Here is a 72,089-nt window from a genome sequence, read left to right as displayed (position 1 = left end):
TTTCTAAATGGTTTTATAAATGAGGAAGTTTATGTCGAACAACCCCCAGGTTTTGAAGATCATGCTTTTCCAAATCATGTATTTAAACTCTCAAAATCATTGTATGGTTTGAAACAAGCACCTCATGTATGGTATGAACGCTTGAGCAAATTTTTGATTGAAAATGGTTTTACTAGAGGAAAGATTGACATAACACTTTTTGTTAAAACCAAAAATGATGATTTACTTATTGTGCAAATATATGTGGATGACATTATATTTGGTGCTACTAATGAAACCTTGTGTAAGGAATTTGCTAAGTGTATGCAATGTGAGTTTGAGATGAGCATGATGGAGGAGCTAAATTATTTCCTTAGGCTTCAAATCAAACAATGAAAGGAAGAGATTTACATCAACCAAGCTAAGTACACAAAAGAACTACTCAAAAAGTTTGGTATATAAGATTCAAAAATAGCCGGAACACCTATAAGCACATCAATTAAGCTAGACAAGGATGAAAAAGGTAAGTCTATTAAGCAAACAAAATATCGAGCTATGATCGGCTCACTTCTCTATTTAACTGCAAGTAGATCCGATATTATGTTTAGTGTTTGCATGTGTGCTAAATATCAATCAAATCCTAAGAAATCACACCTTAGTGCTATTAAAAGAATTTTTAGATATCTTGTTGCCACTCAAAATTTGGGACTGTTTTATCTTAGAGGTGTTGCATTTGATTTAATTAGTTACTCAGATGCCGACTTTGCCGAGTGCAAACTTGATAGGAAAAACAGCAATGGCACTTGTCACTTCCTTGGAAACTCATTACTATCTTTGTTTAGCAAAAAGCAAAATTATGTTGCTTTATCAACAGTCGAAGCTGAATATACACCTTTCGAAAGTTGTTGTGCCCAAGTACTTTGGATGAAACAACAATTAAAGGACTTTAATTTGCATTATGATCACATCTCTATTAAATGTGATAATACTAGTGTCATCGACTTAAGCAAAAATCCGGTTCAACACTCATGAACAAAACATATTGAAATTTGATACCACTTTTTAAGAGATCATTTTCAAAAAGAAGATATTGTACTTGAATTTGTAAACACAAACAAGCAATTGGCGGATATTTTCACAAAACCCCTAACCGAGGATTGCTGCACTTTTATTCGTGGTGAACTTGGAATGTCGAATTCAATTTAAAGTCTCTGTTGTGAATGTAAAACTTGAATTTTTACTTAAAATGAGACATGTGTACTATTCCATTGATATGGAAACTATTTTATCCTTGAATGCTATCAAAAAGTCTCAAACATTCCATTTTTATACTTTGCTTAACTGTGCACTCTTGGTATCATGCTTAATTGTTTCACTGATCTAACCTTTTTATTGCACATAGATCTTCAACTCATAACAATATTATCTTGCTATATGTTCTTGAAGTTATATTGATATTGATTGTCAAATGCTCAAACTGCTTTTATGCTCTTATTTGACAAATCTTGGACTTTGCACTGATATATCTAATCTATAATTGGTACTACGTTGGTTTATCTTGTCAAAATGCTTAAAAGTAACACATATATATATTTCTTGACATTTTCTCTTAAAGCATACAGACATATTGCATAAAATCTGTATGCTTTTGTTAGAAATTGTTTGACAGATCATGCTCAAATGCTTTCCATATACTCATTAACAATTTGGTATCTCCTTGGCTCTTGTTTAAAAATATATTGAAATAGCATGAATTCGTCATAATGGATGAGCTCATTGATTCATTGTTGCCATATTTTCTTGCTACAACAGAATGTGTGCCTTATTCTTAACCTTTTGAACTTCTCCTTATTGCATTAATGACATTTATCTTCACTTAATGCTACATTGTGATATCCTTTATGTGTTTTTGATAATCTCACAGGGGGAGAAATTGTGATGTTTTGAGCTCAAATGTTTTGGAATAATGTCATAAGGGGAGGACTTGTTATGTTTTAAAAATTGGGGGAGAAATGATGTTGTTGTGTGCTTGAACTGTAAAAGAAAAATTGGTGCTATGTATATTTTGTTTTTGGTATCTAAAACCTAGGCAATTTTTTTCCTAAATATGCCAAGTTTATCTGTTGGTATCTTTATCAATCATGCTATGATTGTACTGTTATATATTGTTAATGTGCTAAACATGTTTATCTGTTTGTATCTTTATCAATCGTGCTATGATTATACTGTTATATATTGCCAAAGTGCTAAACATGTTTATATCTATAAGAAGCAAACTTTCAAGGGGAGCATGACTTGAGGGGGAGTTTTTCTTACTCCCCAACAAATCAAAACATCATGGTATGCCATCATCAAAAAGGGGGAGATTGTTAGCTATATTGTGTTTTGATGATTGTTTTGATTATGTTTTGATTTTATTCTTGATAATTAAATTGATCAATATAATATGTTTTATTCATATCAATTTAATCTATCTTCTCCTGTTGCTAACCATGTTCTTGGAGGCCAATATGCGGCTTAAACAGGCCCAAAACAGCATCAGAACTGAACCAAAACAGCACTAGCACTGAAGAATGATTTGGCCAGCCGTACAAGTCTTTTGGTCGGCCGGCAGATATTTTGGTTGGCTTGGATGATTTTGGCCGGGCAAAGAAAGAAAATTTGGCTGTGGCAGTTGTCCGGCCGGACGACCTGCCAGACGTCCAGGAGGACAACTGGCCATAGCTTTTTGGCCTAGTTTTGCTCTAGTTCAATTTTGCGTCGCACCGGCTGTCAAACCAGCAGTATACTCAACAACCGCGGAAGTCATCCTCGACGACTGGGACCTCACCGGACATCCGGGTGGACGTCCCTCAAGAACAAAATTTCATTTTGGACATCCAAGTGGACGGCCACTCTGTACTGTAATGACTCTTTTTTCAAATATAATTGTCATCAATCAGACCCATCTTTCAACTCCGTCAAGATCTAATCATGTATGGGAAATGAAAATTTGAGTAAAGTAGATTTAACCAAAATCTTACTCAATCTTCTCAACAGATACAATAGACAACAGTCGATGATTTTCTCCTTGATAAATAGCAGAGCTTCTGCTGAACAAAATACAACAAGAAAAGCAACAACTCATGCAAGAAAATATTTCTAATATTTCATCATTCTCATTCTCTTTGATTATCTGAGAGCTTCTTCATCTGGGTTACACTTCTTCGTCTCAGATATTATACATAGAGCCTTAAGCATTAATCCCATTTACCCATATGAGGTTTACTGATATTTTCCTTGAGCTTCAATTTTGTGTATCAATCTTTGAGAGATTATTGTAAGCTTTTTGTGAAAGCAAAAATACCATTTAAATTTTGTAAAAATGTTGCAAACACCGTGTTCTTGAAATCTTAAGAGTGATTATGAATCACCTAAGATTTGTAAGGGTTTAGGCTTGTAAAGCTTGTGTAAAATCTGTGGAGGATTGCTCAATGTGTTGAGAGGTTGCTAGCACCCTTGTGAAGCTAGAAAATAGTGAAAAATCTCAAGTGAAACTTGAGGAGTAGATGTAGGCTTGGTTGAAGCTAAACCACTATAAATCTGTTTGCCTCATCTTCTCTAATCTCTTTACTTTCACTGCTATAGCTATCTGTTATTGAATGTGTTAATCATTTAATTTCTACCCACTGTGATAGCTAGCTCCATTGCAAATTTATCTAAGTCATTATTAACTATTTATTTCTATTAAGCCTCTAATCATCTTATTCATATACTGCGTTAGTTGATTAATCATTCTTCACTGTTGAATTCATCTTTGTACTTAATCATTTTTGTCAGTAATCTATTCTTCATCAATCAACAATCTGCTTCTCTGTTGTAATTTTTATTAGGGTATTATTATTTTTTATTTGTAGAAACCTAATTCACCTCCCTCTTAGGTTGTCTTTTGGATAACATGCGTTGTTCGTTACTTTTAGGGTTGGAGCAGTCTAGATTTTCAAAGAGAAAGAAAAAAAAAGTGTTTTATATTGGAGGCTATTTTTATATGAGTTTCCTTTGTGTATAGAAGGTGATCGTTTGATCAACGAACTTCATATTGTCGAACATCAAGGGTTGGTATTATTGTTTTGTTTACAAAAGAGAGAATTATTCTTCGGTGGATTCTATGGAACTTGGGTTTGAAGTTTAAGATTCCGGAGTGGCTTATTGTCGTGGATTCAATATCAGCGTTGTGAATTCAACGTTGGATAAGACAATTCCGAGGTGAAGACGGTGGTGGGAGAGGCACATTGAGATTGGTTCAATTCAGGCGTAGATTCGTTAAGTAATTGAGAGTATACTTGTGTAATTCTTTTTTGTCTTCTTAGTGGATTGTTTTGTGGGTTTGACCCGTGATTTTTTTATCACAATTGAAGGCATTCTAATTGTGATTTTTTCACGTTAATTGTTATGTCCGTTTATTTTTGATTGTTTGATTGTAATTGTCACTCGTTATTTAAAGTTAAAACATAAGCACAAATCAATATCTTGAGATTTTTAGATTTTTCACTAACATTAACAAAAATATTTATCAAAATGGAAGTTATTCTTTGTTATATAAATAAATAAATAAATACAATTTCCTTCTCTTAAATTTTTTTGGGTGACCATTAATTGGATCAAATCAGGGTTCAAGCCTATCAAACCTAAAAAAAAAAAAAAAATCCAAACTAAGTTTGACCTGACATCGACTAATGTTTTATTCCAAATTTTATCTTAAAATTACATTAAAATTCTAAGCATACCCAATAAATTCATATATTAAATAAAAATTAAATTTTTGTAGTATAAACAAAGAAATGTAACTTTGTAATTAAGTTAGCATAATTATTTAATTTTTGTTCATTATATTTTAATTTCAAAATTTGATGGGTGTATTTTTCTTAAGTATATTTTCTTTGTTCTAAAGAAAAAGTAAATAAATTAGCAAAATTGTATGTGCTTAAAGGTATTTCATTATTTCAGACAACAACATTAGTTAGAACTATTCAATCGTAACCCTTAAGTGTCACATTAAACATTTTTTTTATTTTTTATTTTTATAACCACTAGATTTATATTTATTCAAGTTTAACCCTTAACTATGTCTTTTTTTTTTTTTTTTTTTTTTGATGAATGCCCTCAACTATGTCACATAAGACATTTTTAGAAAACTAATCTAATGTATTTAATTATATAAACTAGCGAAATTGTTCATATTTGAACGCATTTCATCATTTGAGAAAAACACTAATAGTTGAATTTAGGAGAAATTACCAAAAAAAATTCTAGGGTTTGACAATTGTAACTTAATAAACTATGATTTTTTTAAGAGTATTGCTATTAGCACCTATCAAAATTCTTTGGACCCCTCAATTTATAATTTTTTTTATTACAATTATGACCTAAAGTAAAATTAAATTAAAAGACATTATTAAATGGAACACCCACCTATCAAATAAAAATTAATACTCTATAATATTGGACCCCCACCCCTATCCTAACTCCAAATATACGTATTCCATGTTTGTAAACCCTAAACCTATTACTCTTCATAACCAACTAACATAAACCCTAAATCTATTATTTTTCATAATCATCTTAAACCCTGAATGTGTCATCTTCATCACTATCATCAACCCTATTGAACCAGAAAGTTTTGCTTCAAGTATAACATATGCTTCATCACTTATTTCATCGTGTAGAGTAATTGAGGACGAGGACAACAATTCTAATGAGACCGACGTTCCATTGGTAAGTTTATTTATCTTGCATTAACAAGATAATAAAGCAAGAAAGGATGTAAACAAGATAATAAACAACTACCAACATCCACAGACACATGTCCGGATCACTATACAACAAGGGTAAACCCGGGATCGCTATAACCTCCCCCCCTTAAAGAATTTCGTCCCCGAAATTACACAAGTTTTCAAAAACAAGTTTTCCTCCATTTTAAACAATGTTACATTTTAACATTCAACAATTCGACCCATTACCGGTCATCCCATCCCTTTAACAAGAGACATATCACAATATGTAAACAACATATGTATTTTCAACATGCATCAACATTATGCACTATCTTTCCAATTTCAACAATATATTTAACGCATATAATGTCACTTTCAACTTCCATATGAGGCAAGTTCCGAACATACTTTCAATAATCAAAACATTTTCAATGTTTCACAACTTAAGACATATATAAAAGCTCTTAAGTTCAACAAAAAGTAAAATTTAAATACAAGATTACATATCAACAAACAAGTCCGGATATTTCTCACGGACTCCCGACTCACGTTCCCAAGTGGCTTCCTCCACTCCGTGATGTTTCCACAAGACTTTCACCAAAGGAATGGTCTTGCCACGCAGGACCTGATCCCGCCTATCCAAGACCCGAACCGGTCTCTCCTCATACGAGGCATCCTCATCTACCTCTAAATCAGTCCAATCCAACACATGTGATGGATCTGGCTCATACTTCCGAAGCATACTCACATGAAACACATCATGCACTCCGGACAACTGCGGCGGTAAGGCTAACCGATAAGCAACCTCACCTATCCTCTCAAGGATCTCAAAAGGACCTATAAACCGAGGGGATAACTTCCCACTCTTCCCAAACCTCATCAGGCCTCGTCTAGGTGATATCTTCAAAAAGACATGATCACCTACCTCAAACGCCAAAGGCCTCCTCCTACGGTCGGCATAACTCTTTTGTCGACTCTGGGCTGTAACAAGCCTCCTACGGATAAGCTCAACTTTCTCCGTCGTCTCCCTAACCAACTCCGGACCCAACAAAGGTGCATCACCCACCTCGGCCCAACAAACTGGAGACCTACACGGTCGGCCATACAAGGCCTCAAACGGTGCCATACCGATGCTAGACTGAAAACTGTTGTTGTAGGCAAACTCTACCAATGGCAAGTGCCTCTCCCACGTCCCACTGAAGTCCAGGACACAACCCCGAAGCATATCCTCGAGGATCTGAATAGTACGCTCGGACTGCCCGTCAGTCTGAGGATGATAAGCCGTACTAAAGGTCAACTTAGTGCCCAAGGCACTCTGCAAACTCTGCCACAACCTAGCAATAAAACGAGGATCTCTATCTGAGACGATCGTCACTGGGACCCCGTGCAATCTCACTACGTCCCGAATATACAAATCGGCAAGATGATCTACCGAATCTCTCACGCGCATAGGAATAAAGTGCGCCGACTTAGTCAACCGGTCTACAACCACCCAAATAGCATCACTACCCCGCTGAGTCTTCGGAAGACCTACAACGAAGTCCATAGTGACATGCTCCCACTTCCACTCGGCAATAGGCAAGGGTTGCAACAAACCCGCCGGCCTCTGATGCTCGGCCTTCACTTGCTGGCAAGTAAGGCACTTCGATACGAAAACAGCCACATCTCTTTTCATACCCCGCCACCAAAACTGGCGACCCAAATCCTGATACATCTTAGTACCTCCCGGATGCACCGCAAGGCGCGAATGGTGAAACTCTCGGAGTACTTCCTCACGGCAAGCCTCCGGTACAAACAAACGGTCTCGGTATCTCACACTCAGGTCGGGATACACCGTCAAACCCTTCTCAACTTTCCCACTGGAGATCTTCTCTCGGAGGGATTCTACCTCAAGGTCACCTCTCTGTGCCTCTAACATTCTAGTCACAAGTGTAGGCTGCACCACGACAGAAAACAAGGCCGCAGCCTCAACAGATTCGCCCAGTAGCAAATCAAACTCGCCAAGTGCTCCCAACATCACCCATTCCCGGATGGCTATACAAGCTACATCACTAATGGTTTTCCTACTAAGGGCATCGGCCACAACATTGGCCTTTCCCGGATGATAATGCAACTCAAAATCATAATCCTCGATGAACTCCATCCATCTCCTCTGCCTCAGATTCAAGTCTCTCTGTGTAAACAGATACTTCAAACTCTTGTGATCCGAGAATACCTCGAACCTCTCACCATAAAGGTAGTGCCTCCAGATTTTCAAGGCAAAGATCACAGCTGCTAACTCTAGGTCGTGTGTGGGGTAATTCTTCTCATGTATTTTCAACTGACGTGAGCCATAAGCTACCACTTTCCCCTCTTGCATCAACACACAACCCAAACCCTCTCGTGAAGCATCACAATAAACCGCATATCCCAACCCTCTCTCCGGAATAATCAACACCGGAGCGGTGGTCAATCTAATTTTCAGCTCTTGGAATGACTTTTCACAAGTCTCACTCCACACAAACTTGACTCCCTTCCGAGTCAGCCTAGTCAACGGTGACGCTAACCTGGAGAAATCTTTCACAAACCGACGGTAATACCCAGCTAATCCCAGAAAACTGCGGATCTCAAACACACTCTTAGGCTGTGCCCAATCTTGCACTGCCTCAACCTTGGATGTATCAACAGACACCCCTTCCCCGGATATCACGTGGCCTAAGAATTTGACTTCCCTCAGCCAGAACTCACACTTCCCAAACTTGGCATACAGCCTATGGACTCTAAGTAACTCAAGCACCACTCTCAAGTGTGCCTCGTGCTCCTCCTCAGAAGACGAATAGATAAGGATATCGTCCACGAAAACAACCACAAATCGGTCTAAGAACTCCCGGAAAATCCGGTTCATCAAGTCCATAAAGACTGCCGGTGCATTGGTAAGTCCGAATGGCATCACCAAAAACTCGTAATGGCCATACCGCGTACGGAATGCCGTCTTAGGAATATCTTCCTCCCTGACCCTTAACTGATGGTAACCCGATCTTAAGTCTATCTTAGAGAAACAACGGGAACCCTTCAACTGGTCAAACAAATCATCTATACGGGGCATAGGATACTTATTCTTAACCGTAGCCCGATTCAACTTCCGGTAGTCGATACACAATCTCAAGGCACCATCTTTCTTTTTAACAAAGAGGGCCGGTGCTCCCCACGGTGAAACACTAGGGCGAACAAAACCCTTATCGAGCAATTCCTGGAGCTGAACTTTCAACTCAACCAACTCTGCTGGAGCAAAACGGTAAGGTGCCATAGAAATCGGCGCCGTACCAGGCACTAAATCAATAGAGAACTCTATCTCTCGGTGAGGTGGCAAACTAACAAGATCTTCGGGAAAGACATCCGAATACTCACAAACCACCCTCGGTAATACATACTGGGTCTCACCACGCTCACCACTCTCAAAGCTAGCAAGTAGACTACTAAGCTCACTTCGCCCTCGCGAATCATACCCCGGTGGCAAAACACTACCAACCCGGTCTCCCAAGAAATGGAACCACTCCCCGCTCAAGGTACACAATGTAACCCTCTGGCGGTAGCAATCAATAACAGCCCGGTATGACGATAACCAGTCCATACCCAAAATAACATCAAAACCCTTCATGGGCATGACAACAAACGGAAAAGGAAGCCTATAATCGGCGACCTCTATATCACATCCTCTAACACCCTGTTTCAGGATCAACTCACCACCCAAAGGTGATACCACACAAATAGGAGATGCTAACTGTGCTAACTCCAATTCCAAAACAGATGCAAATGCAGCAGATACAAAAGAATGAGATGCACCCGTGTCTATCAACACATTAGCAACTGAGTTGCAAAACAGAAAAGTACCTCTCACTACTGATGGAGCCGGTACTAAATCCTGCGCGGTAACAGCATACACGCGCCCCGTAGGCCCCTGGTCTACCTGCTCACCTCTCGGAGCAAAAGACTGCTGCACAGACTGGGATGACGAAACTCCCGGATTGGCCCTCGAGGCCTGCACAGACTGAGCTGGCTGAAAACCCTGCGTCTGCCTAGAACCAGACGCTCCCGAAGTGGCACTCAACTGTGGGCAAAACCTCTTCATGTGCCCAGGTTGTCCACACTGATAACAAGTCAAGAGCTGCCCCCTGCCCAAACTCTGACTCTGCGGTCTAGCTGAAGAAGAAGCAGCTTTCTGACCCCCACCCTTCTGCGGGCAAACAGAAACCTTGTGACCCAGCTGGCCACACTTGTAACAGGTGAATTCCCCCTGACTGCCTCTCCCCGAGCCTACACTCGGCACTGGAAAGGTCGATCTAGAGACTGCACCCTGAGACTGCTGAGGGTTATAACCCTTCTGTCTCCTGCCATCACCCTGACTATCCTGGCTCCTCTTGGAGCCTCTCTGACCCTCATCCTCCTCCTGCATCATAAGCTCCATATGAGCTGCAGCATCCACTAGGTGTCTATACTCTCGAATATAAGACCCACCAATTCTCAACTTGAGGCCCCGCCTCAACTTCCGCTCAAACTCATAGCAACGGCGTTCCTCAGACGCCACCAGTTCAGGTGCAAACCTAGACAGACTGGTAAAAGTAGCCTCAAACTCGGCCACTGACAAGCCCTGCTGATTAAGCCGGCTAAACTGATCCCTCAGCTTCTCCCTAGCTGCTGCTGATAAAAACCTCTCCTGAAAAGCATTCACAAACGCCTCCCAAGTACCACCAACACGAGCTTTCTCGTACTTCCACCATTGACCCGCATCTCCCTTCAGTTGGAAGGATGCCAAGGTCACTTTCAGTGCTCCGTCCTCGATGCCAAGCATCTCAAACGTCTTCGTTGTCTGTTCGAGCCATTCATCTGCCTTAAGCGGCTCTTTAGGATCCCCGATAAACTCGTCCGGATTACACCGAAAGAACTCCCTCTTCAAGAAGGAAGGCCCTGTCTCAGCTGCCTGATTCCCAGCTCTAAGAATACCCAAAGCTCCTGCTATCTCTCTGGCCAAGGCACCCATAGCCTGCTGACCTACTGGCTCGGCCACATTGGCCTGCCCAACTCCCTCCTGCACTGCCGAAATCTCACCCGGTAACGGTACTTCCTGCCTCGCAGGTCTACCACGCCTAGCACCTCTTCCTCGTCCTGACATCCTAATAAAGGCAACACAGAACGTTAGCACATTCATAAATGTGCCGAAACTAAACACTCACGTCCTAATGCCTGGACAACTGTAATTCACCCCACATAAGCACATAAACACATAAGCACTTACGAATTTCATTTCCGGATAATGATAGTCCCGAGGCGTTACTAGAGTTCCGGTTAGAAATAGCATTGATCAAGTGCCTTTCCAACAAGACTCCCAGAAACTCAAGGATCCAATCAATATCCCAGAAATTAAATCCCATACACACATAGTCACATAAACATGTTATCACTTAAGCACATAACATATGATACCACATTTAAGTCTCTATCAAGCGAGACAAACCCATTGTGATCCTAATCACTTCCCACGTACCCAAAGTATTTGAACCCGGTACGCTCTGATACCAAGTTGTAACGCCCTCAAAATAGTAACAATAAACCCATCAGATAAGACATGCATTTACATTTAAACTAACCGCATTCCTTTCATTCATTAGAATTCCAAGACATAAGTATTACATGTTAACCTCATAACAAAATGCCCTACGGGCTTACAGCTTTCCAAGTTAACACTTGGTTACAACAAAGAGTTCTAACTCGTTTACACATTAAGCCCTTGGCTTGAAATTACATGTAATACATCAAAAGTAAAACGACAAAACTATGCCCGCCACTAGCCTCCCAGCTATGTCCTTGGAGGTGGCATGCTTCCTGTACCTGAAAATGATATTCCCATATAGGGTGAGCCACAGCCCAGTAGAAATACACTAAACCAACCATGGACAATGACTAAAACATTAGCAATTGATAGTTGGTCAACACCGATACAATCACATAAATTACATATTTATGTCAACGACTTACAAGTCCCAATTACTCTTCATTTTCCCTTTTTCAACAGATAAGCATGCTAGCTCTATCATCATTTCCGCAGATATGTATAAAAACTATATCTCACATTCAGATAAGCATAAAAGCTATATCCACATTCTCAACAGATATGTATATCAACGATATCCACAGATAAGCATACAAGCTGTATCCACACTCTACAACAGATATGTATAACCACAATATCCACAGATAAGCATATAAGCTATATCCACACTTCACAAAGATAAGCATATGAGCTCTATCTTCACTTCTCTAGACAAGCATATGAGCTCTGTCTACGGAGTTCATCCCCTATCTCCTCCCAATACCTATCCGGTTTAGAGGTACATCCCCTATCTTCCCCTAAACCGCGGAGTACATCCCCTATCTCCTCCTCTACACATAACGTATATAAACACATTGGTTCTATATACAATCACACAATACACACAATTAATGTATTCTATCAACCGTCAAGTTCCATGACACTTTCCATTGATTAGTTTCAGTTTACCTAATCATCATGCATTGTCTACAACAATCACGACTATCCTCCACCGATAGCCCAAGCAGTTATTTCTAAACAGAAAATAAATGCACAAATGGATATTCAATCAACATTTCTTTTCCTCATTTCTCACCAATTAATTATCCCAATTAATTAAACAATGTAATTAGGCCATTTTCCATAATTACCATTTCAACCCTTAGGTCCCATTTTCATCAATGATTCAACAATCATTCTATTTTTCTATGCCAAACATGCATCTAGGTTTATGATGAGTAAAACCCCAACTTTTGTAAAATTACACAAAAGCCCCAAACTTTCACAAATTTACCAAACCAAGCCCAACATCTCAAAATACCAAAATTTAAAGACAAAACCCATAGAGAGGAGTAGGTTATCCCTACCTCAATTTCGGAGTCCCAAAGGAGAAGACGACAAAACCCAACGTGCTCCAAAACCCGAGATTTTCAGATTAAAATGAAGCCCTCGACGATCAACAACCTTTTTGTAAAGGCCAAAGGTGAGTAAATCACTCCTACTAGATCAAAACCTAGAGAGAAGGTAGAGTCTAGAGTGAGAGGCTCAACAATGGTGATTTTGGAAAAGTAAGAGAGAGAAGAGAAAGTGAAAAAGTGATTTGAAAAGTCACAGTTTCGGGATTTAAACCCAGTCTTCCGCTCGAGCGTAAAACACCCCGCTCGAGCGGCCACTCACAGACTTCCGCTCGAGCGGCCAACCTCCAGCTCGAGCGCAGAATGCACTCGCCCAGCACTTTTGCAGAACCAAGCCTCCGCTCGAGCTCCCAACCCTACGCTCGAGCTCACAACACTGCACAACAAGATGCTGGATGGATGTAATCTACGCTCGAGCGCCAACACCTCCGCTCGAGCGTACAGGCCAAAAATCTGGGCAACTAGTTTTGGTTTCTAAACTCAACCAACCTGTAACAAACCCGCTCAACACATCCTATAACTCAAATACAAAGCAAGAAAGGATGTAAACAAGATAATAAACAACTACCAACATTCACGGACACATGTCCGGATCACTATACAACAAGGGTAAACCCGGGATCGCTATATTTATAATGAGTTGAAATATGTTAGTTATGTCATCGTCTAAAGAAGTGTACATGTAACAACTGTCTTTGTTACATAATGAGTTCAATACTTATCAAGATGCACTTCATTATGTTACCTCATGTTGGTTGGATACATATAAGTCGAACTTTGTGGTTGCTTGGACCGACACATTTATGCACTTTGGAAATTCTACAACAAATAGGTAAATATGAACATTTAAATTTATTAGTTGTTTAGTTTTTTATAACATTATTTTTATAACAGTTTATTTTCATGTATAGGGTTGAGAGTTCACATGCAAAACTTAAAAGATATCTTGGATCAAGTTAAGGAAATTTTGAGTCGAATTGGATAAGGATACATAATTTACTTGAGTTGCAACATAGTGAAATAAAATCATCATTTGAGAAAAGCAAGATAGTTGTGCAACATGATTTCAAACTTGTGCAGTCTAAGGAGCTTCATGGTAATGTCTCAATTACTGCATTAGAGATCATATTGGCAGAGTCCAAATGAGCATCTTCTGTTAGTATTGATATTGCTGTATGTGGATGTGTCGTTCGACGTACTCATGGTTTGCCATGTGCGTATGAGATAACAGATTACATAAGGGAAAATTAGCCAATTCCCCTCACTTCGGTTCATTCATATTGGACTAAGCTTGATATGTTGAGTACCCCACACACTATAAGTGAAGAGTGGACTTGTACACCTAAGTTAGAATTGTTTGCCAAACGATTCGAGGAGGTGGATCCAGATGTGAAGAGGTTTTTGTTACAGAAATTAAGGAAGTTAGCCAAACCTGATTGTACATTTTTGATTGAGCCGGAAGTGAAGTCTAATCCACGGAGTTAGCCAAAATTGAAGATTGAGACTTCCACTCGTCATGAGCCATTTGCGTTTGAACTAGTTGCTTTAGCATAAGATAGTTATTTACCTGGAGTCATTCCCAAGGTGAGTGTAACAATAAAAAAAGGTGAAAACAAAGAAGACAGAAAAGGAACGTGGTTTACTAGTGAGGTATGTAATTATGTCATGTTATCTACTTTATTGTCTAACATTAGCATTGGGTTGTGATAGGTTCACCAACTTCGATCATTTAATCCAAATTGCTTTTTAGAGGCATTCCCTTTAGAATTGAGACGATATGTTAAATACATTAAGGATGTTGCAGTAGATGGCAATTATGGATTCCGAGCTATTGCTGGTTTGATGGGTTTTGGAGAAGAATGATGGATATAAGTGAGAAAAGATTTACTTAAAGAATTGCATGCGTATAGTGACCACTACAAGAAAATATTTGGATCACAAAAGGGAATCGATGACCTTACCAATATGTTGGCTTATTTTGAACCAAATCCTGGGTTGGACCGGTGGATGACGATGCCTGGCATGGGTCATCTTATTTCATTTTTCTGCCAAGTCATTTTGGTCCACTTGTTTATGCAACAATATTTGACATTTCTCCCTCTTAGTTGAATACTAATATCTGTTGCCTCTCACAAGGAGATATGTATTGGTTTTGCCAACAACAATCATTTTGTTCAAGTATTGGTTTATAATATTTTTGTACATTCTTGTACATTCTAACGACAACATTTTTTAATAACGACAATATTTTTGTACATTCTAATATTTTTTTTAATTTTTTATTTTTGTAGCTCATTTTGGAGCTTGGTCATCCTACTCCACCCATAGCAACTAATTGATGGAGGTACCATGACCCTTGTGCAATAGGCTAGGAGGTTGCATACAGTTCTAGAGTATAACATTTCAAGTCACTCATCTGTCCAAACGTAGCCACAATTGAAACAGTAGACCTGGATGAGGACTAATGTCATACGAGTGAGATAGGAAATAGAATTAGAATGGATTTAAGTTATGTTATTTTCTTTGTTATACAAAATTAGAATGGAAAAGAGTGAATTGGAATGTATTTAAGTTATGTATTTTGAATCAATTTAAGTCATGTTATTTTCTTTGTTGTAATGAATTGGAATGGTAAATAATAAATTGAAATGAATGTTATTTTCTATGTTATACTGAATTGAAGTTGACGAAAAAAGTGAATTGGAATGGATTCAAATTACACAGTGGTAAACAAATTTTGTTCAGACATACAGTACTGACAGGACTACTATTGTTCGACAAAACAATTTTGAACAAAAGTATATTTGTTTGGCCATACAGTGCTAAACGAATTGTTTTTATTCGGTTGTACAGTGTTGAAATGATTAGGCTAGCAACTGTGATTAGGCCAACAAGCATTTATGTTCGGCACTACAGTACTGAAAAAACCATATATGTTCGGCATTACAGTGCTAAATGAAGACTACCTGTTCGACATTGCAGTGCTGAGTGAGTCATTTTGATTCGGTTTTACAGTGCTAAATGAGGAGGGTTTGTTCGGTTAGTTAGTGATGAACATAAAATTCTTGTTTATTCATTAGTCCATATTTGTTTATTCAGTGACGACCATAAAGCAATAAACAAACCAACATTTCAAACAAACAAACTATCAAACCAATTCAACCCATCAAACCAATTCCAAACAAATTCATTGACTTCAATATCATTGCTAAACCATCAAACACCATCAAACACAATCAAAATAATTCATTGAGTGCCCAAAAAGGTATGGTAAAGTCATATACAACCCTAGCTCATACTTGTGTCATATACAAATCACCATTAAAATGTATGCCAAAAATATTTCTTAGACAAACTAACATATACTAAAGTGTTATCTGACCTTTGTTATACTTGTGTCTAACACCATAAAAAAGTCTAACACATGTTTGAGACTATGATTTCAAAATGCACATTTAAAACATTTAAAACCAACAAATACTAAAGTCTAAGACGTTGCTCCATGTTTCGTGTGACGAGTGTACACCAAGTTCTCTGATGGTGTATATTCTTCAATGGACTTTGGCCCTCCAAGACTTGTGTTATCATCTTCATGCATTGCGTAACATATCTCGGGTGGGAGCTGTGTCATTATATCCGATTTTGATCATTGAACGTGAAATGCTCAAGGCATTGTTAATACGCTGCAAACAAGAAAATAAAACTTAACAATTGCCTTAAACAAATATATATATGAAAATAAAAAGGTTAAAAATTGACATACAACTTGAAGCTGACGATAATCAGCTGATGTCTTAGTGTGTGGGTTATACTTAGAACGATGTGTCGGGTTTTGAACTTGAATGTGTAAAATGGAAGTAAACCAATCCAAGGAACCTGGCACACAATCCCATGGATGCAAGGCTAGAACACTACGTGCTGTCTCAAACAACAAGTGATTTTCCCAACTCTCCCAAATTGTATCCAAGTATTTATAGGCAATGATGTACTGTTTTGCAATGGATCCTCTAGAAGCTCGAACTGGAGCAAGTGGACTTGAGAGAATAGTTTGCACCCTGCCAAACTGTCTTAACACCCTATCCGGATGATATGGTTCAACAATGTGCATACATTTTAAGCATCCACTATGGTAAGCAACATCAGAAAAAGGATGATCAATATGCTTATCATGGTATGGATCCCAAATAACCTAGAACAGTAAAAAATTTATATGTAAGTTATTAATTAAGTTAAATAATAGCAAGTAATATGTACGTACACGGAGTTAAGATTGACACTTACATCATGGGCCTCTAATCTGTCGAGGTCCTCTCACAACCTTTGTTAAATACACATTGACGACCCAGATTGGGTGCGAGAAATCCAATAAAAGCCACGCGGCTGATCTTCTTTATAGTCCAAATTGGGGTAGGGTCTAGCACCAACAAAATGCTCTTAAATCCAAGCTTCTAACAATGTCATGTATCCTGCCATCTGTTTCACAACATACCTTGTGGCAATACCCAATTGCTGGTATAAAAAAGCCAATATGGCTGCACCCCAAGCATAAGAAGCAACAAATCACAAATCCATAAAAAAAGAAAAATACACTACTGCAACACGTGTGCCATTCTTGTCTACAAATAAGATACAACCTAACAAATATAACAAATATGCCCTAGCTGCATACTCAATGGTATTATCATTGTCTGCATCTGACACTCACCCAAACCATGTTACCTTCAACGCTACATTGACCTTATCTACTGTTACTTCCAAAACCTCAACTAGCAAATTTGCATTGTCAACATTTGATAACTTCTTGCAAGAGACAAATTTACCAATCACTAGAATCCCGAGAATTACACTAACATCATCTAAGGTTGGCGACATCTCACCAAATGGTAGATGAAATGTGTTTGTCTCTGGCTGCCATCTTTCCACAAAGGCCGAAATTACAACTTTGTTTACAAATTTATATGAGCAACTCACTAAAGAAATCAACCGCAAATCCATAATTAAACCATGAAATTTAGACTGTTCATTTTCTTCCAAGTTGAATGACCATTTACCAACTTAAAAACCATGATTTAAACATTTAAGTATTCCGTGTTCTTGTAACATAGAATAAAAAAAAAAAAAAAGAATTAGTAAAGTTGAAACAAAATTTAAAACATTAAATTAATGTACGACAATGACTTACATCATTATGCCAAATTTTTGCTGCTACGTGACAATGAAAACTCTTCAAAATTGAAGGATCATCTGGCTCTCCAAAAAAAGGTCCAGTAAGATTTTCATTAACTTTTTCAGTTGTATTTGCTGGTTGGTCTTCATAGTCACCCATGTCTGTTGGTTCATCACCCGGATCATCACCTATGTCTGTTGGTTCATTACCCGAATCATCACCCATATCTATTGGTTCATCACCCAATTCATCGCCCATGTCGCAGACATTCAATTGATTGCCCTCATCGTTTTCAACCTCAACCATTTTTGCTAGACCAGCGCCTATGTCATTAATGACTTGTTCATTAACTCCACTACCTTGATCCTTAGTCTTACGAGTGCGTCGAGGCCTCTTAACCGCTTTTTGAGAAAGTACAACATTACGTCTCCTAAACGCTGTTGGGTGATCTCGAGCAGTTTCCACCATAACTGTCCATCAAGTACAATTAGATGTTAGTCAATGACAATGTAAGCAAATATATCCATTGTCAATTACCCTTAATAATATAGAGTCAGTCCTTCCTATGTATCGAAAATGCATGTCATCTAGGAACATTATATATATATATATATAACTTGTAAGCCATTGAAGCCTATCTTAAATAGGCGTGTCATGACCAATGAGGCAAAAAAGCATGCATGGTCAGAAGTATATATACATATATTTTTGTGTATGTAGATATCACTTAGAGACAACTTTTACCATTCCTCCATGTTGACATAATGTGTTGAAATTAGCACTATTTTTGAAGAGCCCACCTAACTCTTGTTAGGTTTATGATGTGTATTGTACTAATTAGAGCTAGTTTACGTGGAAGACAGCTAGTACAAGTGTTGTGTGATTATGTGGCTATAAGTTGATGTATAAAAATACATGGAAAAGAAGTTGAAAATGTGAATTAAAAAATCTAGCAGGTTACTGCCCTGTTTGCCTCCTCTTTTCTTATTTTTTTTCTGCAGAAAATTCAGATACGTTTTTGGTGTGTTTTAGTTTTGTTTTCTTCATGCACAAAAAAAACACAACCAAAATACCCAACACTCCAAGACAAAGGGTCAGCCAAACAAATTTTCCAAAAGACAAAGGGTTTTGATATTTTTATTTTATTTTATTTCTAGTTGGTATGTAGACTTTTATTACAATATAATATTCAAGCCATCCATTAGATTATAATATTCAGACCTCTATCCCCTAAAAAATTTGAATTTTATGTGGAATCAGGCCATCAATTACATTATAATATTCTCTTACAATTAGGGTTTTGTGTGGTTGTGGTTTTGGTTGGTAAAGGGTTTTTGTTTGTGTGGTCGTGGTTAATTGCAGAGAAGAGAGAAGCAAATTATACCTTTGATTCTTAAGAAAAAGTCTACAACTTTGTTGTGTGTAGCTCCATCACCAGCAAGAGACTGTAAGAAAAATAGGAGACGAAACAAAAAATAGAGGAGACAAAATAGCAGCACTTTGTAAGGGAAAAAAAAATAGTATTGAAATAGCAGCACTCTATAAGAAATGGGTAGATTGGGTGCAGAGGAGACGAAACAGAGGAGTCGGATGGTCAAGTAACAGTGAAAGAGAGGGTATGAAAAATTGGGTGGGTGTGCATTTGATTGTGAAAATATTATGAATATGGGTAGATTTGGTAATAAGTGGGGGTGTCCAAAAAAATATTATTAAAATTTAGGGTTTAGGGTGGGGGTCCAAAGAATTTTAACAGGTGCTAATAGCAACACTTTTTTTTTATTATTTTAATTTTTAATTTTGTCAATTTAAACCCTAAATTTTTTATTTATTTATTTTATCTAAACCATCTACTTATTTCCATTATGTATAACTGAAGCAAAAAAAATTATATTTTAATTATTAAACTCAACAAAAATTGTATTTTAGACATTTTATGTATATTTATATTGAGTTTAATATCTAAAATACTATTTTTCTGTCAATTCTTTACTTAACAAAAATAGATGGCGGTTTAGATTAAAAACAAAATCAAATGATTAGGGTTTAAATTGATAAAATTAAAACTCAGAATTTATTTTGTTATAATGGTTAAGCTCTGAGAGCTTTTTTGATTTTTTTTTTTTTAAATTTAACCCTCAACTATGTCATATAAAACATTTTTCATATTTTTTAGATTTATTTTAATCTTAACTCTCAATTATTCACATTTTTCAAAATTTGATATTTTTATTTTATATATCTATAATATTATATATATGTTAACTTGGCATGGATGTGACGAAAATTCGATTTTTGAAAATACCCTATCTATGTGTTAACTTGGCATGGATGCCACAAAAATTTGATTTTTGAAAATACCCTCAAAATTAATTTTGTAACTACTAAAAAACTTGCAACCTCTCTATAATCTTCTATATTATATATGTGAAGGCATAACTTGGCATGCATGGATGTCACAGAAATTCAGTTTCTGAAAAAGCCCTCAAGAGCAATTTTGTAACTGCCAACTTGCAGCCTCTCATCTATCTATCTATCTAAAATATATATAAAGCAAAAGCTTAAGTTGGTGTTGACGCAAAATTTTAATTTTCGAAAATGTTCTTGTACCTTATAAAAAATACAAAATTATACTTGAAACCAAGACATTTGGTTTGGTAAATAAGACTCTTACCACTTGAGTTGCACACAATATATGTACTTATACATCAAAATCAAAATTTATAAATTTCAAATTTAACAACACATTTATCAAGTGAGCAGACACCACTAATATATATTAAGGTCAAGTTTGGCATACCTCAAATAATCCATCTTTTTATCTTTTTTTCATCACATCACCTCTCTACTTTTCTGTATATCTTTTCGTAAAAAGATAAAAAATACATTTATTTAGGTCATTCCAAACAACCCCTAATAATTGGACTAATCTGGCCCAGGTTCAAGAATTATTCTTTAAGTTGAGATGATTTAATAAATTGACTTAAAAAATAGTCCAATCCAATCATATTTTCAAATATCAAATTCAAACTTCAAATCTTGTTTTTTTTGAGTGAGAGGGGATTATTAGTACACTGAGAATACTACTAATATGATAGTATTAGAGCGTCTCTAATGCTGTTAGGTAATGTGTGTATATATATATGGAAAATGATTTGGAGCCCTAAAAATACCCCTTAATCCTCTTAATTTCTAATTTGGGCAACTTTTTCCTTTTTTTTTTTTTTTTTTACTTGATATGGAAATTAGGGGGTTAAGGGGGTATTTTTAGGGGATGTAGCAAGGCCCTATATATATATATATATATATATATATTATTTTGCCTAACCACCATTTCATATTTTCACTCTAACTTTGCTTTTTTATTTTAGCTATCATCTGAATACGTCACTTATGGAAGGTCATATTAGCAATAAAGATGAAAAGAAAGGATCATAAGAGTCAAATAAATTTCACATAACCTTTAAAGGATCACTACATTTAACTAGTGAATCTATACTATATATTAAGCAAAAGGAAGTTTTTAACCCCGAAGGCCTGTGGGAGTTTTAATATCCCAATCTGAATTTTCTAATTTTTTTTTTAAAAATCAGCATTTATTGATTTGGTCACAATTCCCTGATCAATATTTATTAACTTTTTTCAATCCATGTGTCTTTCCACATGCCTGCATTTATTGATTTGGTCAAGATCTCCTGATTAGCATTTAAAATCCCTCCATACAAATAATTATAGATACAATCCGTGTATAGTTACTGCAGTACCTTTTTCAACTTCTCTTATACACTATGGTTAATGATAAGATTTCTAAATTATTTTTATAAAAAATCTTTAAAAAAATTATATATTAAAAAAAATCTAAAACAAATATAAATATCTATAATTATCCCGTGCATAGCACGGGTGATAGGCCAGTATGAATTATGACAAAATGACTAATCATATATCTAGTGCATTAAAATTGGAAGAAAAAAAAATAAAAATTGTACTAACTAATACGCATTATATGCTTAGTGGGTTGGAAGTGCATTTCGATTGGAGATATAAAATAAATTGTAATTATTTATGCATTACATAATAATATTAGTTGGTCGAGATTTTTATGAAAGGGTATGGTTTCTGTCCAGTCCGGGATCGAACTGGACCCTGCTGTTGGGCCCGTGGGGCCCCATCACGGGTCCCGTTTTGATAATCTGAACTGTTCAATATGTAGAACTCGTCGAGTATTATATGTCTGTAAAAAATCACGTTGATCGGATATCGATAGCTATATGATCAAATCAGTTTCGTATTAAAAAAATTGGACGGTGAATAAATTAACGGTTGACAAAAAAACTGTTTTGATCACATAGCTATCGATATCCGAGCAATGTGATTTTTTACAGACATATAGTACTCGACGATTTCTACACATTGAACGGTTCAGATCACTGCAAAAATTTTTTTTTTTTGCGACGGTAAACGGCCGTCGCAAATGCTCCCGGAAGCCGTCGCTAATGCCTTTTGCGACGGTAATGTGTCTTTTTGCGACGGTAAGGGGGGGTCGCGACAGATGGGGTTGCAAAAGACCTTTCGCGACGGTAAGTACCGTCGCCATTAGTTTCTGCGACGGTAAGGTGTGTTTTTTGCGACGGCATTTTTCCCGTCGCAAATAATGGGGAAAAAATCACTTTTCGCGACGGCACGTAATTCCCGTCGCTAAAAGTGAGTATTTGAGACGGGAACATTACCGTCGTTAAAGGCTCTGGCATCTTATAAGTATTGGCGACGGCACGGTTTACCGTCGCTAAAGGTGTCCTGTACATTCAATAAGACAGCTTTTGCGACTGTGTTGGTACCATCGCAAAAGCCTATTAATGGTTTTTGCGACAGGTTCTTCTCCCGTCTCAAAAAATTAAAAAAAAAAAAAACCCTGCTGATAAATTATTAAAAAAATTAAAATAACCTGTATTAGATAAAAAATAAGTATAAAAAATTGAAAAATTACAGAATAATATAAATACGTACATAAACAAAAATTGACAAATAATGAAAATTAATAATATTGTTCCATTCATAGCAATACATAAATAAAAATTCATAACAATAAAAATTATGCCACTACATAACGTCGCATAATACATACATAATGTTGCTCCCAAATTTAAATAACATAAATCAAAATCAAAATCAAAAGTTTTCGTCTTCATTCGTTCGTGGGTTACAAAAACAAAAATTAGTCATAATCTTGATACGCCCGCATTCCAGAAAAAGCCAACTGCTACTCAGGAAATATCTGAAAAAAACAAAATAAAAATAATTAAAAACCATATAATGTGTTAATATTTTAATTATAGAAAAATATAAAAAAAAAATGACTACTATATAATTAGAAAGATAGTTTAGTAAATAATTTTGACTGGACCGAAATCCCGCTCTAACTCCCAAACCGGGAACCCGATTCGAGCCCCGTCTTCTCTCACAAGTCTCTCGTGCCTAGGTGGTCGTGTGTGCCAAGTTTCGTGCTAAACCGACGCCGTTTGGTGATTTTGGGGCGTTAACGCCTCGAATTCAAGTTTCTTAAAGAAGTAGTTTGCCTAAAGTCAAATCCGACTCTAACTCCCAAACCGGGAACCCGATTCGAGCCTCGTCTTCTCCCACAAGTCTCTCGTGCCTAGGCGGTCGTGTGTGCCAAGTTTCGTGCTAAACCGACGCCGTTTGGTGATTTTGGGGCGTTAACTCCTCAAATTCAAGTTTCTTAAGGAAGTAATTTGCCTAAAGTGAAATCCGGCTCTAACTCCCAAACCGGGAACCCGATTCGAGCCCCGTCTTCTCCCACAAGTCTCTCGTGCCTAGGCGGTCGTGTGTGCCAAGTTTCGTGCTAAACCGATGCCGTTTGGTGATTTTGGGGCGTTAACGCCTCGAAAAGAAGTTTCTTAAAGAAGTAGTTTGCCTAAAGTGAAATCCGACTCTAACTCCCAAACCGGGAACCCGATTCGAGCCCCGTCCTCTCCCACAAGTCTCTCATGCCTAGGCGGTCGTGTGTGCCAAGTTTCGTGCTAAACCGACGCCGTTTGGTGATTTTGGGGCGTTAACGCCTCGAAAAGAAGTTTCTTAAAGAAGTAGTTTGCCTAAAGTGAAATCCGACTCTAACTCCCAAACCGGGAACTCGATTCGAGCCCCGTCTTCTCCCACAAGTCTCTCGTGCCTAGGCAGTCGTGTGTGCCAAGTTTCGTGCTAAACCGACGCCGTTTGGTGATTTTGGGGCGTTAACTCCTCAAATTCAAGTTTCTTAAGGAAGTAATTTGCCTAAAGTGAAATCCGGCTCTAACTCCCAAACCGGGAACCCGATTCGAGCCCCGTCTTCTCCCACAAGTCTCTCGTGCCTAGGCGGTCGTGTGTGCCAAGTTTCGTGCTAAACCGACGCCGTTTGGTGATTTTGGGGCGTTAACGCCTCGAAAAGAAGTTTCTTAAAGAAGTAGTTTGCCTAAAGTGAAATCTGACTCTAACTCCCAAACCGGGAACCCGATTCGAGCCCCGTCTTCTCCCACAAGTCTCTCGTGCCTAGGCGGTCATGTGTGCCAAGTTTCGTGCTAAACCGACGCCGTTTGGTGATTTTGGGGCGTTAACGCCTCGAAAAGAAGTTTCTTAAAGAAGTAGTTTGCCTAAAGTGAAATCCGACTCTAACTCCCAAACCGGGAACCCGATTCGAGCCCCGTCCTCTCCCACAAGTCTCTCGTGCCTAGGCGGTCGTGTGTGCCAAGTTTCGTGCTAAACCGACGCCGTTTGGTGATTTTGGGGCGTTAACGCCTCGAAAAGAAGTTTCTTAAAGAAGTAGTTTGCCTAAAGTGAAATCCGACTCTAACTCCCAAACCGGGAACTCGATTCGAGCCCCGTCTTCTCCCACAAGTCTCTCGTGCCTAGGCAGTCGTGTGTGCCAAGTTTTGTGCTAAACCGACGCCGTTTGGTGATTTTGGGGCGTTAACTCCTCAAATTCAAGTTTCTTAAGGAAGTAATTTGCCTAAAGTGAAATCCGGCTCTAACTCCCAAACCGGGAACCCGATTCGAGCCCCGTCTTCTCCCACAAGTCTCTCGTGCCTAGGCGGTCGTGTGTGCCAAGTTTCATGCTAAACCGACGCCGTTTGGTGATTTTGGGGCGTTAACGCCTCGAAAAGAAGTTTATTAAAGAAGTAGTTTGCCTAAAGTGAAATCTGACTCTAACTCCCAAACCGGGAACCCGATTCGAGCCCTGTCTTCTCCCACAAGTCTCTCGTGCCTAGGCGGTCGTGTGTGCCAAGTTTCGTGCTAAACCGACGCCGTTTGGTGATTTTGGGGCGTTAACGCCTCGAAAAGAAGTTTCTTAAAGAAGTAGTTTGCCTAAAGTGAAATCCGACTCTAACTCCCAAACCGGGAACCCGATTCGAGCCCCGTCTTCTCCCACAAGTCTCTCGTGCCTAGGCGGTCGTGTGTGCCAAGTTTCATGCTAAACCGACGCCGTTTGGTGATTTTGGGGCGTTAACTCCTCAAATTCAAGTTTCTTAAGGAAGTAATTTGCCTAAAGTGAAATCCGGCTCTAACTCCCAAACTGGGAACCCGATTCGAGCCCCGTCTTCTCCCACAAGTCTCTCGTGCCTAGGCGGTCGTGTGTGCCAAGTTTCGTGCTAAACTGACGCCGTTTGGTGATTTTGGGGCGTTAACGCCTCGAAAAGAAGTTTCTTAAAGAAGTAGTTTGCCTAAAGTGAAATCCGACTCTAACTCCCAAACCGGGAACCCGATTCGAGCCCCATCTTCTCCCACAAGTCTCTCGTGCCTAGGCGGTCGTGTGTGCCAAGTTTCGTGCTAAACCGACGCCGTTTGGTGATTTTGGGGCGTTAACGCCTCGAAAAGAAGTTTCTTAAAGAAGTAGTTTGCCTAAAGTGAAATCCGACTCTAACTCCCAAACCGGGAACCCGATTCGAGCCCCGTCTTCTCCCACAAGTCTCTCGTGCCTAGACGGTCGTGTGTGCCAAGTTTCGTGCTAAACCGATACCGTTTGGTGATTTTGGGGCGTTAACGCCTCGAATTCAAGTTTCTTAAAGAAGTAGTTTGCCTAAAGTGAAATCCGACTCTAACTCCCAAACCGGGAACCCGATTCGAGCCCCGTCTTCTCCCACAAGTCTCTCGTGCCTAGGCGGTCGTGTGTGCCAAGTTTCGTGCTAAACCGACGCCGTTTGGTAATTTTGGGGCGTTAACTCCTCAAATTCAAGTTTCTTAAGGAAGTAGTTTTCCTAAAGTGAAATCCGGCTCTAACTCCCAAACCGGGAACCCGATTCGAGCCCCGTCTTCTCCCACAAGTCTCTCGTGCCTAGGCGGTCGTGTGTGCCAAGTTTCGTGCTAAACCGACGCCGTTTGGTGATTTTGGGGCGTTAACGCCTCGAAAAGAAGTTTCTTAAAGAAGTAGTTTGCCTAAAGTGAAATCCGACTCTAACTCCCAAACCGGGAACCCGATTCGAGCCCCGTTTTCTCCCACAAGTCTCTCGTGCCTAGGCGGTCGTGTGTGCCAAGTTTCGTGCTAAACCGATGCCGTTTGGTAATTTTGGGGCGTTAACTCCTCAAATTCAAGTTTCTTAAGGAAGTAATTTGCCTAAAGTGAAATCTGGCTCTAACTCCCAAACGGGGAACCCGATTCGAGCCCCGTCTTCTCCCACAAGTCTCTCGTGCCTAGGCGGTCGTGTGTGCCAGGTTTCGTGCTAAACCGACACCGTTTGGTGATTTTGGGGCGTTAACGCCTCGAAAAGAAGTTTCTTAAAGAAGTAGTTTGCCTAAAGTGAAATCCGACTCTAACTCCCAAACCGGGAACCCGATTCGAGCCCCGTCTTCTCCCACAAGTCTCTCGTGCCTAGGCGGTCGTGTGTGCCAAGTTTTGTCCTAAACCGACGCCGTTTGCTGATTTTGGGGCGTTAACGCCTCGAATTCAATTAAAGAACGCAAAGATGCATTTTAGCTTAGAATGCAAAGATAAATTTTATACCTGATCTTCTGGTGGTGGTGTATATGGATTCTCGTCTTCTGCAGATTCCCTAAATGCCCGGTGGCCACTCGATGCATCAGGAACCTATGTTAGTCAGTGCATAATGTGTTAATCATATTCGAATTTCATACATAATCTTGAGTGAAAATTGAACTATCAAACAATTGTGATGTTTATATGGAACCTGTCTGTTGGGATCCACACTCGTCCCCTGTGATACAAGGGCCATCATCTCAGCTCTCATCTGCTGCAAATGTGTAGAGAACTCTGCTCGCAGCTCCTCCCTCAACTCATCCCTTAGCTCAGCACGAACCTGCTGCGTGATCTGATCAATAGTCGATGGATGGGGTGTTGACTGTGATGGCCCAGCACCATCCTTATACACCACTCTCCGAGGCACGATTCTCCCGTATGTGCGACAATATCCATGTCTGTCATGACCTATCAACTCATGGAAAATGGCATTCCTAGCCTCCAAAGTCCGACCATCCTCAGGTAGCATAGAGAGTTGACGGTTAAACTCATCCTGTATTGAATAAGACACACAAGTATACGCGAAATTAAGATGGTTGACACACAAAAAATAAACTTTAAATACAATCAAAGGTGTTTGGAAACTACCAAGGTCTGGATAACCTCTGGGTCATCTACTCTACGTGTCATAAGCCAAACATTCATCTTATCAGTAGACTCCCCCTTACTGGTCATCTAATTTTTTTTTTAGAAATATGAAAATTAGAATCCAAATAATTTGCAAATATACAATGTTTATTTATATAGAAAAATAAAACAATAAAATGTAAACCTCATACCGTATCTGAGAGAAAGTAGTACGCCCTGTGGTATGAGCTATGCCGTGAGCTCGCCGATTTTTAGCGTTCCTACTTGCAATTTTCTATAACAAGTTCAACAAATGTAAGTATGTAAATATGATTTGTATGTTTACATATCATAAATATAACGTAATTGTATACCTCAGCATCGGAAGTACGCCAATACTCTACAAGTTGTTCCCACTGGCTTGGCACAACGTTCATAGGAACATCATCCTTCAGATTAGGATCAGAGCTTCTAGGCTTGAAATACTTAGCCTTAAGCTTGTTCTTGTGATCCTTCCATATGCTGTTGCAGTTTTTCATGCAGATTGGCTTGTACTCCTCTGGACATATATTCAAATTGTCCTATAAAACACAAAGTTTAAGGCTAAGTATAACACAAATTTGGAATTCGAATTTGTGGACAAAAATATACTTTTACCTTCACATCCTTCCAGATAGCATCAACAATATCATCAGGCACACTGTTCCAGTCAACAAAAGTAAGAAGAACAATGTTACCATTCCGGACAATAATGCCAAGTTGAGTAGTTAACTTGGCCACGTTATCCCCTATTGGGCAGTAATTTCCATCAAATTGTATGTGCAACTTTTTACCAGTACCCCACTCTTTAATGCCCTTAGCACATCCTCTACCACGCCTAGTCGAGGTTGATGAAGAACTAACATGACCTGCGATATACAATAATAATAAACAATATGCAATGGTAACAACCAAATGAAAATTTAAATAATGTGAATACAAATCATATCAAATAAACCTGATGTGGGCTGTGAAGAAGTCGAAGGGTCTGTAAAATACAATGAGAATAAACAAGTTATATATAATGAGCATAAATAAATGTATGTGTAAATAATTTTCATGCAAATCAAAGCAAATTTAAATACCTGCGGATGGCTCATAAGCTGATGATGATAGCTGCTGTGGTGCCATTGATGGTGGACGCACCGATGGTAGGCGTGGAGGCCGAGTACATGGTAGCTGCTGTGGTGCCATTGATGGTGGTCGATACGGTGGTAATGGCCCCTCAGATGGTGGTGGCACTAATGGCCCCTCCGATGCTGGCCGATGTGATGCCTCCTCTAATGGTGGTGCTACTGATGTCCTGTTATGTAGCACATCAGACATCATGCGCCGGGGATGATCAGGCTTCCTCTTCCTTCCCATAATAATCTTCAAGCAATATAACATTAATTGACATTAGAAACATAGACAATGGTTTGTCATCAACTATAATATGACATGATTTGAACTAATACAATTACAAAGACAAAGTAAATTAAGAAATTGAGGATTAACTACAACCTTGGCCTTAATTGAATTACTAATGTTGATTACATATCAGCCTATTTGAACATCAACTGTTTCCCCTTCTGCGGCTTCCCTCACCCAACCAACTTCTTCATCACGAAGCATTATATTTTCTTCCAATTGTTGGCTCATGTATGGCTCGATTTGTGGATCAGTTGAACTCATATCAAATAAACCTCTTTGAGACATCTTCACCACGACTTGCCAGTCTGGTTGTAACGAGTTTGCAACATACCAAACTTGCTCTGCTTGGGACGCCAAGATGAAAGGTTCATTGGTAATTCGATCATCTCGGTACAACAAATGATTGAAGTTCACCAACGTAAAATTGAAGACATCTTCTTTCTTTCCGTGAATGTTGTCAATCCAATCACACTTAAACAACACATGTTTCTTCTCATTGGAATATCGAATCTCAACAATATCTGTCAATTGTCCATAATAGTACACAGACCCCAGACGAGGATTCTTGTCTTTTCGACTAGCATAACTTATGGTATCTGCCTTCAAAGCTACACCACAATTTTGTGTGGCTCGACGATCATCCATGGCCTTTACTCGATACCGAAACCCATTCAGTATATACCCGTTGAACCTCCTTGCCAGGTTATGAGGACCATTTGCCAATAGAATAATCTCTTCAGAAAGTATGACATCAGTAGTCCTTCGCAAAGTTTGGACCTATTTAACACGAAATGTAAAATTTAAAATGTAGATCGACTTAAGTAACTAGAATCTATAGAGTTAAATACATACATGTTCCTTGAACCAAATGTGAAAAGTTTCAAAATGTTCACGCCGAAGTTGATGATCGTCGACACGAGGCATTTTGAGCTTAAGTACTTCAAGGTGTTTGCTGTGTAGATTGAAATTTTAGCCATACAAAAATTTTAGTTGAAAATTCAATAAAACATAATAAAATATTGAGTGAGTGACTTAACCTACTTTATGAATGGTTGAACCGCGCTTGTATTGCATAAGATGTACCGATGAGCTTGTACCCAAGAAGTATTATCAAGATAAAAGCTTGTGTTTTCACCAGTAGCATGACCCAAATTATCAGCACCACTATAGTTCCTCACGGGTCGACTAGATTTGGTTTCCACATCACTGAGATATTGTGCACAAAAATTCATGCATTCTTCCATAAGATATCCTTTAGCAATTGATCCTTCAGGACGAGCTCTATTACGCACGTATTGCTTCAAAGTAAGAAGATACCTCTCAATTGGATACATCCATCGAAACTGAATCGCTCCACCCAATAACGCTTCATCAGCTAGATGTATAGGCAAGTGCTCCATTATATCAAAAAAACTCGGAGGAAATATTTTCTCTAGATGACAAAGTGTTACAGCGATACGATCTTTAATATATTGCAAATCCGTCGCACAATTCACTTTCGAACACAATTGTCTAAAGAAATTGCTCAATTCAATCAAGGGTTCAATTACATTCTTCGGTAACGATCTGCGAATAGCCAATGGAATAAGTTGTTGCATCAGAATATGACTATCGTGGCTCTTAAGACCCCCAATGCTTCTATCATGTAAGCGCACACGACGTGATATATTAGATGAATACCCGTCGGGAACTCTTACTTCCTTCAACACTTTCAAGAACAAATCTTTCTCATCCTTGGTCATCGTGAATTGTGCTGGTGGTAAATAGGCTTTATTCGACCCTCTTATCTGCAAATGTAGGGGTTTTCTAATATTCATATCTTGTAAATCACGCCGAGCATTAACACCATCCTTCGATTTTCCTGCAACCCCTAATATTGTCCACAACACATTGTCACAAAACATTCTTCTTTATATGCATCACATCGAGGTTGTGTCTTATTAGATTGTGCTCCCAATATGGCAATTCATAAAAGATACTCTTTTTCTTCCAACTATGGGTGCGATGTCCAGCTTTCTCCTTCTCTACTTGTCTCCTATGCCTCTCCTTAAGGTCATCCCTATTGTATTGGGTTAAAATACCCTCAGATTCTAATTGTAGCAACATCTCAGTTCCAGACAACAATGTTGGTTTGAGTCTGACTTCCCGACTACCATCAAATGATACTTTATCCTTCCGGAATTTATGGCCAGTAGGTAAAAATCTGCGATGACCCAAGTATGATTGTTTCCTACTATGCTTCAACCAACACGATGTAGTTTCCTTATTGCAACAAGGACATGCATATTCTCCTTTAGTGCTCCATCCTGACAAGTTTGTGTATGCAGGAAAATCACTAATTGTCCACAGTAAAGCTGCATGCATTTGAAACATTTGATTTGTTGATGCATCAAATGTTGACACACCCTCATTCCATAGTTCTTTCAACTCCTCAATCAACGGTTGCATATAAACATCAATCTTGTCACCAGGTCCTTTCGGGCCGTCAATAAGCACAGATAAAATTAGAAATGGTTGCTTCATGCACATCCATGGCGGCAAGTTGTATGGAATGAGCACAACAGGCCAAGTGCTATGAACTATGTTCATCGTCCTGAATGGGTTAAAACCATCAGATGCTAAGCCAAGCCTTACACTTCGGCAATCATTACTAAAGTCAATATTCCGACGGTCAAAATCTTTCCATGCAAGGGAGTCAGCAGGATGCCTGAAGACACCATCATCAGTTCATTCCTCTGCATGCCATCTCATTAACTTGGCCGTCTTGGATGACATAAACAACCTCTGCAACCTTGACTTTAAAGGAAAATACCTCATCTGTTTTGCAGCTACTTGTTTGCCACCTGTGTTAGGACCATTTGAACCACCATCACCATTTGATTTCTATCTAGAACTGTTGCATATGACACATTTATGAAGATTGGCGTCCTCGTTTCGAAACAACATGCAACTGTTGGGACATGCATCCCACGTCTCATACGTGAAGCCCAAATCTGTTGTGACCTTTTGAGCTTTATAATATGAGTCCGGGAGTTTCACACCCAACGGAAACGCCTCATTCAATAACTCAAGCAACATGTCAACAGACTTGTCCGTCCACTGATTAAGCACCTTCAAATGTAGAAGTCGAACAATGAATGACAAAGATGTGAACTTCTGACAACCCGGATACAATTCACTTTGTGCATCTTGAAGAAGTTTGAAATACTTTGCAGTCTTTGCATTTGGACCGAGCTGGGATTCAGATGCACGGGGATCAGGCCCCTGTGGTTCATCACCCTCAACACTTGTACTGGCATGTGGATTTCCCATAGCCCCTTGTATCATTCCAATCATATCATCTCCAATGTCTAAATTAGCTAATGTTTCATTCTCTCGATTACTATGCAGAGATATGTAAGATTCCCCATGATTAATCCAATGTTTGTATTTTTTAAAAAAACCATTCAAAATCAGATGCTCCCGTACACCATCTCGTACAAAATAGTATCGATTCTCACACTTCCTACACGGACAACTGATCATCGAACCTTCAACCCTATTGGTGTAGGCAAACACAAGGAATTCATCAATCCCATTAATGTATTCACTCGACATCCTATTTGGCAAATCAATCCAACTCTTATCCATCATCTGTACACATCCACAAGAATATCTCACCAAAGTAACTCTAAATATAATACCTACACATAAATATTCACTCGACATCCTATTTGGCAAATTAACGAAATGTCTAAAATTCCTATTTAAGGTTTAAATTAATTAAATTAAAAATTTAAGATTTATTTTATTATAAGGGTTAAAATCCTGTTTTTTTTTTTTTGTATTTTTTTTATTTTCTCTTAAATATTTTTATGACTTATTTAAACATTTGCAATTTAAATTTGTAATCGAACCATTACATGTTTATGATATCAAACCCCCATTGTCAAAATTTTATTTCGTTAGTAAAGTTTTTTCAGACCTCCACTGACTTTCCGTGGTTAAAAACACCCCCATTAGTTAAAGATAAAACTTCATGACTTTATAATTGAGTTTATATTATTATTAAAACTTTATAATTGAGTTTGTCTCATGGTTATTTGTAATTGAATCTTCTTAAACACCAATATAATTTGAGACGATTTAAACAATTAAAGTATTAGTTTAATTTATTTCGTTCTTAAGTTCGTAAACTCAACACAAGTAACTAAAAAAATACCAAAAATAATATATTTTTAATGTTTGACTAGCTGAAACTACTAACTGCATTTACTGAGCCAAAACTACGAAAACTAAAATAGCTAACTTGATAGTTATTAGTTCAATGGAGTTGAAATTTAGTGATTTAATCACTGTTTTAATTAAAAAAATAAAAATAACTATTTTGATAGAGATGCTCTAATATAATATGAATAAGAAAATAGTTGTTTGGCCGGATGATGTGGTTGTCTAAATTATAAGATTAAAATTTTTCACATTATGTTAGGTTGCTACTGTTACTGATTTTGACAAACTATTTCTAATTAGAGCATATGATTTGGAAAAAATAAAAAAATAAAAAACTTGAATGATTGAATGGTAAAATTGATAATTTATGGATGAAATAGAAAAAAAAATGATAATAGTTGAAGAGATATAAATGAAAACAACCATAAAAATAATTAAAAAAATTAAAAACACTAATTGATAATAATTGATAAATGTTGATAATAATTAAAAAATAAACAGATTTATATATATATATATATACATATATATAGACAGATTTATTAATAACCATGAGACAAATCTGTTATATATAGACAGATTTCAGATTTATATACATATATATAGACAGATTTATTAATTAAAGTATGTTCTTAATTAAAGTATGTTATTAATAAACAGATTTATATACATATATATAGACAGATTTATATATATATATATATAGACAGATTTATATATATAGCTTTCAGATAAACAGATTTATATATATATATATATAGACAGATTTCAGATTTATATATATATATATAGATTTATATACATTGCATATATATATATAGACAGATTTATATATATATACACAGACCGAGAGAGAGAGAGAGAGAGATAGAGAGAGAGAGAGAGAGAGAGCATACGCAGAGGGAGAGAGAGTCGTCGCCGGAGCACCACTCTTGTCGCCGGAGCCGTCGCCGCTGCACCACCGCTGTCTTCCTCGTAGGCCGTTTGGGGAATTTGGGGGTGAAGTTAGGGATTTGGGGAGGAGGATCGAGCGGTAGCCAACAGGAAAAAGAAGGGTTTTTTTTTTTGGACTTTTTGCGACGGTATGATGTAGACCGTCGCAAATAGAAGGCAAAACGGCGCCGTTTGAATTAATCCTTTTTTGCGACGGCAAATTTCCGTCGCAAATGATATATGCCGTCTCAAAAAAAAGGTTTTTTGTGACGGTTTTATTTACCGTCGCTAATACTTCCGCATTTCCGACCCCTCTGCTTGGTTTCATTACCGACGGGTCAGTACCGTCGCTAAAGGCTATTATTTGCGACAGGTGCAGTTACCGTCGCAAAAAACCGTTTTTTGCGACGGGGGGCGCGGCGTCGCTAAAACTCCGTGTTTTTTGCTATGTTTTCCTGTAGTGGATTATCAAAACGGGACCCGTGGTGGGCCCCCACAGGCCCAACAACACGGTCCAGTCCAATCCCGGACTAGACAGAAGCCATACCCTCTATGAAATTACATAAAAGTCTTCTTATATATAGAATATAACTTTGTTATTTTGTAATCCTTTTATCTTCAATCTCTTAAAATATCAATATGATTAGATATCAATAACTCAAGTATTAGAAAGGTTTCATAGTCCTATAAATTCTTAATTCTTAACAAATTTTTAAAATAGACAAAATTTTTATAGACACGGCTCACTATTAAGTGAGCCGGGATAAATTCCCCTCCATGTCTTACCTTTTCATACTCTTTTTATAGGTTTTAATTCAGACTCGTACTGATGATTTAAATCGTCTATCTCATAGATCCTACAATGAAAGTTATATATGCAAAAAATTAGTTTCATTGAATAACTATAAATATGAGAATAAATCGTATTTTGTTTTTATAAAATAGATGGTTTAAATTTAATTACATTTTATCATTCATTTTATAAAATAAAATGCTATTTATTTTTATATTTATAATTTTGGATAAAGTATAATTTTTTGCATGAATGACTTTTTATTTTGAGACCTACAAGATAAACGATTTGGGTTGTCAATGTAAATTCGGATTAAAACCTATAAGGTAAGTATAGAGAAATATGGAGAGATGATGTATGGAAGGGTGATTATTCCTAAGAGTGTGCGCGGTATGATTCAGACGGTTTGAGAGAAATTATAAACGGAATGACGGATTGACGAATTGAAGAATATTCTAACCAATTATCAAATATTTGCATAATATATAATACAAATTTACATAATATTTTTCATATATATAACACAAATTAATTTTACATAATATTTTATATATATAACTATTAATTTGTAATAAGTTTCAAATATTAAATATCTCTCACACTCATTGTTACTTTGATATTTAATTATAAATTAAAAATATATATGTATTAACTATAATAAAGTGATTTCAAAAATAAATTATAAATTTAAAAGTTAACAAATACAAATTAATACAACTTTAATTGATTAAGCGATATTTGACATAGGCCCTGTTTGGTGCAGCTTAAAAGCTGCTTATTTCAGCTTTCAGCTTAATTTAAGCTATTTTGATATGTTTGGTTTAGCTTATAACTTATACCTTTTTAGAAGTCACAAATCAGCTTATTCTTTGAGTGGGGCAGAAGATACTTAATTTATAAATCAGAAATCAACTTATGTTAATAGTTATAAGTTATAAACTGTTTAAGTATAAACTATAAACACTTTCTCACAGCTCTATCAAACGGGACCATAATCCTAATTCCAATTCAATTGAGTCTCATCTTTCATCTCTCAAAACAAAGTCAGGTGTAAAAATGCGGGTCGGATCAGCAGGCCCGTCCCCCACCCTAAACGAAACGTCGCGTTTTATTACCCACCAATCAATCACCCATAAAAAAGAACTGGTCGGCCTTCCCGTCTTATCTTCATATCTGAACACTCTCTCTCTCTCTCTCTCTCTCTCTCTCATGGCGTCGCTGCTGTTAGTCGGAGTCGGAGCTCTTCCAATGGCCTCCTCCAAATCTCTCACTCTCTCCCCCACGCTTTCCTTCTCTCGATCCCAATCTCTCTCTTCTCTCTCTCTCCCAACTTCTTCCTTCTCACTCTCAACCTCTTCATCACTCCCATTAAGTATGAACATTCACGCATATCTTACTCCATAAATTTATATATATTCTTGTATTCTTGCTTCAATCTGAATTTTGTTTTGTTGTTGTCTCAGTTTACTGTGGCAGAGGCGACAAGAAGACCGCCAGAGGGAAGCGATTCAACCACTCCTTCGGAAATGTGAGTGCTTCGTAGCTCTATTCTAGGTTCTGTTTGTTTGATGGAATTTTGGGGTTTTTTTTCATTTGAATTGTGTTGTTGATGCTCTTTATGTGTATGTATATAGGCAAGGCCTCGGAACAAGAAGAAGGGGAGAGGACCTCCGAGGGTTCCGGTTCCTCCAGCACCACCCAAGAAGGACCGTTTCGACGACACCGAGAAGATCAAAATCGATATCGATGAGTCCCTCTTTTCTAGTTGAAGCAATTATTGCGGAATTTGTTTGTGATTTCTGTAATTTCTCATCTTTTATGCATATCTTTTGCTGTCACAATGTTTTTAACTTTTGGTAATTGTTAATTTGCACTTTATCTTAATTTGCTTGTGATGCCTTTTCTCTTGAGCTGTTGATTTTTTGTTGGGTTGACCATTGTGATTATTACTGCAGATTATTCTAATTTTTAACTTTTTAGGTTTTAGTTCATTAGTTCTTCAATTCAATTTTAAGTTCAACAGCAGAAATCCAGAGGTTTCATTTCAGAGTTGTAATTTTTTGTACCTATTTCAATTTTTTCATACTGGAACTGAGCTCATTTATGTGCAGCAATGTTGCAAAATTGAATAGGGTTATGGATGTAAATTTTTACGAAAACTGTATTTTAATTGTTTGAAAACTTGAAAGTGCTACAAATGGAGATGGAGTTTTCTTGGCATCAAGTGATTGTGATAAGTTTTTCAGTGCTCTTTGCAGAGTCAAAGGTTTTCTTTATTTATATGCCACATTATTCGTAGGTGTAGATGGTGAGCTAGGAAGCACCGATATGAATATGAGATACGGATACAATATGAATATGATACTATGCGATACAGATACGGTGATGCGCCATAATTTTAAAAAATAGGATACAAGTATGGTCGGGATACGTTCGTAAAAAAATATTTTAAAAAAAATTATTAGTAGTGAGTTACACATAAGCTCAAGAATGTTGAGAAATCACAATTTTATAATGCTAAACACTAATTTTTAAAAATTAGGTATTAATTTAAGACAATAGCTTGTTTACTTTTTAAATTTCCAATAGGTCTTACAAGTAATTCATTTCAATATCAAGTTTAATATGTTTATATTATAATAATAGAACAATCTACAACTTGTCCATGTGTTTTTTCCTTTGGCACTACTAAAAATGTTATATTTAAGTTTACTTGCTTATTTATTTATTAATATTTAATTTTATTATTATTATATTCTCTTGTTAATCTTTACTTTTTATATAGTAATAGGCGACATGGATAAAACTGTTATTTTTGAGATGAGAAAAGTTAAGTATGAGTGGTTTCTCATATCATTTTATATTAAATCATAAACATAAGTTAAGGCCTAAATAAAGGCCCATTACAACAAATAAAGATACTGATGCCTCGTTTGGGATGCTACCTTTTTAGCCAATTAGCCAAAAAGTTACTAAATTCGCCAATTAGCCTATTAGTCATACCAAAAAGTCAACAATTACGGCTTCTCTCTACTTTTTGCACAGCTTTTCGTAATTAGTCAAAAAGTCATCCCAAACATACTAGTTTTTTTTACTTACTTTTTTAGCCAATTAGCCAAAAAGTTACTAAATTAGCCTGTTCCCAAACGAGGCCTGAATAAGAATAAAATAGGAAATGTCCTAACACATTCTAACACCCCCTCAAGCTGGTGCGAAGATATCTCTCATGCCCAGCTTGTTGAGAATGTCACGGAATGGTTTAGTCCCTAATCCTTTGGTAAGCACATCAGCCAGTTGATCCCCAGACTGCACGAATGGCGTACATATAATGCCATTAGTAAGCTTTTCCTTGATAAAATGCCGATCAATCTCCACATGCTTGGTCCGATCATGCTGAACCGGATTGTAGGCTATATTAATGGTGGCCTTATTGTCACAGTATAGCCTCATAGAATCTGTCTGATGAATCCCCAAATCCCGCAATAATAATCTAATCTATAAAAGCTCACACATCTTGAGCCATAGCTCTGAATTCGACATCTGCACTAGACCGCGCAACAACATTTTGTTTCTTGTTTCTCCAAGTAATTAGATTTCCTCCAACGAATGTACAATAGGCAGAGGTGGATCTTCTATCAGTTACTGAGCCTGCCCAATCAGCATCTGTATATACCTTCACATTGAGATGGCCATGCTTTGAGAAATAGAGACCATTTCCCGGAGAAGATTTCAAGTACCCCATAATCCGCATAACCGCCTCTAAGTGAGTTGCACGTGGAGCATGCATAAACTGACTAACCATACTCACTGCAATAGCAATATCAGGACGCGAATGGGATAAGTAAATAAGCCTACCCACTAGTCTCTGGTATCTCCCCTAGTCTACAGGCTAGCTTTCTTGATTCTTACTAAGCTTTAGTCTGGACTCTAGTAGTGTATCACAAGCTTTACTTCCAAGCATTCCCGTTTCTTTTAGCAAATCAAGCACATACTTTCGTTGACATATGAAGATACTATCTTTGGACCGAGCAACCTCAATGCCTAGAAAGTACTTCAAGCTGCCCAAGTCTTTGATTTCAAACTCATTAGCCAAATACTCCTTTAACCGAAGAACCTCCTCAACATCATCCCTTGTGAGTACAATATCATCCACACAGACAATGAGAGCTGTTGTTTTATCATGCGAGGAGTGTTTTACAAACAAAGTATGATCAGTTTGAAACCATATCTCAGCATGGCCTGAGTAAACCTCTCAAACCAAGCCCTAGGAGATTGCTGAAGGGCATAAAGTGGCTTGCGTAATCGGCACACCTTTCCTGTGGTTTTAACATCCTTCAAGCCTAGGGGAATATCCATGTACACTTTTTCTGCTAGATCTCCATGGAGGAAAGCATTTTTAACATCAAATTGATGGAGAGGCCAGTCAAGATTAGAGTCAAGGGAGAGAAGAACTCTGACAAAATTCATCTTAGCAACAGGTGCAAATGTCTCCTGATAGTCTACTCCATAAGTCTGAGTAAAGCCCTTGGCCACCAATCTAGCCTTGTAACGTTCGATTGAACCATCGGCTTTGTGCTTTATAGTGTACACCCACTTGCAACTAACAGGTCATTTACCCTTAGGTAACGCAGCCAATTCCCAAGTGCCATTTTTAGTAAGAGCTCTCATCTTCTCAATCATGGCATGCTTCCACTCAGGAGTAGAAAGAGCATCCTGAAAATTAGAAGGAAGACTCACAAAAGAAACTTCAGACATAAAAACTTTATAGGAAGAAGACAGATTAGTGTAGAAGACAAAATGAGAAATAGGATGTTGAGTACAAGACCTAACCCCCTTCCTTTTAACAATGCGAACATCTAGATCAGAAAGAATTGAGTTACCTGGAGGTTCATCAGAAGGAGAGGATTCTGGACACTCATCAAAAGAAGAAGATAGCAGTGGAGAATCCGAATTGGTCTCTTGTACCCAAGTAACTTTATGTCTACCCTTGTCCTTGACGTACACTTTGCCGTCTTTCACTGCAAATTGAGAGTCAACATTCTCAATAGTTGGGTCACTAGTAATAATAGTCTCAACAGTCTCAATGGCTAATGGTAGTGATATAGGAGTCTCAATAGCTGATGGTGATGGTAGTGATACAGGAGTCTCTTCACACCAAGGCTCCGCCTGAAGAGATGACTGGGACACCAGGAGGATAGGAAGTAGGACTGAGATTCAAAAAAAGACACATCCATAGAGACAAACCATTGTCGAGAGGGGGGATGATAACACTTATAGCCCTTTTGGGTGGCGAAGTAACCCAGGAAGACACACCGAAGAGACCGAGGATCCAACTTACTACGAGTAGGAGAATGGTTATGAACAAAACACACACACCCAAAGGTTTTGGGAGGAATGGAGAAGGTAGCAGAAGATTGGAATCCGAACAGAAACTAAAGAGGAGTTTGTTTGTGAAGAACCTGGGCAGGAAGACGATTGATGAGGAAGGCGGTAGTGAGAACCGCTTCCCCCCTAATAGGATCGAGAAACCTGCATTTCAAAGGACAAACAACGCGCAATTTCAAGAAGATGTCGGTTTTTACGCTTGGCAACACCATTCTGTTGAGGGATATTGGAACAAGAAGTTTGATAAATAATACCATGAGTAGCAAAATAGCTTGCAAGGCCAGAGTCAATGTATTCTCCCCCATCATCAGAACGCAGAATTTTGATAACGGCCCCCAACTGAGTGCAAATCATTTTATGAAAATTTTGAAACATAGAAAACACCTCACATTTGTCCTTCATAAGATACACCCAAGTGGTCCTAGAACAATCATCAATAAATGTGACAAACCATCTTTGACCCTTTAAATACACAAAACGAGAGGGACCCCATACATTAGAATGAATCAAAGAAAAATGAACTAAACTTTTATTAATAGAAGGAGCAAAAGAAGTTATGTGTTGTTTGCCAAGTTGACACGACACACAATGAAACTCAGAAACATTATTTTTCAAAAAAACAGAGGGAAAAAGATGCTCAAGTAACAAAAAAGATGGATGCTCAAGACGGTGGTGCCACAGCCAAATGTCTTCCTTGGTAGATGGAAACTGAATGGATGAATGAGCCAACTTGTTTGCTTGATCCAGGATATGGAGACCATTCTCGTGTCTACCACTGCCAATCATCTTCCTCGTGATAAGGTCCTGAAACAAACAATGATCAGGAAAAAGGTCACACTACAATTTAAGTCCCGAGTAATACGACTTAAAGACAAAAAATTAACACTAAAATTGGGAACATATAGGACAGAAGATAAAAAAAAAGAAGAAGTGGCATGAATTAAACCTTTCCGAGACACAGAAGAAATGGTACCATTAGCAATTCGAACTTTATCCTGCCCTGAAGAAGGGGTATATGCGGAGAACAAATCAGAAGAACTAGACATGTGGTCGGAAGCACCAGAATCGATAATCCAAGGCAACGTTTGATGAGAGAGGAAAACACTTGTAGAGAAGAAGCTAAGTTACCTGAATGGGCAATGTTACCTGAAGATGAGCTAGATGCCCGACGGTCTAGCAAGTGGCGAAGAGCAACCTCCAACTCAGAAGTAGAAAACCTAGAGATATCAATAGATGGATCAACTGGAGCTGTGGACAGTGGCTCAACTGTATTAGAATGATGGGCTCGGGCATTGGGCCCTCGGCTTCGAGACTGTCTTGAGCGATCTCCTCGAGAACCAAAACGGTCTCCACGACCCCTAGATGGCTGCCCATGCAACTTCCAACAAGTCATACGTGTGTAGCGAGGGCGACAACAAAAATCACAGAAGAGGGTATCCTTCTCAGAAGGAGGACAAGAACCACGATGCCCATCTCAAAAGGGGGCAGAAACCAGGGTAGATCGATCAGAAGAGGCAGCCAAAAGCATAGCAGAACGACGACTCTTCTCATTCTGCACATAAGCAAACGCTTCTTGGAGAGAATGGAGCGCATCCATACCAAGCACACGACTCTGAACAGGATCAAACTCCATATTCAAGCCTTCCAAAAACTTGAAGACCCGCATTTGTTCAACAAATTTCCGATAACCAGCAGAATTCGTGAGACAGACGGGCTTGTAGTCCTGAGATGATCAAGTCTCTTCCACCAATTGCTAAGGAAAGTAAAATACTGGAGAATAGTCATCTCACCCTGAACGGACCAGTCAATGGAGCGTCGCAACTCAAAAGTCTGTGAGAAATTGCCTTTGCAGGAATACGTAGCGGCCATAGCCTCATAAATATCCTGTGTTGTGTCTATAGACAAGTATCCCTCACCAATCTCCGGAACCATGGATTGTATCAACCAATCCATGATAAGAGAATTGGTAATCTCCCACTGATCATAACCTATATCGGTGATACTGGGAACCTGAACACGCCCATCAACATATCCCATCTTCCCTTTGCTCTTTAAAAATATATTCAAATTTTGCGACCACGCTAGATAGTTCTGACCATTAAAGAGAGGTGGTGATTTTCTGGCCAGGGTGGAGGGAATCGGTCGTAGTAGTAGTCAAAACAAGATTCGTGCCCTGAGTAGCAGGCTGCGAAGTAGTAGACTCACTAGTCAATTCCACCATAAAGACGGTGTGACGGAACCCTCACAAACAAACCGTGGATGAATCACAAACTCGGAAGATGGAAGAATATAATAATGAATTTAAAACAAATTTAAGAGAGCATTTTTTTTTTCCTTTTCTTTTTTTTTGAGAAGACAGACGGAGAGAGATTACGAAGAAGAGTTACATATTATGAAGACAGGGAGAGAGATGAAGACAAAAGCGTTACATGCAGAGACCGAGAGAGATGTTGACGAAGATAGACCCTGGGTCTCCAGGCCAGCCGACAGACCCTGGGTCTCCAGGCCAGCCGACAGACCAGGGTTGGAGAAGTAAGGCTCCGACGAGCCCTAGGGTGCTGGTGAAGCCTTAGGGGTTGTGCCTAGGCCTTCGATTGGAGCTGTGGCTTTGACTGGGGCTGTCGGAGCCCTAGGTAGCTGCAACTGGGGCTGTCGGAGCCCTAGGAGGAGGCACTTGGTGCTGTCGGTCTGGGGTGGTGGTGCGGTGTTGGTGCTGTGGTGGTGCGACTTGTGTTTTTTTTTTTTTTACTTTATTTTTAGAGTGGCTCTGATACCATGTTATTTTTGAGAAGAGAAAAGTTAGGGTATGTTTCTTATACCCTTTTTTATTAAATCATAAACATAAGTTAAGGCCTAAATAAAGGCCCATTACAACAAATAAAGATATTGAATAAGAATAACATAGGAACTTTCCTAACACATTCTAACAAAAACAAGAAGGATATATCAATTTGATAAATTTCAAAATGAAGTATCTGATACGTATCTGAGAGTATCCAAGGAGTATCGGTATCGGTATCCGATACGGATATGATATGGATATGTCTCCCTTTTTGAAGTATTTGTACTTCATAGATGGTGAGAGGGTGAGCTAGCTAAGAAGTGCCCTTGGGGAAGATGGCAGGCACTGATATGGCTGAGGATCACCAGAGTTGGGAGAGGATAAAGCCAAGTCCAATTTCTAAGAAGCATGAACACATGACATGATACAGACACACAGACACATAATTTTTTTAAAAATGCAGGATACACGTTAAGGACACGTGCAAAAATATAATTTTATATATTTATTATTTCATATTTTTAAGTATTTATTATGTATTTTATGTGAAATATTTAATTTTATCAAATTTATCAACTTTAGACATGTTATTTTAGTAAAAAAAATAATAATAAATTAAAAATTGTATTTTTTTGAAAAAAAAAAATAGTCCTCAGCATGTTCGTAACGTGCTCCCAACGTGTCCGGCTTGTGTCCATGTTCGACACGTGTCGGACAATTGTATGTGACCTTTGGATAGGTGTTTGTGCTTCATAGTGTAGAAAAAGGAGGGTGGCCATAGAAAGTTATGCCGAAGAGCAAGCTGATGAAGTTCTGTTATTTTTTGCATGGTGAGCCTCTTTATCTGTGGTAGCAAGCAAGTGGGAGCTGGCTCAATCTCCTTCGCTAGGCGAAGTGGAGGGCAATTGGCAACTCTACAACTCCTAGTACAAACCCGGGCTATATCATACGTGGACAAAGGGTATATATGATATGATACATCCATTCTAGGCTATGAAGCACGGATACTTCAAAAAGGGTGACGTATCCGTATCAGATACTCCTCGGATACCGATACTCCTCGGATACTTGCGGATACGTATCGGATACTTCTTAAAAGTATCGGATACTTCTTAATTAATTTTTTATTAATTTTGAAGTATCGGATACTTAATTTTGAAGTATCGGATACTCGAAGTTACATATTACTTATAATATTTTGTTTAATTCTTTGATAAAAGGAATATAGTGATAGTTAAAGTAATAGAATTTGTCAAATTGATGTATCCTTGTTGTCTCTCTCACTTCTCTCTCGCTTTCTCACTCTCTCACGTTTCTTCTCTCTGCTCTCATTCTTTTTTTGATGTTGGCATGTAAGGATGATGTTTAATTTGCATTTGCATTTGCTTTTGCTTTTAATTTTAGATGTTTTATGAATGTTTGAGCACTTTTAAGTTAATAGGAATCCCTCTCTTTACTTATTAATTTACTTTAAGTTTTATTTTCATGTATATTACATTATTAAAATTATAATTTTTCTTTTACAAATGTTTCCCCGCTGTACTCGTATCATATTTTTTCAAGTTTTGACATATCGCCATATCCACATCCCCATATCACCATATCCGTATCTGTGCTTCCTAGGCTATCATTGATGACTTAAAAAAGTATATTTGCTGAAATTTTTATTTAAGAATGGTTTTTTGGCTTTAGCTAAGGTCTTGTGATATTCACTGATGAAGGGGAACAAGTTGAAGCTATTGACCTTGAAGACTCTTAGTTTTATAGGAATCTTTCTTCTTTATCAAGTTGTTTTTTGCTTTAATCTTTCTTCTTCATCAAGTTGTCTTTTGCTTTAGGTTTTATTTTTATGCATACTGCATTACTAAAAATTGTTAAAATAATATTTTTTACGAACGTATCCCCGACGTACCCGTATCCTAGTTTTTCAAATTTTGTCGTATCGCCGTATCCGTATCGTATCGTATCCGTATCCCGTATCTGTATCCGTGCTTCCTAGATTCTAGGTGTGTCAGAGGACTCAGAGGTTGGTATGATATGGCCATCGAGGTATCTAGTCTTGGTCAAGGCCCTTTTCTTTCCAAGTCCAGTATGAGCGCACCTTGCCCCAATGAGAAGGAGAGCTTGGTGAGCATTGAGACAAATCCTTAAGCACCAACCTCCAATTCACATGTCCTCTTGTGGTCCTGAGCGAGTGAGGTGCCTAGGGCCTGATGATCCCAGCCTAGGTGGCGTGCGTGGCACGTCTTAGTTCTTCAAGACTGAGGGCCTTGCTCATTGGGGTTGTCGGTGAGCTAGACAACCGAGTGACCCTGATATGCGTTGTGTCTGAGTATGGATGGGCTTGGCACAAACGAGCATGGCTACAGCGCTTGCCCAATAGTAATTGGTCCACATGTCAACTTGCGGGGTTGACACGTGACAATGACACGTTGTAGGTTGGACCCATGTACCTCCAGTAGGCAATAGGAATAGTGCCATGATGCTGCCAAAATTTGTCTTCTGGTTTGTGCTTCTACAGGACTGCCAAAGCTAGTTTCTTCATGGTCAAGGCGTTTAAGTTTTGCCAACTTTGTTTATGTGTGGAGTTTGCCAACAGCATTCCTGCAGGAAATATAGGAAACTAGTATGCTGTGTTTGTAATCTGACAACTGCTTGTTAAAAATCTTGTTTAGGAACCTAATGCTGTAAATTCCACTCAATAGCTCCAGGTTGTTTAATCCAAGTTAGGAGAGGGAATCAATTTAATTGTCACAAATTTGAATATGGCATAAAAAAAATCTGGTGGAAAATCTTTTTTTTGTTAGATATTCAATATAACTTTTAGCTGGATTGGTGAATCTGAAAATGGGATATGTTACTGGACTTTACAAGAACTACTACTCTTAACTTGGTTTGATGCCTGAAGAAAATGACAATCAATCAACTTCTTCTGAGAGCCACTGTTGGCTCTTCCAAGTATCTTCAGTCTTCTGCTCTTTGGATTTGAGATTTTTCTGAGGACTTTAATTTCACATTACTAGATCAACCTTTCACCTAAAAAACAACTTCGAATTCAGTTCAGAAGGTAACATGGAGCTGGTCTTGTTTCTGCCTTCCTAACTGTTCTTGTAGAATGGCCAATACACTTAAATGGTTTTAACTACTCTTAAGAGGATGCTGGTAATAATTATAGGGAAAAATTCTCTTTATCCCCTTGGAGTTTTGCCCCAAAGCATTTTGCCTGCCATTTAAAAACATGTCAATTGATCTTCCCATGGTTTGGGACTGAAGTGCACAATTAACATTGTTAACGGAAAATGCGAATTGACTTTTACATCCTCACTGTTGTGACACACTCTTACCCCTTCACTGAAACCCACTGCTGTGTCACAATTAACCACCGCCATATTCAACCCAGATTCAATCATTTAGGCTAAACGATGCAAATACTCACATGCATATATCAATTACGAACCTTTTGTAGAGGCTTCCACACACACACACACCAACCCAAAAAAAAAAAAAAAAAAGGCCTTGTACCGGTGGCTGCCTTGCATGAAGAGCAACAAGCCTACAAATAGGTGGTGGATGTCAGTTTTTTTTCCTATTATTTTCTTCCATTGCAGTTTCATGCTATAGACATACGTCAGCAATATTACCAATTGAATCAGTTTCCTTGCGCAACAAGGACAGAGTGTGACGATGGTGGCTAGGGAGGGAACAAGAGGCAGCAACGCGGGTTGTGTCAGGAGGAAGAGGCGTCAACAGGGCTGCAGCTGGGGGCTAGGGAGGGAGGGTTGTTGGCAGTGGCATGGGGAGGAGGGGAGGTGGTGGTGGTATTGGCGGGATGGTGAGAGGATTAGGGTTAAGGTTTTAAAATGGGAAGATGGGGAGAGGGCAAAATTGTCTTTTTGCTTTGTAATTTGACGTCTTTTTTTCCACACCAACTCTGAAAAAATGGGGGCTTGTGGCATTTTTTTTGTCAATTTTGATGGAATTAGTAAATAGTAGAGAGTAAAGTGCAAAATAGATCAAAACAATGTGAGAGCAACTCCAACGGTAAGGCATTGGAGCTGCTATTGTTATAATATAGCAGGTGTGGGAATTGAGTGGTGCTCCAACGGTAAGGCATTGGTGCTGCTAAAAATAGCAGCAGCAGCTATATCTTGTGTCAAATTCGGCACAAACTTTACCTATAGCTAAAGAAGTCATTGCAAGCCCTCCGATTGTCTGGGCGGTTGTTTGGCTGGAGTTGTCCTAAAAATGTTGGTCTAGTGTTGGTTAAGGTAAAAAATAGCAACTCAACCATTGGAGTAACATTGCTATTCTCGAACTATTTTACATTGTTCATTACTAAATTATGGAATGTTAGTTATATTATAGAGCAAAAAGTTATATTACAACTAAAAAGGGTCGTCACTGTTCTATTAGCTCGAACTTCTGACCTTCCCCACACCACAACCTAAAGTGTGGACCACTGGTCTAAACCCAAATGTGGTGAGTATTATTTAAACCTCATTCTGGAGGGGAGAAACAGGTGTCACTGCAAGGAATGTACCCCAGTTCCAAGTTTCCAACTATTGGGGTGTCAACATGAATCTGTCCTTCAGTTTCATTTGTTGATGGAGATTATTAGTGATTCTAGTTAATAAATATTGTTTGTTAAAATGATTCAATCTCATGTTTTAGTGTGGGAAACTTCATGCAACAAAACAATGCAATTTGGATACAGATGCCAAAAAATTAATTCACAATTAGAGAACTTGGTCAAATCCGTCTTCAAAGTTGTGCAGGATATGATTTTCTTGTAGGATTTGGGTTGTTTTTATAGCCTGTGGAGCTCTGTTTAAGTTGGTCTAAGCTCTAGGCTTACCTTTATTATGTAATTTAGATGCCTACATTAAGAGAGTTCAATGCCTCTCCTCTCATGTTCCTGTTTACAATGGGCATCTTCCAATAAGTTCTCTCAAATATAGGTTTTTCATCTTCCATTAAGTTCAGTCAATATAGGTCCTGAAAAAACTCTGTTGGACGGAATGATAGGTTTATTTAGAAAAATATATGGGCTTCTTCCACTCCCCTCATGCTGCACATTCATGGGTGTTGGTGATTTTAAGAAGGGTCTTGTTAATAAAAATCTCAAGAGTTGTCTTTAAAAATTACAAAATGACTTAATTTATATAATTTTAATATGGATTAGGCTTCTCTTCAGTTTGAAATCAGATTGAAGCATACTGTTGAACTTGTGGGACTCACCATATATCCAATTTTAATGATTCAAAGCGTTCAATATGTAGGGTTCGCCGAGTAGTTTATTCTTGTAAAAAATTATTTTAATTGGATATCGATAGCTATTTGATCAGATTATATTTTGTCATAAATTGTTGACAAAAATGTATACCGATCAAGTAGTTATTGATATCTGATCAACGTGATTTTTTTACAAAGATAAAGTACTCGACGAGTTTTACACATTATGGTTCGGATCATTGAAATTGGACCCGTGGTGGGCTCATAGACACAAACAACACCATCCAATTCACTGTGGACTATAGAGAATCTGGACCCTTTCAATATATTTTTCATATATGTCAAAATAGTTTTACACATTTTCTAACAATGTTATGACAGTAGCTGGCAAGCACTTCATCGAAATATCTAAGACATCCCTATTTTGTCCCTTAGTGGACGACGTTGATCTTTCCATCGTCGTCTACATGTAAGTCTATGTTATAATGCTTTTGGAACCAACCATTACACTGAATAATACAATTTTTTTCCCTTTTTGTTTTTTGGTAAATCTTAAAAGATCAATGTGATGGTGATTATCACATCAACACCGAACGTGGTATAAATAATCAATAATAAAGAACATATGAAATGATGAATATTACTGTTCAATTATAACAATTTAGTAACTATCACATCTATATGGTGAAATTTATTATATTTGTATATTAATATATTATTAGGCCATCTCCAACGGTGTATCAAGCCTTGCATCAGATTTAAAATTTGATGAAATAGTCACTTTTTCTCATTCTAATGGTTTCACCAAATTGATATTAAAATGAGAATGGAATAAAACTTTCATCAAACTGAGAACAAGCTCGCAATTTCAGTATTTCACTGTGCTATAACGTTGGGGTGGGCCGACCGATCAACCAGTCGGATGTTTGGCCGGTTGACCCACCAGTCGACCGGTTTCCTCAATTCTGCACATTGTTTATTTTTTTGGAACAAGTTTGCACAAGTGCGAACTGGTTTATTTTGAGGAACAGGTTTAAATAGGTGTTACTGTTGCTTCTGTTAAAAATTTCCAGCTTGTGGCTGCTGTTGATCCGTCTCACAACATGCTAACTGCAGAGCAAGAAAAGGTAATTTTACAGTTTGGAAAGATTGGAAAAGACATCTTCACCATGGATTATTGATACCCACTCTCCGCCTTCCAAGCTTTCGGAATCTGCTTGAGCAGCTTCGACACTGTTAAAACTACTCCACTTTACCTACTCCACTACACAACTCCACCTACTTCACCTACTCCACTACACAACTCCACCTACTCCACTACACCTACTCTCCACCCACATCTCCTATATAAAGGAGACCAAGCATGTACATAATATCAATCAATAATAATACATACAATTTATTCTCTCTCTATTTCTCTTTATACATTAAATTTAACATGGTATCAGAGCAAGGTTAAGAACCTAGTATTTTCGCTTCACCGGCGGGTGGCAGTCTCGCCTTGGCCGCCTGCCGGACCTCTCATCTCTCAACTGTTTCTGCATGACTTCCATCATAGTGAAGGCACAAGCCTTGTTCAGATCAACCTTGCCAATTTCAATTATGTACTTCAGCCTCTTTGTGCTTTCAACCGTTGGAGGAAGACAGCTATGGGCAGCATCTTCTCTCGGGCTATCTGGTTCTTTTTATCTCGCATGGGCTGCACTATCTTCTCTCTTTAGGGGGAGTCAAGGCTGTGTGGCTGGGTTTGGTGATGGCTATGTGAAATCAGTCCTCATCAACACCACGCACTCTCTCTCAACAACAACAACAACAACAACAGCCACAATGGAGCTTTCACAGTGACCTGTCCGAATCACTTACCTCAAGCAATCACTCTCTCCCGTCACCGGAAACAATGGCTACCTCTGGTGAAAACCAAAGCTTCGACAGTTCTCTCACCCACACTCTCATCGCCAGAATGCCATTTCACGAACTAACACTCTACCTCGTGATCATAATATGATGTATGTTCCTAATTGCAGCAGTCTTTCTTCTGATTTGTCTGTGTCTGCGTTGTTAGAATCGAATCTCCACGGCGGGACCGCGCACGTGTGCTCCTTACCCGAAACAACGGAATGACTTCAGACACCCATTTTGGGCTTTATGAAGGATGAGCCCTTGTCTGGTTGCAAGCAACTGCGCCAGTAATGCCGTCGCCGGAACTCTTGGTTCCACTCACTCTGTTCAGTCCTCTCTCTCTCTCTCTCTCTCTCTCGTTCTGAACAACCAACAATGCCGTCGCCGGAACTCTTGGCCACCCCCGCAACTATGCTCCGGAACTGCTTGAGCTCCGCCCTTCGCACCCGTGTAGGCGGCCGCACCACCGCGGGCACGAGCCGGTGGGCAACAGCGGACCAGGAGCGGCCCAACGGCTTTCTCTTCAACCGGACTCCTCCGCCGCCGGGGAAGCGGTGGAAGTGGGAGGACTGGGAGCTTCCTTGCTACATTACCAGATTTCTCACAATCGTCATCTGCGGATTCGGCTTCAACTCCAAGACCGATCTCACCATCGAGTCCTGGGCTCACCACAAAGCCTTCGACCAAATGAAGTTCTCTGCCTCGTCTGATGAATCTGACTGAGTCATCTCTCTGATCTTTAGAGCGGTATTCTCTCTCTCTCTCTCTCTTGGGGTCAGATGGGTGAGTGGTGTTCAGGTGAGACCATGCAAAACAATCATAAAATATCTCAATACCACTTGTGCCACCCACCCCTCATCATATCTTCATATTTGTTTACTTTTTCAACTTCCAACCATCTATCTTTCATCATTGTTGCCTATGCCCATCTATTATATATCTATCATATATAATAGATTGTATTCTTCCTGCAAACTCCTCATCCCACTACCCCTGCTTTACCTTTATTTATTTTATTTTATCTTTCCTTTTCCATTCCAAAAAAAAAAAAAAAAAACAAACGAACAAACCGAAACCCATGTGACCCACTCTACAAAAATATATCTTTTGCAGGGGCACTACCCCCAACCTGCACTCTTTTTCCCTGAAATCTCATCATCATTTTATTTTATTTTATTTTAACTCCATCATTATATTTTATCATCATCATTATGTCTCCACTACCTGCATCACTTTCTATCCACCACCATTCTTTTCTTTATCACACCTATCTTTATATCTTTTCTATGCAACTCTCACCAGCGCATATGCTTTCTACCTTAATATATTATTATTATTAAAAAAAAAAAAAGAAATTCCAAACACCTTTGCTGTTTTTCACAAATTCGTGTGATAAAAATTTGCACACCAAACCTTACCTTATTTTATTCATCTCAAGGATCAACCCCGATCACAATTACACACACAAAAAAAAAAAAAAAAAAACACAACCCACACAAACACCCACCCACAGGCGGGATTTTTTCCTTATCCCTTCTCTACTCTGCCGCCGGTCTCTTCTTTTTGCCTCCGTCCTGGGCAGTCCTTGACGGTGTTGCCTCCGTGTTTCCCACGCCACCGAGCACATTTACTCCCCCTTGCTCCTCCATTGCAGCATATGGCGGACCTCTAATCGGAACATAACGGTGGCCTTCCGCTTCAGCTCCTTATTTTCCGCCTTTAGCACACATATCTCTGCTCGCGCATCCTTATACATGCGCTGGAGCAGAGCCAGTTGGGCGTTTAACTGCTGCACCTCATTTGTCCTACTCTGAAGCCGGTGCGACAAGTTTGTGACTGCAGTCATCGTCTTCACACATGACTTCAATGTATACTGATTGGCCTCAATATCTGATTGCGCTGCCATTCTTTGCTCCACAGACCGCATAGGAAAAGTCAACGGAGCAAACTCAAGGGCGCTTGGTTGAGGTTCAAGGGCAACTGCACCAGTTATCTCTCTTGTGGACTCGTTGAGGTCTGGAAAGAGAGTGAGCAGACCACGCGAAGAAGAGGCCATGTTTTGGGTTGCTAAGTGTTTCAGCAAAGTAGCGATTTCAGACTGGTAATGTCAGAACGGGTTGGTTACAGATGTTTCAGAATGCAAATGTTCAGATGTTTCAGACTCGTTTGGTTTGCACAGCCTCCGCTTCGGTTTATAAAGACCATGACGAAGAGGACGACACGCGCTCTGTCGATCACGTGCATCGCCGCGTGTCTGGCGCGCCTTTTGATGGCTCGCTGCTCGATGATTTCTGTCGGGCACGGCTTTTGATGCAGTGGGCGCGCCTTTTGAGGGCGCGACTTTTGAGGGCTCGATAGATATATACATGTATATCTTTTGGGCAGCCTATATACCCACTCATACAGTGTCTTTTCCAACGGTCTGGCATGACCCCATAAACTGTCCCGACATTGATTCCGGTTAGCTTTTACAACGGTTCCGCATGACCCCATAAATTGTCCCGACATTGATTCCGGTTAGCTTCTCCATCGGTCCGGTGTGACCTCGTAAACTGTCCAGACATTTTCTGCTACAACGGTCTGACACGACCATACAGTGTCTACTATCCTCTTTTATTTTATGTATTCGTCTATTTTCTTATTTTCCAAACTCAAGTTGATTTGTGTCTCTCCTCCTTGAGTTTGCGGGGGGCTGTTAAAACTACTCTACTTCACCTACTCCACTACACAACTCCACCTACTTCACCTACTCCACTACACAACTCCACCTACTCCACTACACCTACTCTCCACCCACATCTCCTATATAAAGGAGACCAACCATGTACATAATATCAATCAATAATAATACATACAATTTATTCTCTCTCTATTTCTCTTTATACATTAAATTTAACAGACACAAAATCAGCTTGTGAATAATGATATTATCCATATGAAACATATCTGTTGTTGAGCATGATCATAATTTTATGCCTTTTAACTGTTATCTTAATTTTGGCATTATGGGTATTTAATGTATCAAGATCAATGATTTTTATGCTTTTAGCTGCATTGGTTTGTTGTGATTTGTCTTGAAATTGGTTTTTACTCAAATCATGCCAAGTATTCTTTTTCACTGTACTTGTAAATTTTGGAGGCTCTGTAATGATTCATCAAAGAAGTAGTAAAAAGAATTGGGAACAGAAAGGGAGGGAAACAAAAAAAAATTTCACAGCCTTACCGGTCGACTCTTCTCTTTTGATGCACACCGTTGGAGCCAGTCATATCAGATTGAGAAAATGAACTATTTTTTATTCAAATTTGATGAAAAAAATAATGAACCGTTGAAGATGCTCTTAAATAATGATATTATGTGTCACTAATGTCATGATATCACCGTTAGATTATATTTTTTTTTTTATTTTTTAATTTCTGTCTTGCCAAGAGAAACGAGTGGGAAATTTCCAAAGAAATAACCCATTGTCTTTCATAGTGGGGGGTAGTGTCCACAATAATACACCTTTATTATTATTGTTTTTATAATTCAAGTGGCCGCATTTGGTAAATTAATGGTCGTACCGTACCACTCATGTTCTAACCCTGATAACATGGTATGCTTTATTTTTTTTTTTTTTCTCAGGTATGCTTTAGTTTTTTTTTTTTTCTTTTAGAAAAAAAAAAAACAAAAAAATCTAATCATGATTTCTTGCACTACTGTAAATATATAATAAAGTTTCGTTTCAACCTTTGTCGTCACAATTTCTTTAATTTCTCAATTCATCATTGCACTAGTGTGCTCGAACACAAAGTAATGTTTTAAAAAAATGGTTAAAAATTAGTTTTTTGATTTTTTAAATTTTTTAAAAAAAATATATAAAAAATATGAGAAAATTAAATTAAAAATAAAATTTTGACTTTTAACTATCTTGTCAAATTAGGCCAATCTCGTAAATCCCTAAAATTTTGCTGCACCTTTGTACTCAAACACATGTCAACTTTGCTCAACACATTATTATTTTATAAAAGTAAAAGTAAAAAAAATATTATTATGTTTTTACTTTGTCTTTATTTAATTTTATTTATTTCTTTTAACTTAAAAAAAAAAGACATTTATATTTTTACTTTTATTAGTATTATTTTTTTTTCTTCCTTTCCTTTTTTGCATTTCTTTCTTTTCTGGTCATTTATTAAAAATAAAAGTCAAAAGAAAATGGCATTTTATTAATCTAGCAATTATAGTTATTTATGAAATCTGAAAGCTAAGTCTTTATTTTTATTATAAAAAATGAAAAATAGAAAAGGTAGAACCCCAAACAATAAAGAACTACAAGAAAATAATATGAAAAAGATCAAGATAATAAAGTTTAATTGCTAAACCAATCATCATTCACCTATCAATTCGCATTCACATCCACTAACTAAGCAGATAAATATTGATTTTTTTATTATTATTGTTAATTTACCTAAATTAGAACGAATGATGAATCGCAGGCCACCTGACTGAACCTGAGCCGAGAGTATCACTAATTAACAGATGAGAAGTTTCTTACTTTATGTGGTGCTTGACAATGACTTTTTATTTTATTTTTTTATTTTTAACTTGTAACATGTGTAAGTAATACATACTCCTTTTAAAGGTGTGTATTTTAGAATGGCCTTTTGACCATATTAATAATATTTACGAACATGGCACATTCATACGTATATTAAGGGATTGTTTGGAATGTCTTAAATAATTATATTTTTTATTTTTTTGAATTAAAAAATTGAAAAAAAAAATATGAATATTTAGGTTAATTTTTTGACTTTTTATGAAAAAATGTGTATTAAAAAATTGTATAAATTAGTGTGTAAGGGAAAATTAGGATTGAGAGTTGTGCAGTCACAATTTTTTACTTTTGATGAATAGTGATAACTTTTTAACTTTTTAAATAACATTTTGACTTTTTAACTTTTTTTCAACTTGTTAAACTTGACCTAAATATATTTAACAGTTTCCATGTCATAGTTAGTATATTTTAAATATTTACAATTATAGGTAATAATTTAGTAACACGGAATATTATGTGCCATTATATATATGTTACTATAAATTAATTATGAAACGAAAAATTTTATAGCAATGCTAACCAAAATATTTAGTATTAAAATAATATAATATGTAATGTTATTTAATTTGATACATTAATTGGAATGTTTATTTTGAAATTTCTACGAAATAATGTTTGTATTAAAATGGATAAGGAAAATATTTAAAACTCTCAAAAGTGTTCACATTTTAACCCATAATAATATGGTATGATAAATGTTTACTTGTCGTTTGTTATGACACGATAGGTGTCGTCAGGTTGTATTTTGTTACACACCCAACGATATGAGACCCAACTTTTCTTTGACATGTTTGAGACCTACTGTTTACACAAATTTCTTGTCTACAAAATAAAAAAAGAAAAATAGAGCAATAACATATAAATTTATTAATCAAAGAAAATAATCCTTTGATTATTCCCTTCAAAAAGTTGACTTAAGAGCTTGACAACTTAATCCCTAATCGAACGCCGAAATCTCTTCCCAGTAATAAAAAGAAGATGATGAATTTGTAGGATTTCGACTTGAGGGCTTGACAACTTTTCCCAAATCAGACTTGTAGAATCCCTTTAATTTAGTCGAAGACAACTATAGATTTGTAGAGTTTGATGACGAACTTTGATTTGAATATTCGAATTTTATGTTTTATGGAGATTGATTGGCTTTGGTGAAGAGACCTTCAATGCTTTAGAGGCTTGAATCTGATGGAACTTTTTATTCCTTGGCTTGATGTAGATTTTTCTCTCCACAACTTGATTTATATATGTAGAATTTGTATGTAAAATTGTGTGTAAAATTTTGCTGCTATTTATAGGAATTGATGGAAGAGAGTCTTAATGGACTTTAACTTCTTTGATAATTATCTAATGGTGTACCATAATTTTACTGGCTTGACTACCTTAATGTAACAAGTGACTTAATTTGATTAGTTAAAAACTTATTTGCTGCATCACTCTGATTTAATTTAATTAGTCAAAGACTTATTGCATTATTTTAACACATGAAAATATTTAAAATGGAAAGATGGAGAAAGGGCAAAATTATCTTTTTGCTTTGTAATTTGACTTCTTTTTTTCCGCACCAACTCTTAAAAAATGGGGGTTGTGGCATAATTTTTGTCAATTTTGACAGAATTAGCAAACAGTAGAGAGTAAAGTGCAAAATAGATCGAAACAATGTGAGAGCAATTCCAACAATAAGGCATTAGAGTTGCTATTGTTATAATATAGCAGGTGTGGGAATTGAGTGGTCCTCCAATGGTAAGGCGTTGGTGCTGCTAAAAATAGCAACAGCTATATCTTATATCAAAATTGACACAAACTTCATCTATAGCTAAAGAAATCATTGCTAGCTAGCCGGTAGTCATCCAACTGTCCTAAAAAATGTTAATCTAGTGTTGGTTAAGGGGAAAAATAGCAACTTAACCATTAAAGTAACATTCAACTTGTTTGGTTTTAATTTTTAAAAAATTCTACTTTTTTATTTTTTTTGTATTTTAATGTTTTCAATGATTTTTTTTAATATTTTAGGTAAGTTTTTTATTTTTATTTTTTTAGATACACCTAACATAAATACATTTAAAAAGTATAATATTTGTGAAAAAAAAAATTAAAAAATACACTAAATACTAAAAAATACAAAAAAAAGAGAAAAAATTTAGTATATTTTTCGTATTTTTTTGTATTTATTAATTTTTTAAAAATATTTTATTATTTAGATACATCTAAGTAAAAGTAAAAAAATTGCTCAAAATTTAAAAAAAACAAAAAAATTGAAAAATAAAAAACTCAATTTTTAGAAAATTGAATTTAGAAAACTGAAATCAAACACACCGATTGTTGTTCTCTAACTATTTTACACTGTTTATTACTAATTATCACCTTAGTTGTTGATTTTAGCTCTCCGCCGTTGTTTAGCCGGTTTTTCGTGCTCTTTGGAGGGGTTTAGTCTCCTCGGATATGATAGTCCTACAGTTCGGACTCTCGTGGTTCTGAATCTGGTTTCACAAGTGCAATGTGAAACTGAAAAACACAAATGAGAGTCCAAATCAGGCAAATCTTAGAAAATCCATTTATCATCAGAGATGTCAAAAATGGACTGCATTGCCAGATTTCAGAGTCGACACCTAAATATTTTTGAGAAATTTAGGAAACCCGTGACTCATGCAAAAGGCCACTTGTTCGTCATAATCAAAGTGTCTCGGCTCGGGAACTTAAGTATAATAGAGGAAGGTCATGAATTGAGCAATCCACTAATCCGATCAAAGATTAGCCTATACTAATTATGATGTGATTTTTATGTACATTATATGCTCTTATTCTGATCATTACTGTTAACTTTACTACGTGAGGCACACAAATATAGACTACGTCACCCACTTTGGAATGTTTGATTTCATGTTTGTTTAAAAAGAGTTTTGAATATGTGCCACTTGAAAAAACGAGCTCACATGTACATTGATCAAAATCATCCTAATTTAAGCGACATAGCCTTCATCTACAAGCGTTCAAAGAGGTATATCAAATAAGTACTTAGCCTCATGGTAGCATGCTTAATATGGCAACACGAATACACATGCAATATGCTAAAGTAAAAAGTACTCACCTAGTACTCAACCGAGACAAGCCAAAGGAAAAGAAATAATTAGAAAAATATATGCTCTAATATGCAAAGTGACTAATGCAACACATACAAAATGCAACTATTGGATTCATCTTCTTAACATGACATATGGATCAATTCAAGTCATATGGTAGCGCATGTATTCAAGCAAGAAATAATTGATGTTTATCAAGTATGATGAGCCAAATCCTAATGTATGCAAAAATGGGTATAACTCATGGTAATGATATGAAACCAAAAATATGATACTACATGCAACCATAGTATGCAAGTAAATAAAAGGGAGAAAGAATAGGGGTTGGAGGACATACAAAATATTTACAAGTATTACAAATTTGCCCTCGCACAAGAGAATGTCCTAATTAAACTAATTATTACAAAACCGAATGAATTAACTAAATTAACTAGCTATTACAAATTCAAATGAAGCTAACTAATTAATTACACACATACTAATATTAAAGCATTAATTTAATGGACTTGAACGGGAGATGAGGAGCCACATGCGTATAAGCGAGAACATCCTCCCGGAAACCTCTCTGTTTGCTGCCAGAATTTGCTATGTTTGCAGTTAGAAAATTATTTTGTTTTGGCCTCAGGTTCTGCCACAAAAATGCCACTGCCTATACAAAAATGGGTGGTAGGCCGACCTTGAAAAGTGGTCGGCCGTTTAGAAAGGTGGCTGGCCGGCCACTGTTTTTGAGAAATGTCCTGCTGCCACAAAGTTGAAATAGAGCAAAAACAGAGTGTTTCTAGGAGATGTTTTTCCTCTTTGCCGTTCCCTATCATGAAGATGGTCAATGGAGGAGTAGAGTCAATTCACAAATCATCAATTGTCGCAAATTTGTTGCGCGATGATCTCAGAACCGATAAGACAAAAGCTTAATAAAATGAAATGATAGACAAATAACACCTCCTCCCTATCATGGAGTTACCTCAAGGGAAGGGTAGACATTGCTTCATGAACCATTAAACATCATGAAAGAGTATGCAATTATTCAAGACGCAATAAATTCAATATAATGTCCGATTGCACCTAAACCAATTTTACCTCTTTTATCCTAATTTTATTAGTCTCTTTTACATTACCTTTCTATTTCTTATATTTTCTTCATTTTTGTCCAAAAATGTAGATTACGTCCACTAAGTCCAAAAGCAATAAAGAGAGGTATCAAACAAGAGATTGTGCTTAGCATAAGAGAGACGTAATACTTTGGTAATAAACCTCCGAAGAGATTAAACCATTAAGCATGAGAGGTCTCTTTCTTATGCCTTGAACATTAATCTTTTGTTTGATTCAACTTTTTATCAAAATAAACAAAGAATAGAGGGAGGTTACGAAGATGATTATGCAAAGGTGATTACAATGGTACAAATATGTATGATAGCTATAAAAAAGTGCAAGAAAAGTTTTATCAACTCAAATGGATTGAAAGCTATATCCATGAGGACTTATAACAACATATCTATAGTATTTAAAGCATAATTTAACACACAAAACAACACTGAAACAACACAAAAACGGTGCTGAAAATTGAGTTTTTGAGGTGTAAATGGTGAGCAAAAGTGGGCTAAAGTCGAGAGGTTTCAAACAACCAACAAGCCTCAGGAAGGGTGGCCAACCCTTCCTCTTTTTTGTGACTTAAAGTCACATTTTTAAGCTTAAAAACACTCTGAAAAATAGTATGAAAAAACTAGGAAAAGAGATAGAATAGATGGTATAAAAGCTCAAAGTATACCTCTTAAGAGAGAATGCTCTTTAGTTCACAAGCCACAAGTTGAACACTCTCAAGAGCTGAAATTTGTGTTCAAGAATCTCAGTAAGCGGCCTCAAATTTAGGCTCAGGAAGTGTATGTATAGTGTATGTATATTGCAAGAGAGAGAGGTAGTGTGTTGAGCAAGCTATAGACACTTGGAGAATTTTCCTAACCCCAAACCATGAGGGGAGGTCATGTATTTATAGAAAAACAGGTCCTCACGTCAAAAATATTTGTAATGAGATAGTTGGTGCAAGACATGCACATGGGGATAGCTGGCAGCCAAAAATATCTATTTGTCGGGAAACATAGCCGGTCGACCATGAAGGGGGACGACCGGCCTACCAAAAATGGCTTGTCGGCCACTTGCTGGCCAGTAGGTCTCTGAGTGGTCAGGCTAGAAAAAAAATTAGGTTTTGGTCCAAAATGGGTGCAAAAGGTTTAGGTTTTAATGCTTGAAACCGAAGCCTTTTGCTGAAGAAATTAAACGATTTGTATAGTGAAAAAATTCATCATCGAGCGTTCAAAGTGAGACGCCCAAGTCTTAAGGACAGTCAAAATAGGGTGTCTACAGTTGCTTCTCTTTGATAGAGCTCGAAGTCATAAAATGACGTGAGTGAATGTCAAAGTCTGAAGACGACCTATTTGACAACATCGTAAGACTTGGGCAAGCAATCAAAATGTAAAATCTAATTGGTTAAACTTGAGAGTTGCCTACGTATCCCTTTGCAAGGAATCAAATCGGCATAGTTCAGGGGCAGCATGGAAATGATTTGCTCAAAATGCATTTAGAAGCTGAACTTACAAGCTTAACGAAGCTAATTATTTTTGTAAATCCATGATCATGCAAGACAATACAATGAGCAATAAACGTAGCAAGATAACAGTATTGGCAACAAGCTTCAAGCTTAAATCAAAACAGGTCCAACTGTGTTTCACACAGAAAGAAGTAAGCAAACAGCAATTCCAAACACGTTGGAATCGTGAGAAGAGGAAGAAGAACACCACTTAGGGTCGTGTTACTGCACGCCCCGAGATACTCTAACCACGCTGAAATATTGAGAAGGGAAAGAGAAATTCAGCCAAGGTCGCGTTCCTGCATGCCCTGAGATAATCTAACCACACTGAAATCATAAGAAGAGGAAGAGAAAACCGCTCAGGGTAGCGTTCCTATACACCCTGAGATACTCTAACAACGTTGAAATCGTGAGAAGAGGAAAAAGAATACTGCTTACGGTTGTGTTCTTGCACGCCCCGAGATACTCTAACCAAGCTGAAATCGGGAGAAGAGAAAGAGAAAACCGCCAAGGGTCGCGTTTCTGCATGCTCTGAGATACTCTAACCACACTGAAATCGTGAGAAGAAGAAGAGAAAACCGCTCAAAGTCGCGTTCCTGCACGTCCTGAGATACTATAACCACGCTGAAATCGTGAGAAGAGGTTCTGAACTGCTCAGGGTCGTGTTCCTGTACACTCTGGAATAAAAAAACTGCTTAAGAACACGTCTCACATGTCCTAAGAAAACCGTTCAGGGTCGCGTTCCTGTATGTCCTGAGATAAATTCTAAACACGCTGAAATCGTGTGAGGAAGGAAAAACACTTTAACCACATTGAAATCGTAAGAAGAGGTACTAAAAAAATATGATGATGCGATAAATGCAAAAAGTATGATGAGTTTGTGCGATAGGTGCACAAAGTTATGATGAGATTGTGCGATAGATGCACAATGTGGTATGTAGGACAAACAATGTAGTGGATTTTAAGGAAATGCAATAAACAAACAAAGCAATGCTTTAGGAAGCACCTTACGGGATGAGTGGCAATGAATCGCTCTATTGTGGCGAGGACCTCTCCTTTTGTGTTTTTCAAACTCCAACATTCAACTCACAATTCGAAGGTCCTGAAATGCTGACAAGAGATAAAATTTGCATGCAAAAACCACGGAGGCCGCTTTTCTCCCTGATCATACTTACAACTTTTCCTATTCTCCAATGGGGTGACAGACTAGGTTAATTTAGTATCCATAATTGAGACGCATACAAGCTACCTCAACCTATGGGGTTACCATACAGATTTCAAGCCGAGGATACACCCCTGGGTATTCAAACCAGACTTTAGTCGCGGAAATTCCAAACCTTTGTGTTCTAGGCATCGCTATTCGAACTCTAGTTTCCACCGTCATAATTGGTCTCTTAGGAACTCATTGCAAACACAGCCAAGACGCCTTTGGTGGGGAATGGTGTTCAGGGAGAGCGCTTTTGATCGCCATTCTGACTTAAAGCCAACTCGAGCTCAAGGTCGAGGTACACTCATGGCGAGACCTGAGAAAGTGCATCCGGGATGCAATCTCGAAATTTTTGGAAGTTGAAACAAACTCAAATGCTCCAAATTTCCCTTTTGCCTTTTGCTTTATAGTCCAGAACCTATACAGCTTCAGATAGGTCCTTATTTTGCTGCTCTCTCTTTTTTGAAAACGAGGATTAAGGTTGGACCCTGTAGTTTATGAAAGAAAGAGTTCTAATTTGCACATCATGTTGAGAATGGCACGGCACTCTGAGCACAAAAACGACTTATTTTTTACCTTGAACCCGAGAATGAGTTCTTAATTGGGTATTGAGCCTACTATTGACCAAAGTACAACTCAATAAAGGAAAAACAAAGTAAAAACAACCTAACCAAAATCGAAACGACTTAATACAAGAATAAAAACAAACAAAAAACAACAAGCACAACACTTGGATGTTTCCAACCAGCAAGAGACCTCTCAATTCACGAGGAACCTACTACTTCTCCAGGTATTGTTTCCCACCTTTTCTTATTTATGGTTCTTACATCACTTTGGCACTCAATCTCTATTTTCTCTTAAAAGCCCTTTCCTTACGTTTTTTCTTAGCGCACATTTCTCTATTCTTTAATCTCTCTTATTTTTTCTTTTATCCTTTCCAGGTGTGGTGAGTTGAAAGTTGTGGACCCTTGCCCCTAGTACTCGACTAGATCCTACTTCTTTCGCTCATAAATAGTGAGCTTTTCCACAGAGTGGTTGTGGTGCGACCGGATGTGCAACAGATCTGTAACTGACATCGTTTGGTGATGCCCTGGTTTAACTTGACCGAGATGAGTTATGGCATGTTCTACTGGCTAGGTATACAATTAATTAGTCTCAATTGCGTTTTTTACTTTCCATTTCGGTTTGGACGCTAGCTCGAGCGTGATCAGACTTATCCAAATGAGGGGGATCGAATATCCAACTCCATTTCTAACTTGTGCTTCACACTTGGCTTGATACTTCACTGCTTGGAAGATGAGAGAGCTTTTGGCCCCTGCTGCTAGCTTCAGTCAGGCCCTTTCTAGCGAGTGTGTTGACGATGGGGAAAAGATAGAAAACCTGACTCGGCTGTGCCCTTCGTTCATCACTTTGACCATATTTTTGTTTTTAGCTTTCTACTAAAACAATTTTGGCCAACATGGGAGTTTAGATTAACATGCTTGTTCCACTTTCTATTTTGAAATCATGTAAGTCAAGCTGTGAGCACTGAAAATTTTTCTTTTTTGGGTCCAAGAAATGGTCAGATTTTGGAAAAATGGAATAATTTCTGAGAGAATTAGTCAACATCACTAAAAATCCTCAAAAACTGTTTTTGCAAATGGTCACTACCCGACTAACGTAGAATTAACTCTTGAGATGCACAACCTCAAATTCAAACTTGATTTGTCTTGCAGTTGAATTTTTTAACGAAATATGACAACCGAATTTGAATGAAGATGAGCTAATTTGTACATGGATAGGATAGCCGAGTTGAATAAGGATAAGCCAATCAACATGAATGAGACAAGTATGCTGAAAATGGTTGGGGCCGAACTTCAGGATGAAGTTGCCTACGTATCCCAAAGATTGGAATCATGTCTTACGTAGTTCCCGGGGTTAAGGTACACTTGAGTATTAACTCCCTCCTTTTACGCTCTAACTTTTGCCAAAGTCGCCCTTTTGGGTTTTCGACTTTGCGAGCTCTATTTTTTTCTTTTTCTATTCATTTTCCTTTTTCAATTCTTTTTTCTTTTCTTTTCTTTTTTGTTTCTTACTCTAACTTTTGCCTGGGTCGCCCTTCCGGGTTCTTGGCCCAGCGAGCCTCTCAAGGATAGAAAAGTTTAACTTGTCCATGTTGATTGGTTGTGAGATCTCTAAGCCATAATCCATGAGAATGGTTGCTGTTTTTGACCAGATAGTTTCTGATGAAATAAGGGCCCATCCAATTGGGTTTGAATTTGCCCTTAGTGTTGTGGATTGGAACTCGATTGTCCTTCAGCAATAACTTTTTTTCTCTTAGATTCTGGGATTTGGCTTTCTTGCCGGCCTCTATTGGCTTGAAAAATGACCTATTTTTGAATCTTCGATCATATCTGACCTTTTTTGCCATTGGTTCAAGGGCTACTTCTCATTCAGCTATGAAAGTTTCCTTCGATCACATCTGACCTTATTGCCTCTAGTTCAAGAGCTGCTTCCAATCTAGCCATGCAAGCCTCATATTGTGGTTGATCGTTGAACATTCTCAATCAATGTTTGAAAGCTAAGAGGTCGAGTCTTAAGGCTGTGAGTGACCATATGCTGTACAATCTCAAGATCAAGTCCAGGTATGTCCATGCAAAAACATTTTTGAAATTTTTTAATAAAACAACTAGTCGCTCGTTGCTGCTCTGAAGACAATGTAGAACCAATCTGGACCAAGCCAAGATTCTTCTCAGTACCCACATTAACATACACGATCTCATTTATTAAGGGCTTAGCATGCCTCTCTTCCTCTCAGTCGATCAAATTTTGCAAATCCCAAGGAATTCCTCCCTCTTTGTTTTTACCACAGTTTTGGAAATAGTTTTGAAAAACTTTGGTCAATACAATGATTTAAAGGCACAGAGAAAAAGGTGAAAGGGACTGCAATTTCATTCATAGATTATAGCTCAAAGATGGAAATAGACTCAAAAGAAAGAGTCAAAAAGACAAACACAAAAACAAGACAGTGATGTCCGAGTTAACACCCTCGAAATCACCAAACTCTGACATAACAAGACTGACTTAACACCTAGTTCAGAAAGCAAAATAAAACAACATTTTCAATTTGCCGAAATCAGCGTGTGTCATCCGCCATATCTAGAGTAAAATGAGGGCCATCAGTAGGTGGTTCATTCCCGATCACAGAACTAGCCACATTATCCCCTAAGTTCATTGATACAACACTGATAGACTTTGTAGGACCTAGTGAGGCGATGACCTTGTTGTCAATTAGATCTTGTACTTCATGGCGAAGACGAAAACAACGGTCAGTGTCATGACAGGGTTGCTGATGGAAGGCACAATACTAGGCAGCATCATGCCTGGCTGGAAGGCGATCAGGAAGAGGCTGATGGCCAAGGGATTTGAGACGACCTTGTCCTATGAGGATTTGGAGAGCTTTGGACAACGTTATGAAAAGGGGATTAAAGGTGTGGCTACCAGTCCTGGAAATAGTGATAGAGGGGTTGACATGTGTTGACTGGGTTTGGAGACCTCCTACAAGTGTAGGATTAGAGCTGAAAGGGGTGTTTCTGGCAAGGCATCCCTTTTCATGGCTTATCGCCTGATTCGAAATGCTCATAACCTGAGGGACAAAAGTGTCATCTACAGTCTTTTCAACAACTGCCAGCACTTGCTGCTTGTTCAGCCCTTTGACCGTCAAAGCCTCAATAGCCCACCGGAGATGTGCATATGGATCGATACTTGCCCCAACCTTGTTCTTGCCACTTGCTTCAACTGCTATATCAGGACAAGGCCTATTCATTGTTGACATGTCATTACCTAGACTTGAGATAGATTTGGGTTTGTCCTTTTCAATCGCAGCTTGTCCTAAGATTGGGGAGCTTTTTGACGTGAAATGTTTGGCATGTGATGTGGTTGATGATGGAACCAAGATCCCAAAGGCTAAATCTGCCACAGTTCTCTGAAGATCTTCAATCATGCTCATCAGTTCAGAAATAGTAGGTTCGGCCATTGGTGCCTGCGGTGTATTTGATGGGGTTTGAGATGATTGGGGTTCAAGTGGATCCATCATACACAAGTCTGTGCTTTCTGGAATGAACACCTCAGGCTTGGGTAAGTGGGCCGGGGTGATGTATATGCTGGGGTTGTAGGTTGATGGTAGTGTATGGATTAGGTTGAGGTGTGGAGGTAATGAGTTAGTGGTGGCCTGAGGTCTTTTTGGTGGAGCTATGATCTCTTCGTCAATAAGATCCTAAATCTTATGACGGAGGTGGATGCAATGGTTTGTATCATGACCCGGTTGTTGATGATAAGCACAGTGTTTAGCGGGGTCATATCTTGGTGAAGAGGGTCGGGGTTCTAGGAGCTTTAGATGCCCTTCTTCTAGCAGCATTTTCAAAACTTGAGAGAGACTCATGTAAAGAGGATGAAAAATTCGGGCTTAGGGCAGAGTGTAAATGGTTGGTTTAGGCTATTATCAGCAAAAGGGTTTTTGATGGGAGTGGTGACAGTGTTTACTTTTTAGCATTTCACAGTTGTACTACCACTGGTAGTAGTATTAGAACTATAAGCAAGATTCTTTCTCACAGACTCATTACTTTCCACAATGATCCCTTGTCTGATAGCATCCTCGATTTGAACGCCAATTTCATAGAGGTCCTTAAAGTTGAATAACAAGAGCACTATCATTTTCTGCAATAGCCTTTCATGAAAATTTCTAACAATTATAAGGACTTGCTCTTTCTCTAAAGGCCTGTTTGCCATCAAAGCCACCTTTGCCATATGTAGACACCTCATATTTGACCGCCCTTAAGACCTGGGCGCCTCAGGTTGAACACTCAATGATGAATTACTGCGCTATGCAAACATTCGATTTCGTCAGCAAGGAGCCTCGATTTTGAGTTTCATACCCTAAAAACCTTGCACCTCATTTGAGTCAAAACCTAATTTTTCCACACCTGACCACCCAGAGGCCTGCTGGCCAACAGGTTGCCGACTGGCCAAAAAATGGTAGCCGGTTGTTCCCTACCTGGCCGGCCAGTCAGGTTTCCCGGCAGAATAGATATTTGTTGCCAACTGTCCCCTCATGTGCATGCATTGTACCAGCTGGCTCAATACAGATATTTCTGAGATAGCAACCAGTTTTTCTATATATACTTGACCATACCTTATGTTTTTAGGTTAGAAAAAATTACCAAAGCTCAAATTCTTGAAAAACACTCTTTCTCTCTATCTTGTAACACATATACACTACACAAACACTTCCTAAGCCAAATATTTGAGGCTTTTTGCTGAGGTTCATGAGCTAAAATTTTAGTTCTTGAGGGTGATCACTTGTTGGTTTGTGAATCAAAGAGTAGCCCCTCTTAAAGAGGTATAATTCTTGCCTTCTTTACACTACTTTTTCCCTATTTTTTCTTGTTATTTTTATACTTTTTTTGGATTATTTTATGGGCTGAAACTTGTGACTTAAAGCTACCAAAGGTGGAAGGGTTAACTACCATTCTTTGAACCTTGTTCTCTAAGCTTTTGTCCTTGTCTTCCACATCTTTCTCAACTTTTGGCCACTGATTTTCAGAGTTTCAAAAGGCTAAAATATGTGATTTTGAGGTCCAAAAAGTGGAGGGATTATCCCTCCTTAGGCTTGTTTACTAGCTTTAATTCCCTCTCTTTTTTGCTTACTTTTTTTTGGCTTTTTCAAGGTATTTCTAGCATTGTTTTTGTGAGTTTTAGGACTATTTTAGTGTGTTTATTTCATTTATACTTCGCATGATATGCTTATAGTGTTGTAGTCCTCATAGGTTTGGTGGTTTAAGCCTTAGACATCAACATATTTGAGTTGATAGATTTTATTTTCATAACTTTCATACATGTGCTTACACTTGTAATACTCACCTCTGCACCCTCCTTCCTTTCTTGGTTTTCTTTATTTGAAGTCATTTCAAATGGGTGCTGTTTAAGGCATGCGAAAGAGACCTTCCATGTTTAATGGTTTAATCTCTTCCATTCTTTCTAATTATTTTCTTTCTTTTGGCTCGCCTCAAACGTTTGAGGTAAGCATTTTTTTTGGTTTAGCATGTTGCATGCGTGCGCTTACTGCCATATCAAGCATGTTTTCCATAAGGCTAAATGCTTAGTTGATATACCTGTTTGAATGCCAGTGGATGAAGATTTTCTTACTTAAATTGGGATGATTTGAGTAAATGTACATATGAGCTCGTTTTTTCAAGTGACACGTATTCAAAACTCTTTTCAAAACGAACATGAAATCAAAGCGTTTCAAATTTTGTGAAATAAGTCTATACTTGTGTGCATTACATAGTAAAGATAACCTAATAATCGGAACAAGAGCATATAATATATATAAAAATCACATCATGATTAGTAGAGGCCGATCTTTGATCGGGTGAGTGGGGTACTCAATTCATGACCTTCCCCTCTCATATCTAAGTTTCCGAGCCGAGACACTTTGGTGATGACGGACACGTGGCCTTTGGCACAAGTCATGGGTTTCCTAAATTTGCCAAAAATATTTAGGTGGCGACTCTGAAATCTGGCAATGCAGTCCATTTTTGGCATTTTTGACAAAAAATTGATTTTTCAAAAAATTTGTCGAATTTGGACTCTTTTATGTTTTTTTGTTTCACATTGCACTTGTGAAATCAGATTTAGAACCACGGGAGTCCGAACTATAGGCCTATCATATCTGAGGAGACTAAACCCCTTTGAGGAGTACGAAAAGCAAGCTACAGTCTCCATCTGGTAACACATTCTGAAAAGCCTTCCTTTGACTCCTAACGCGTTGTCTCGAGATCACGAATTGTCACCTCGATTTGCGTGTTATATGAGTATTGGGCGACGAAAGATTCAGCTGACTCCTCCCAGCTCTATTTCACGAGTCCTCCAATTTAGCGTACCAGATGGTAGCTATACCAGACATGGTCCTGCCGAAGAGTGACAACTTCTGAATTCTGGTTAAACCCATTAGTCGTAGGATATCAGAAAACAGACACAAATGTACCACTGAGTCTCTAGAACCGTCAAAATGTCAATATGCGACATTTTGAACAGCTTCGGCAGAGGAACAACAGACTCAGTATACTCGTCCTCAATATCCGAAATAGAGTTGACCCCCTGTGCATTCTTGAGCAGTTTTTCAAGTTTGTTGACTTTGACCAGGGTCAGTTCAAACTCGAACTCAAAAGTTGCCTCAGTCTGGTGAATTGGATCTGCATGGATAGGAAGAACAGGAACATCCTCGGTCGGTGGCTCCTAAGCTGTAACATTGGTAGTGGTACTGGGCATAAGAGTAGCCACGTTAGGTGTATGCGAAGCAGAGGCTGCAGTCAGCTGTTGTTGTTGTTGCTGTAACCTATTTGTGACCTCGACTTGATGGGCTATGTCGTGCTAGAGTGAGTCTATTAATTATTGAAGACAACTCAGTAATTCCTCTAGATCTGATGGATATTGCACCATCTCAAGAATAGGTGATTGTGCTTGAGGTGAACTGGGTACAGGTGATCTGAGGGGTGATTGCCGAAACAACGGAACTGGTGAACCCGTCTGACCTTTCTTCGCTTTGCCACCGGTGACAACGAAACAAACACCAGCTGTCCCTGAACTAGATCTCCAACCTTACAAAGTTTATTGACACGAGTCTAGAGCACCTGGCGGATATTAGAGCCTTCTGAAGCTATGGTTCTAGGACTGCCTAGCAAAAGAGAAAACATATAGCACGCAACCCCGATTTTTAACATATATGATCACAGCTGAATGATTGTACTCCCTACTGAATTCTGCCCCACAAACTGATATAACTGAACCACTGATATCAGGAACCCCTATACAGATCCACTACATAGCACATAGTAGGTACAGAGAGCCAAAACACCCTTATGATGGGGGATAGGGTTGCCTTGTCCTAGCTTTGGCAGGATCTAGGGTTTCACTATTTCAAGCAAGTAGTTTCATAAAATCCTGGTTATGTGAGAGTATCCTGTCCTAATTTGGAATAGTCACTAGAGCTTTACTATCTGCACTAGGCCGATTGGTCAAAAAGGATACCTCAGCAAGATTACCTAATATGCCTCTTACACCTAACACCGAGAAGTGAAAGGAAGACCAAACAATACAGTGATAATCTAGATCCAAGGGTTGTGTTTCCAACATGGTAGAGCCCACAACTAGCTAACCTTTTGGCAAGCATTTTAGGCAAGCCTCCGGAAAGCCCTCCAAGAATAGCAGATGGAAAACATAGTGACTTAAGAGCACCATACAAATGCAATGCAAAGAACATATATATGTAAATGAAATGTCACATCATGAAGTTCAAGTCAAGTTCTCTAAATCCCCAATAGAGTCACCAGAAACTATAGCCGATGTTTCGTGGTCTTCGGAGGGGTTTAGTCTCGTTGGATACGATAGCCCTACAGTTCGGACTCCCATGGTTCTGAATCTGGTTTTACAAGTGCAATGTGAAACAGAAAAACACAAATGAGAGTCCAAATCCGACAAATCTTAAAAAATTCATTTATCATTAGAGATGTCATAAATGGACTGCATTGCCAGATTTCAGAGTCAACGCCTACATATTTTTAGAAAATTTAGGAAACTTGTCACTCGTGCCAAAGGCCACTTGTCTGTCATAACCAAAGTGTCTCGGCTCGGGAACTTAGGTATGAGAGGGGAAGGTCATTAATTGAGCACCCCATTCACTTGATCAAAGATCGACCTCTACTAATCATGATGTGATTTTTATGTACATTATATGCTCTTATTCTGATTATTACTGTTAACTTTACTACGTGAGACACACAAATATAGACTATGTCACCCACTTTGGAATGTTTGATTTCATGTTTGTTTAAAAAGAGTTTTGAATATGTGTCACTTGAAAAAACGAGCTCACATGTACATTGATCAAAATCATCCTAATTTAAGCGACATAGCCTTCATCCACAGGCATTCAAAGAGGTATATCAAATAAGTACTTAGCCTCATGGTAGCATGCTTAATATGACAACACGAATACACATGCAATATGCTAAAGTAAAAAGTACTTACCTAGTACTCAACCGAGGCAAGCCAAAGGAAAAGAAATAATTAGAAAAATGCATGCTCTAATATGCAAAGTGACTAATGCAACTGTTGGATTCATCTTCTTAACATGACATATGGATCAATTCAAGGCATATGGTAGCGCATGTATTCAAGCAAGAAATAATTGATGTTTATCAAGTATGATGAGCCAAATCCTAATGTATGCAAAAATGGGTATAAGTCATGGTAATGATATGAAACCAAAAATATGATACTACATGCAACCATAGTAATCAAGTAAATAAAAGGCAGAAAGAATAGGGGTTGGAGGACATACAAAATATTTACAAGTGTTACAAATTTTCCCTCGCAGAAGAGAATGTCCTAATTAAACTAATTAGTACAACACCGAATGAATTAACTAAATTAACTAGCTATTACAAATTCAAATGAAGCTAACTAATTAATTACACACATACTAATATTAAAGCATTAATTTAATGGACTTGAACGGGAGGCGAGGAGCCACATGCGTACAACCGAGAACATCCTCCCGGAAACTCTCTGTTTGCTGCCAGAATTTGCTATGTTTGCAGTCAAAAAATTATTCTGTTTTGGCCTCAGGTTCTGCCACAAAAATGCCACTGCCTATACAAAAATGGGTGGTAGGCCAGCCTTTAAAAGTGGTCGACCATTTAGAAAGGTGGCTGGCCGGCCACTATTTTTGAGAAATGTCCTGCTGCCACAAAGTTGAAATAGAGCAAAAACAGAGTGTTTCTAGGAGATGTTTTTCCTCTCTGCCCTTCCTTATCATGAAGCTGGTCAATGGAGGAGTAGAGTCGATTCACAAATCATCAATTGTCGCAAATTTGTTGCGCGATGATCTCAGAACTGATAAGACAAAAGCTCAATAAAATGAAACGATAGACAAACAACACATCCTCCCTATCATGGAGTAACCTCAAGAGAAGGGGTAGACATTGCTTCATGAACCATTAAATATCACGAAAGAGTATGCAATGATTCAAGACGCAATAGTTTCAATATAATGTCTGATTGGACCTAACCCAATTTTATTACCTTTTTTTTTTAAATTTAATTTTATTAGCCTCTTTTACATTACCTTTCCATTTCATATATTTTCTTCATTTTTGTCCAAAAATGTAGATTACGTCCACTAAGTCCAAAAGCAATAAAGAGAGGTATCAAACAAGAGATTGTGCATAGCATAAGAGATATGTAATGCTTTGGTAATGAACCTCTGAAGTGATTAAACCATTAAACATGAGAGGTCACTTTCTTATACCTTAATCATCAATCTTTTGTTTGATTTAACTTTTTATCGAAATAAACAAAGAATGGAGGGAGGTTGCAGAGATGATTATGCAAAGGTGATTACAATGGTATGAACGTGTATGAAAGTTATAAAAAAGTGCAAGAAA

At 38.0% G+C, this 72,089-nt stretch overlaps 3 protein-coding genes and 1 non-coding gene across 4 annotated transcripts; 2 read left to right on the top strand and 2 right to left on the bottom strand.

Annotated features, from left to right (window-relative positions):
* Positions 1–28,538: 28,538 nt before the first annotated feature.
* On the bottom strand, positions 28,539–30,301 carry LOC145796536 (uncharacterized). The gene is made up of 3 exons (XM_082881763.1): positions 29,771–30,301; positions 29,009–29,695; positions 28,539–28,876 (listed from the first exon to the last, which is right to left on the bottom strand). The coding sequence occupies exons 1-2, from the start codon at positions 29,840–29,842 to the stop codon at positions 29,045–29,047; spliced, it is 723 nt and encodes a 240-aa protein (XP_082737889.1). The 5' UTR covers positions 29,843–30,301; the 3' UTR covers positions 28,539–28,876; positions 29,009–29,044.
* A 5,864-nt stretch (positions 30,302–36,165) lies between these two features.
* Positions 36,166–36,382, top strand: LOC114288950 (uncharacterized). Its single transcript, XR_014337679.1, has 2 exons — positions 36,166–36,225; positions 36,317–36,382. It is a non-coding gene; the product is annotated as an uncharacterized LOC114288950 (transcript).
* A 5,491-nt stretch (positions 36,383–41,873) lies between these two features.
* On the bottom strand, positions 41,874–42,275 carry LOC145797764 (uncharacterized). The gene has a single exon (XM_082885178.1). The coding sequence runs from the start codon at positions 42,273–42,275 to the stop codon at positions 41,874–41,876; it is 402 nt and encodes a 133-aa protein (XP_082741304.1).
* Positions 42,276–50,526: 8,251 nt separating this feature from the next.
* On the top strand, positions 50,527–50,874 carry LOC145797763 (uncharacterized). The gene has a single exon (XM_082885177.1). The coding sequence runs from the start codon at positions 50,527–50,529 to the stop codon at positions 50,872–50,874; it is 348 nt and encodes a 115-aa protein (XP_082741303.1).
* Positions 50,875–72,089: the final 21,215 nt, after the last annotated feature.

This window comes from Camellia sinensis, chromosome 8 (genome assembly GCF_055761805.1).
Source record: "Camellia sinensis isolate YWXY chromosome 8, ASM5576180v1, whole genome shotgun sequence".
NCBI lineage: Eukaryota > Viridiplantae > Streptophyta > Magnoliopsida > Ericales > Theaceae > Camellia > Camellia sinensis.
Note: the sequence above shows the minus strand (reverse complement) of the source record. Positions and strands in the feature narration are given on the sequence as shown.

Coding starts and splice junctions, on each gene's coding strand:
- LOC145797764 (XM_082885178.1), bottom strand. CDS start 42,275: ATGGGATATGTTGATGGGCGTGTTCAGGTTCCCAGTATCACCGATATA.
- LOC145796536 (XM_082881763.1), bottom strand. CDS start 29,842: ATGCCTCGTGTCGACGATCATCAACTTCGGCGTGAACATTTTGAAACT. Junction 29,696..29,770: donor ACATTTGGTTCAAGGAACAT/GTATGTATTTAA, acceptor CGTGTTAAATAG/GTCCAAACTTTGCGAAGGAC.
- LOC145797763 (XM_082885177.1), top strand. CDS start 50,527: ATGCCGTCGCCGGAACTCTTGGCCACCCCCGCAACTATGCTCCGGAAC.